At 54.8% G+C, this 56,819-nt stretch overlaps 1 protein-coding gene across 1 annotated transcript; it reads right to left on the reverse strand.

Moving 5' to 3' along the window:
- Positions 1-4,372: 4,372 nt before the first annotated feature.
- Positions 4,373-42,485, reverse strand: RUNX3 (RUNX family transcription factor 3). Its single transcript, XM_059830875.1, has 5 exons — positions 42,225-42,485; positions 41,049-41,205; positions 36,263-36,367; positions 17,611-17,775; positions 4,373-4,896 (listed from the first exon to the last, which is right to left on the reverse strand). Exons 1-5 carry the CDS (start codon positions 42,483-42,485, stop codon positions 4,373-4,375), a joined length of 1,212 nt encoding a protein of 403 aa, XP_059686858.1.
- Between the last annotated feature and the right edge of the window lie 14,334 nt (positions 42,486-56,819).

Genomic DNA, 56,819 nt, shown 5'->3' on the forward strand with positions numbered 1-56,819 from the left:
AGCAATGCCTCGAACAGCAGCGCCTGATCCAGCCACAGCCTCACCCCCCGATGGGCATCGCCCCATCGGCACCGGCACCAAAACCGCTTTGCAAAGGGGCTGCACCCCTCGAAAGCCCCTTTTCCACACGTGACCCAGCGCACATCGGTGCAACAAAGCCCTTTTTATTTGTCCTCTTTCTTTTCCCTTTCCTCCTTCTCTCTTTTCATTGCAGCCTTAAACGAGGTTGCGAGTAAAGCGTGGATCAAATTGGAATGGAAAGTTCCTGTAAATAATAGCTACACCTCGGGGTGTTTCCTCTCCCAGTAGCTGTGAAGAAAAGGCGGGTATGTCTAGGGTTTGACTTGAAACATATTTCCGCTGGCCAAGGCTGCGGAGCCGGGTTCTCACCCATATTACTATTTATTGTGGTTTCGTTTGGGCTTTTCCTTTTTTTTTTCCCCTCTTTCTTTTTTTCTCTTTCCGTCCAAATGCCGCTATGCGTTACACTTACAGAGCTGCTGCGAAGGAGAGGAAGAACACCGGCTCCAGCATGTCCACCCAGAGCCCTGCTCGATGGGGAAGGCGCTGGCATGGCCCCGGCACGCCGCTGCCGTTGCCTTTGCCGGGCTCATGAATAACGCTTGCGTTGAGTGGCTTGGCTCCTCGGGAGCCCCCAGCCTCCAGCGCATTGGCATCAGATGCTATTGTAGACTGGGATTTTTTTTATTTTTGCTTTTCAGCTGTCATTTGGGTTCTGGAGGCGAGTGGTGAGTGCTAAGGGGTTTGGGCTTGGACCGCCTGGGAATTTGGGTCCTGTTTAGGATTTGTGCCGGAGCTTTTGTGTCTCGGGAAGTGGCGCGGCGATGACAGGCGGCGGTCGGGGCACGGGGTGCTTGGCTGGGGATGCAGGCATCACCTGCCAGGTCTAGCTTGACGCAGCGTGAGTGGTCCAGACCCACCTTGGAGAAGCCTGAAGGGGTTTTCTCAGAGCTCACAGCCCAGGGTCCCCCCCCGCATTGCTTCCCTGCATCCCTGTGAAGGCACCTGCCTGCCCTCCTCCCCGGACACCCTCACAACGCCTGCTCGGGCCAAACCGCGGTCGAGAGCAGCCACGAGGCCCCCCCAGACACCGGACCCAGGCACCAGGATGCTCGGAGAGATGCCAAAATTTCCAGACCCTGGAGAAAGAGCAGCATGACGAACTTTCCTCTGCACCGGGACACAGATCTGCTCCCCCCGGCGAGAACTGAGCAGGCGGAAGGCACCGGGGTGACTTGTAACCGTACGTTTATTATTCCACATGGAAAGTCATTAAAATGATTACACGGAGGCCTGACGATATAATCACGTACATCGGATAAGAACATTGACACCGATAATAGAAAAGCAGAACTGACCACTTTGCTATGGCTTCGTACCAACGCGATTTCCACCCGCTCACGAAGGAGCCCGACTCTGTTCTCTTTGAAGCCAGCGCAGCAGAGACGTCTCCAGCGAGAGCTTCTTCCAATGACTTCAAACAGGAGCAGACCCTCCTCTTCCTCTCCCTCCCTCCCCGCCTCCCCCCTCCCCAGTGACAAGTGCTACAGGTTAAAAAGATGGGCTACATATTAAATATAGGGCATTACCTTCAAGTAGGGCTGGTATATTACACAAATAACCACATTATTTGGTATCACTAGCATTTTTTTTTAATGTCCATCGTAAGACACCATTAAAAAACCCAAGAACTTTAGCCTTCTTTAGCTATAAAGATCTCTGTTCTCATCTCCTTAGTTGTTTGTTGTTATTTTACCCTGCACATACAAGTATTAGAAGCATTATTAAGAATCGGATCCTTCAACACATTTAAGAATTATATTATTATAACAAATAAGACCAAAAATTAGATTTTATAGTTAAATATTCTGTGAGCCAGACAAAGGGGTTTTACTGTACAAGCGATTGTGCATTTTTTTAAAAAAGCAAATTATAGTGCAAAGCAAAAAACGCTGGCCTGTCTTGCGACCATTTGCATACAATAGAGGTGCATATATTTACACCTTCACATGACAATATGTCATAAAAATAACATTGTTGCCATTCTTTTTATTAGTTTATTTTTTAAATTCGCTACGAACAGTCTTAAATTAACCTAGTACTACGAATGCCTTGTTTTCTTTGTGCTTTCAATCAGTGGCGCGATCGGATGATAAACGTAAATGCATCAAAACACAGGCTGCCGTGGTCCAGTTTCTACAGCTGGCAAGCACCGGAGAGGTGCTCGCTGTCGCTAAGGCAAGTGAAGGTTGCAGTTTTGCTGGGGTAGGGCGCTTTTTTTATTATTATTTAAAAGAGTTGTTCTTCTTGTTGCTTATTTAACTCGTGAGTGGTCATCGCAGCTTTCCAACGAAGCCAGGATGTCTTGCTCCAGTCTTGACGTGGTAGTGCAATTACAACGCTCTGTACCTCAACTGAGTGCTGACAAGCTGCCAACTGAGATTTGGTGAGAGGCGGCGCGGCTGCAATGGTGTAACTTAGACAGAGGGGCTGGGAGGGCAGCTGTGGGGTTTCAATTTTCTTATGCTCATGCAAAAAAAAAAGGGGTTGGTTACTGGTGGCACTGGGATCTGGGACTGTCCCCGTCCCCTTGCTGTAGGGTAGGTCCAGAGGGCAGCGGGCACCGCAGTTACATGCTCCCCAGGAACCTGCCCACGCACCCTCAGCCCTGCCAGCGTGAGGAATCCCAAATCCAGCCCAAACTCCCGCACCAGCAGAAAGCAGAGCCGGCTTGCGGGAGGTGACGTAACCCTGCGGCGTGCGTCAGAGCTAGCCCACTAACCCGGCCTTGGGGGAGCCCCTGCCACCCCTCCGGCTGCCTACGACCTGCCGTCACAGTCCCGTTCGGGGTTGCAATCTCTTTGGTATCAGCTACAAGGGTGTGTGGTGCCCGGGAGACCTGGTTCCTCCGAATGCCACGTGATGCAACCAGCTACTGACGGGCCGGCGGTACCTTCAGTGCCCCATCTTCAGCTTATTCATCTACAGCAAGATACCCGTGCTCTGGGTCACTTGTCGGAAAGGAAAGGAGGGTGAGGGGACGGAAAATGCTAGATAACATTGCTTCGCAATATTCCCACCACCAAGGGACTGGGTAGAAATTGCTCCTTTCTCCAAATCTCAGTTAGAGCTTTTAGTATGAACTGACAAGTCTAAGTCGTTTCTTAATAAAAAAAGTCATCACGTGTCAGTCCGCTCTGGGTAAAAACATGGGAAAGAATCGTAAGAGAAATATGATGCTTTGCCACCAGCTGCATGTGTTGCCACTCAGAGAGGATGAAAGGAAGACCCAGAGACCAGTGGCAGGGTGATGCCAAAGGCTCCCGAGCCCCTTTTGCAGCTAACGCGCTTGGAAGTGCATCTCATACATCTTGGATTGTCCTGAACGCCGCCTTCGCTTCAGCCACCATCACTGAGATTTGCTAAGAGGAGCAAAGAATTGAATGGTGAGGTCAGGACAAAAGAGCAAACAAAACAAAACAAAACACGTCTCGTAAAAAGTACATCTCATATGTAAACATACAGGAAAGGGGGGGGGGTCTGTCAGGCACGGGATCAACCACGTTACTGTTTGACAAATGACGACAATGATAAAAATGAACAATACAACCTCTGTCGTCAACAATAATAATAATCACATCACAGCTCTTGTTCACATGGCTGATGCCGGCCGACCCGCGAGGAGCGTGCAGCCCCCACGCGTGCCCGAGTCCCCGCGGTTGTGCTGTAAACCAGACTCTCACGTGCCGCTTGTGGCTCTGGCGTCGTCCCGGAGCTCTTTGGTGGTCAGGGGCCCTACACTGGCGGGGAGGGAAGGAGAGGAGACAACGGGGTTTTTTCTTTCTTTTTTTTTTCTTTTTTTTTTTTTTCTTCAGTTCAGTCTTCCTGCACTGGCAGAGAGATGGCTTGGACGACTCCTTGGTCTTTTCTCTTCTCTGAAGCATTTTGCAGAAGAAGGGTGAGCTTTTCGTAACTTTTCAATGCTTTGTGTGTGGAAGAGGGTATGAGTGAGATGACTGAGAAGTGTTCTGCAAGAAACAAACATCTGATTCCACATGTTCTTTTTTTTTTTCCTATGTACAATCCACATACTTAAAACATACGAAAGGAACCACATCAAGCGACAAATTCAAGCCTTGTGGACGTTCATCTTGAAATGTAATGTAGGTCCTGGTCCATCTTCGCTTGATGTTTGCCCATGCTTGCACGCAGAGGATCCTGGTTTGCTTGTGGTTTGGGAGACTTTGGTTTACCTTTTCCCTAGGCATCATTTTGCTCTATTCACTACCAAAAGGAGGAACGTAACGGTGGCTGATTAAGTTAAAGCTATCGGTGCCCAGCTGAGTTCCTCCTAGTAGGGTCTCCAGACCGACTCATCCATCCTCCCAGTAGTCGTCATGGTCGTCGGTGAGTTACTGTGGCTCCCATCCGCATCCACCCCGTCGTTCTGATTGCCCAGGTTGGGATTCATTAAGTTGTTCCCCGCTGAGGCACTTGTACAAGAAGAGAGCATCCGGGTGGGGGAGCGCTCGCCGCCCGCCACCATGGAGAACTGGTAGGAGCCCGAAGACGTGCCGTAGTACAAATGGTAGGGAGAGGGGTTGGCCTGAAAGGGTCCACTTTGGTTTTGCGTGGAGCCGGGGTAGGGGGGCGGCAGGTAAGTGTGGTGGAAACGCGTCGTGGTGGGCATGCTGGTCATGCTGATGCCCCCGATGCCCGTGGCGGAGGGCGTCGCGGTGTAAGGGAAGGCAGTGGACATGGCGCCGGGGTAATGCATCCGCGGGTCGGAGAACCTGGTCTCGGTGAGAGTCGGCAGCGTCGGGAAGGAGCGATCGAACTGCCGGGGGTCAGAGAAGGGGCTCAGATCTGACGTGCCTGTTGGGGTGGAGGAAGAAAGCGCATGGTTAGAGAACTATCCTTGAGGCTTGTAGAATTTGTCCTATAGCCTGGGTCACCCCCTGCCCAAGGAACTGAAGTCAGAGGGAAAACCATCTCTTGGATCCGCCAGGGAAGAGAGCTGGGGAACTTAAATACAAAAATCCTAAACCCATTTGTTTAAGCTGTTCCCATTTCCTGTCCTAAAATTTGTTGTTTCCTATCCAAGAAGGGACACGACTGAGCTGACTTCTCTAGGGGTCTATTCATCTCTGGCAGATTAAAACAACACACCCCATAAACACAGAAAAAAAATGTTTAGCCATTACATCAGCTGTGTAGTAAATAAATGGATGCAGGCCCCAGACGGCCAGTCCCTGAGATAGTCGGTGGTGTATATACACACACCCGGAGACAGAGAGGAAAAGCTGGAGTCCAGACCAGCCTGCTAAGCCTTCTTGTGGGTGGCCTGTTCGTGCTGATACCATCAGGGGATGGAGCTGATAAACACACAGCTGAAAACTCCCAAGCTAGGAGCCACAACATCCCTCTGCTTGATTTCTCTGTGTATTTTTCTCCTTCCAAGAGGATGAAGAGAGTGAGAAATTCAGGCTTTCTTCTGCTGGGGAAAGGGAGACTTGGGTCAGCGTGATGGGAACATTACCCATGGTGGGGACATCACCCATGGTGGGGACATCACCCATGGTGGGGACATCCCTCGGATGCTGGAGCCCCCCCCATGCCTTTTCTTGGAGGAGTCTAAACCCAAAGGGGGTCGCGGCCAGCTTGTAAGTGGAAAGGGACCTCTGCCCCGTGCTGCCGGGTCCTGTTCTTCTGCGGGAAGCCCAGGTTAGAGAGGGGAATCCAGACTAGCAGAACCTTTGAGGACCTCAAGGCTTTTCTGTGGCTACCTCAGCTGTCCTGAGGCTGGTGCCATTCCCTTACAGAACCCAGCACACCTCTGGCCTCGGCGCACCTGAGACAGAGAGAAGTAAGTTTTGCTCTCCAAGGAGAGATGCGAAACTCTTGTCCTCAAGACCTCAGTGGCCCACGCCGAGCTCTGGCACTGGCTGTGCCGGAGGACGTGGCTAGAAACGCTGTGATTGTGCCTTTCTCAGCCTTCTAACACCCCTCATGAGATGACAATCTCTAGAAAGAGCAGTTCTAGCCCAAAGCACTGGACTGGTGCACCGAGCTCAAAGCCTTGGCCAGCTGGCGGTGGCTTTGCATCCTTTCTCTTTACTCCCAAGACCTCTATTTGTCCCTTGTTAAAAGCAGGGGAACCGCGCCTGCTTTGGCAGTGGGATGTCATCTGGCCTCAGTGACTTTTTTTGTCACATCGCCTGGATTTTGAATCGACTCAGAGCAAGAAAATGTGTGAGATGAGTACGATAAACATGCTTGTTGGTTTTAGATATGCATATGTATATAGACACACACATTCATGTGATTGTATATTTGCTATGCATGCATAAGGATGTGTGTTTTATATATATTTATTATGATGAAACATTTTTAACTTCTCAGGGCTGGTGTTCCAGGCCCTGCAGCGTTTCCCCAGGAAAAAATACTCAAGCTAAACCCTTCCAGCTAACTAGTGGCCAGGGCATGCTCTGGAGCAGCAGATAGGGACGGGATTTGATCTTAACCCTCATTCTCATCCCAGGTGAGTCCTTCAGCCATCGGCACTGGAAGGAGAAGAGGAGGGGAGGTTCCTCCCTCCCCTCCAGCCATTTTGCGGGCGATATCAGCAGTGCCTGCCTTCCCACGCAGGCTCCATGGAGGAGAAAGGCGGGGGAGCACCTGGTTTGTGAACGTGGCTGCGGCTTTGGTGCGAGATAAGAAAGGAGCAGCTCAAAGCTGTCACGAACCACGCCGCTTGGCACACACCCGGGGCTGGATGCAGCCAAGCCAAGCGTGGAAGCGGCTGCCCGGCCGCAGGGCCATCCCTCCTGCATGCTATGCGGAGGGGTAGCGTGCTTGGGCTGGCTGGAAAAGCACAACGCTGCGAAAAATGCTCACAACTGACCAAACCAACCTGATGTCACATCTCAGCCTGCCAGCAGGACGCTCTGCCCCATCCCAAAGCCACGCTACTGCAAAAGCAGCACCAAAACTGCTGTCAGGTGCTGTGAGTGGAGGTTCGGAGACCAGCTCTGCAAGAAGCAGCTTGACCAGAGCCCATAGCTTTGGCAATCCGGCAGCATCACAGGTAGGACCAAGGAACAAAAATCCTGGCTGAAGTTGGAATGGAGAGAAAAAGTGCTATTTTCTGAATGCCTCCTCCTTACACACACGCAGCCCTGCCACAGTGGTCCAAGTGGCTGGACTGTTTTTTGCCATACACTGAGAGAAAGCAGTCTTGAAATCCCCGCCAGCCCCCAGAAAACCCAGGCTGCTGCTCGCTGCCTTCCCGAGAGCAGATGACAAGCTCCAGCGATCAGACCGCGCTCCTTCGTTAGCTTTCACATGCCCATAAATAATATTCCGTAAAATGCAAATCGAAATAAAACGTAAGTGCTCAGGGCACATTTCCCTTTTCCTCTGTAACATACTCAAAGCGTTTTTTTTTTTTTAAAGGCTACATTTTATTGGCCTGAACTTGCAACGTTTGGCAATGGGTCCTTGCTACTAATTTAGACGCAAGCGTGTCAGAGTGTTAATTACAGGCTCTGTGTGCGACGAGCAAAGCACAGCGATACCGTCGGGTCTAGAGACGCCCTGGCTATTGCCTGCAGAACACCGGCGAGCAGCGGGCGAGCTCTCCAGGCTTTGAAACCCCCGGTCTCTGACAGACAGCACTCTGCAGGGCTGGGCCTCTGTACTCTTTAGCGTGCATGGGTGCGAGTCCCTTAGAAAGCAAATCCCTCGGCTCTGCCTGCCCCGGCCAGGGAAACCCACGGCCCCACGGAGCGAGTGGGGCATCCAACCCCGTGACCAACTCGCTTTCATCTTCGCTGGGCCTTGGGCTTAAAGTCTGGCCCAGAATAAAGCTCCAGCTTTTCCTGACCAGTCTGAGGCTAAAAAAAAACGCCCAACACAACCCCAAAAAACAAAACACACTTGTGTATTTTGTCTCTGCGTTATCTGAAGGAGGGGGGGGGGGTGTTCGGCCTTCCCAGGCTGTGGCAACCAGGCACCAAGCTGCTCTGCCGTATAATGTCCGTCTCTGTCTTCCCGTGGCCCCCGGGGAGGCAAAGCCCGTCCGTCCCCTCTCACCGCCGCGACACCCAGGCGGGATGTCCGCCCCGGCCGCGCAGGGCTGAGGCAGCCGTCGCCGGGCCGAGGCAGGGAGCTTCCTGGAGGAAAGCGGTTCCCCCCGGGGCCTCCTCGTTAACCACCGCCATGCTGCCCCCGGCCCGGCCCGCCGCGGGGCTCGGCGGCGACCCCGGCTCCCCGCGGGGCCCAGGGCGGGGGGGGGGGGCGGCCGCGCCGCGCCGCGCCTCCGCGCCCGCCGGCTGAGGGGAAGCCCCGGCCGGCGCCCGTCCCGCCGCCAGCAGGGGGCAACGGCCGCCGGGCCCGCGGCGGGAGGCGGCCGCTAGAGGGGGCCGCGGCCGCGCCGGCCTCGCTGCCGCCCGCGCTCGGCGGGGGGAGCCGCCAGGCGGGGACTGGCACACGGCGCGGCGGGAGCGGGCCCGGGCCGCCAGCGCGGCGGGGAGCCCTGCGCCGTCCAGCGGCCTCACGGCGGGTCCCTCCTCCACCTCAGGGCTGCCCCTCCATCTCTGCTCCTCCACCTCAGGGCTGCCCCTCCATCTCTGCTCCACCTCAGCGCTGCCCCTCCATCTCATCTCCTCCACCTCAGCGCTGCCCCTCCATCTCTGCTCCACCTCAGCGCTGCCCCTCCATCTCTGCTCCACCTCAGCGCTGCCCCTCCATCTCTGCTCCACCTCAGCGCTGCCCCTCCATCTCATCTCCTCCACCTCAGCGCTGCCCCTCCATCTCATCTCCTCCACCTCAGCGCTGCCCCTCCATCTCTGCTCCACCTCAGCGCTGCCCCTCCATCTCATCTCCTCCACCTCAGCGCTGCCCCTCCATCTCTGCTCCACCTCAGGGCTGCCCCTCCATCTCTGCTCCTCCACCTCAGCGCTGCCCCTCCATCTCATCTCCTCCACCTCAGCGCTGCCCCTCCATCTCATCTCCTCCACCTCAGCGCTGCCCCTCCATCTCTGCTCCTCCACCTCAGCGCTGCCCCTCCATCTCTGCTCCTCCACCTCAGGGCTGCCCCTCCATCTCTGCTCCTCCACCTCAGGGCTGCCCCTCCATCTCTGCTCCTCCACCTCAGGGCTGCCCCTCCATCTCAGCCTTCGCCTCACAACTGCCCCTCCGTCTCTGCTCCTTCACCTCAGGGCTGTCCCTCCACCTCACAGATCCGTGTGGGTCACAGCCACACAGCCCCACGCCTGCCGCCCCGTCCAGGGGCATCGGCCCTCCTGCCCTCCGTCCGAGGAGATCCCTGCTGAAACAGCCCCAGCAAGGTCCAAATAAAACATCGCCATTAATACCCTCCATAACCACCTAACTCAGCAGCAAAGAAACCCTCCGTCACGCTCAGCCAGCCGTCAAACGGCAACCTGGAGCAAGCAACGTGCTAAGCAAATGCCAGGGAAATAGGAGCGGGTGAAGTCGTACCCTCGGGCCCCGCGATCGCTTCGAAACCGCGGCCGACAAGGTGCTTTAAAAATCACATCTCGCTGTCCCCTTGCCGAGCCCAGCGCACCTCACACACATCTGCGTGGTAGCGCTGCCTCGGAGGATTTACTACGGTTTGCCTCACTTACTCGCCGTCCAGCCCCCATTTGCTTTTTTGGACCCTGGCAATCTGAGCTTGAGTATTTCAGTTGTCCAGTTGCCAATCAAAATATTTGAAGGAAATGTTTATTTTCTTCTCGAAATCACACCAGCTGCTGCACTAACTGAATAAGCCCATTTAGCTGTAAGAATTTAACCATTGTAAGAGTGAATTGAGTCCCCCAACTACTCCAAAATCTGACCCAATCTATCAGCGGAAATGTCAATGTTTTGGATGGGAGTTTGGGGAAGTGTGGAATGTGTATTAAATAAAAGCCATGTAAAGGTCAAAGCCCTGATTAGTAATGCCACTGTCTCCTCGTTAGGGCTGTGCTGCCCAGGGGACCGCGGGGGCCTGGACACACCCCGTTATTTAATTGTGCAGCTGCAATTTGCACCTTTTGAGGACCCCCAAGTCCCCCCGCACGTGGAGCCGGATAGAAAAAGGCTTTCAAAGCTGCTCAGCCCCTTTCCAGATAAAACAACCGTGCTCAAGTGACACAGCAGCTTTCTTTTCGCCTCGGAGACAATATGGGTCTTTTCTTGGGTGGATGACAAGGAGATAAATGCAAAGAGCTGCCGCTGATGGGAGCTAAACCTCGTCTGGTTCGCGGCAGAGCCGGGCAGGGTGGCGAGGGCTGGTCGTGAGCACGGAGGTGGGGAGGCTGGTTCGTGAGGCTGCCGACTGCAGAGGTTTCTCTGGGTGTGTTCAGCCGCCTCCCTTAAGACCATGCTGGGTTTGGGAGCTGCCTTGGATGGACTGAAACTGGTCCCTGCACCCTTGCTGGGTCAGGACTGGTGGATCTGCTCAGAGCTCCCTGGAAGCCTCTGTGGAGCGAAGGCAATGGACCCTGCAAGAGGTTTTAGGGACTAACAGCGCTGACGTGCATCCAGTCCAGTGAAGCGGTGGGGGCTTCCACTGCCTCCCAACCCAGGAAAATGTCTGTTCTGCCTGGGGAGAGGAAAGGGCGGCAAAAGCAACATCAGGACCTCTTCGGTGCTGCAGCACGCAAAGAGCTTTGAGGGACAACTAAATGGCAAGCTCACGCAGGGCATGTGCGCAGAGCACAGCACTGGGGCTCAGTGTACAGCAGTGGGAGATTATCAGATCATCTGGGGCCGTGCAGCGACATGTGGAACCTGAGCAATTCCACAGCACCCAAGATACCACTCTCTGGTCCCCATTTGAGAGATGTGGGGAACATGCAGTGGCTGATTGAATAAGTCAGCAATAAACCTAAGCATGTGTGTACATGACACAACACACACAAATACTCATAGTGTGTGGTACACACAGAGAATAGAGGAAATTTAAAGGGAACTTGATAGTGTGGCACTCTCCAAGTGTACAGAATGTATAAATATCTTCAGCCTGGCAATATATCACCATTTTAGTAATATGCATATACGTGCCTTGCAAAATTGTCATGAAAAATATAGCCTGGGGGAAAAAAAAACCTCCTTTCCTGTCTTATGCCATGATGATTGACGACAATGTAAACACTAATGATACTTTATGCTTATGTATATAATAAGCATGCATGTGTGAGACAGAGCGGGGACAGAAATTCTCTCTCTGTATGTACCTTTGGCTATTTTTTCTCTACTGGTTTCTGTGATGCTTGGACCTCTAAGTTGTCTTTCAGCATTTTTCTGACCTCTCCTCCTCTCTGCTTCCTTCCCCTGATCATAACGGCTCCATCTGGGAGCACAGAGAGGCAGGTGGCCAAAGATGGAGAGAATCTGCTCTGTAAGGGAAGGTGCATGAGATGCATTTGATGACTGAAGACCCAGCTCATCTCTAGAGAAGGCGCCGCTCTCCTCCCCACCCACGCATGCAGGCATGCTCTCACGCCTCTGTCACAAATGTGAACAAGTTCATTCGTTTCCAAGTCAGAGTCAACTAAAAAAGAAAACGGCCCCTTCCTCTCACCCCACAAAAAATAGAGCAAAATTTATTTTGGGGGAGGAGGGGAGGTGTTGAAAAAAAATGAGGGTGTGAACAGCATCCGTTTGTTACACACCCATGGAGCAATTGTTCTGTATCTGATACACCCAGCTCACAAACTGGGTGCAAGTACTTCCTCTGCAGAGTTTGAAGAAAAAAAAACCCAAACCAAAACACAACAACACACACGTCGCTTATCACAGCATCGCCAGGCACCACCTCAAGATTGCCGAGCACGTTTGCTGCTCGGTTTTCTAATTCTCTTCACATACCACGTCCTGCTGTGCAGACACACGCTCAGCCCCCCCAACCTACCCCGGTGAGCGTCACAAACCTTAACTCCGCTCTCCTGGGTCCTCTCCCAACACTTTCACTCAGATCCCAAATATGCTGGGCAACAGCCTCCCGCTCTATGTGGGCGGGCAGGGCAGTGAGGCAGGGAAATTCCCAGGTATTCCCGGCTCCGTAAATCACGCATGGCATCTCAACCTCCTCTGCAAACTCTTCAAGGTCCATTGGGATGCTCCCAGCCATTCGTCGGACCCATCCCACCCTTCTGGGGAGGACCCTGCTTCTAACATCCAGTCTGGATTTATTCAGGGCCAGTTCAGCCCCATCTCCTGTGCCAGCACTGTCCTTCATAGCTTACATTAACTCCTCTCCCTTCCTGATGTTTACCCCCTGGATGTATTTATACAGAGCAATCAGCTCCGCTCCCAGCCTGCCTTTTGCTAGACTAAACAAGCCAGGCTCTCCCAGCTTCCTCTCCCGCCACAGCTTCTCTCTTCCTCTTGCCATTCCCAGAGCCCTCCTCTGCCCGCATCCCCCTGCCCGGCACACACCCCATCAGGCTCAATCCCCGCCGCTCCATCCCGCAAAGCTAATGAATAAGCTAACGGTGCTAATTGGAGCGGGTGGGTGGGCTGAACGGGAAGCGCTCCCTTGATTGTAGGCACTCCCTCTGGCCTGCCTGCACTTTGCTATTTACCTGTATTCAAAGGGTATTAAAAAAAATTAACAAGCCCTGACTACATAAAAGGAAGTTGCTGAATTTACAACCCAGCCTGCAGCTAGACCACCTTGCCTGCCGAGCAGGTTTGGACCAGGCCAAGTCTGCCATGGGAAACCCACTGCGGAGCGGCAGGCTGATCGGGGAGGCTGATGGGGGTGATAGGAGATAGGGCTCCAGCCCCGCTCTGCCGCTCCCGGGCTGCACCGCAGCCATGCAGCCCAGCAATGCGGGCAGTGCCCTCCTGCAGCGGGACCCCGGGCTGGAGGCTCCCCACCGGCAGTCTGAACCTGGCAGTGAGGATCCAGCATAACGAAAATCCCACGTCAAAGGCAGGATGGCATCCCTGGAGCCTGAGGCAAATTCAGCTGGGCTCGTTGCAAGCTCATCTGCTATTTCGCTCGTCTGCTATTTCGTAGGAACTGCAGCACTTCGGCACCCTGAGCTGTGGCTGGGAGATGGAGGCGGCTGCACGTCAGTGGCAAAAGCAGCGGTCGCGGGTGCTTGGACTCTCTCTGGGGGAATGCTCCCGTCCAGCACTGGCTTGTGGTTCAGCTTTGACCGTTACATGCCAAATTCATTTAAGGGACATCCACTGTGCAGCGGGCAAATGTAATTGAGAGGAGCAGAAAAGCAGTTTAAAGATAGTCACAGAAGCCTGCGGAGCCTGAAAGCAGGCAGGAAACCCATCTTAAGCGTGTTCCTTCCTTTGAGGCTGACGCTGAATCCCACAATATGTTTTCTTCCCACTAATGCTTGCCTAGCTTCCTTTGGAAACAATTTAGTCTCTGCCCATGGTAGAATGTTTTTATCCATTAAGAAACGGATATTTTAAAGAAACCATAAGTCGATCTGGACAGGGATTAGGAAGCAGCAATTCAGTGTATTTGCTGGGCCCATAATTCAGGACTTAACCTCAGAGCAGCCACGTTGCATTTCGGAAACAATAGGGCACTCGCTGCCTATGCCAAGAGGCTTCTTAAAAGTAATGTAATACTTTAAAAATGTGTATTTAAAAAGAAAAAGAGAGAGAGATTTTACTTTAAATGCATATGGGGAAGCATTCTGCTGATGACTGGCGTATGTTAAAAATGTTGCACTGGCTTTAAGTAATGGATTGGAAATCAAGCTGGTTAAAGCTGAGCAGTTTCCAGATCAGGAGATCTGAAAGCTCTTCACCAGCAAAGACAATGTCTCCCAAACCGTTCAGCAGACACTAAGGCTGGGAGAGGCAGAAGGGAGTTTGCAAAAGGATCCAGCGTTTACTGTTCTCCCTGTGAAGTCAAGGGAATTTGGTTTTGCTGGAGCAGTATGAAGAGTGTGCAAGGGGATGTTAAGTGCATTAATCAAAACAGCTTGCTCTGTTACTGAGTAGATCAAATTTAAAATCACTTTGCAATTGTCCTCGTGTACGCAAGGCCCCTACATGTTGCCGGACAATGCACACAATTGCTTTTGAGTGGTTGAAGATGTTTCCACCACAAAGCTAGAACACAGGAGCCGGCTGCGTGGGCGGTCCTCCTCTGTTGCAACGGGAATAAAATGGTTCAGCATGAACCACTGCTGAAACATGGGCAAGGGCAAAGCGTCGCGCGGAGAATTGGGGGCTGCTAGGACCATCCCGGCTCTCCCCGGGAGGACGTGTGTCTGTCACCATCCCACTTCCCCAGAGCAAGGGGGCCCCGAGAAGCAGCTGAAGGCGGGCAGAAGCAAGTTCCTTTAACATCTTGCTTCACTTTTGAGAGCTACTTGATTTTTTTAAAGCTAGAAGACAAAACTCAAAATGAAGCAAGCACGCAAGGCTCTGGCTTCGCGTGCCCCGTAATAAGGAACCATTTCAAGCCATCCTAATGACAGTTTGGTGTCTCGCTGTGGAGATGGGAGAGCCGGGATTTCAAAACCTCAGATTTTCCAGACCTCACTGGAGAAGTATTGGGCCAAATCCTCAACGGAGGCAAATGGCTCTGCTCTGCTGAAGCCAGGGAAGCAGCACCGGCTGATGCGGGATGAGGGTCTGCCTGTCCTACCTGCCCCACTACCGGGCCAGATTCTCATCACAGCTACGCGGGCGTGAACCCAGAATTACCCTATTTTCCCTCCAAAGCAGTGGAAATGGGAATGAAATCTGGTGTGTGGAGGGCTGCAAAAGTCTGTCCCATTTGCAGACAGGCATGGGAAGGGATCGATTCTCTGCCCATCTGCATGGGGTAAGGCAAGACTGAAGCCACTGAAATTCACTGACACTGGGCAGTGGTAAACCAGCGGAGAGCAGGATCTCACCCACTCGGCCACGGTGCTGAGCATGCTCTCCTCCCATGTTTCCTGGCATGCCCTTCAGAAACGATCGGTTTTCTCTTACCGGGAGGTTTTTGGTTTGAGACCATTTAACCTCAGGATGATCGTTTTACATGGGGGCTATTTATAACCTCCAAGGGCTGCTTTACTGAAAGTCTTCTGCAAATGGCTGAGGGCCAGATTCTTCTCCCATTTACACCAGCATCCTTGCTGTGATCTCCACCGCGGCCACAGCCTTCACTCACGGGGAGGAAAGATTGGACTGGGCCCAAGCAAACACATCTCCAAAGGTCCCCAATTCCTCCCAAAGATAAACGCTGTCTCCTACGTGCCTGCCTGCTTCAAAGCCCAAACTCCACGTGCTGTGTTCAGGGATTTGAGGTGCCTGAATCCCCCCTCGGTGGCTGAAGCTGTTTCTGAGCATCTCAGCTCCCCAGCCTGGTTTTGCCAGAAGCGGATTAGGAAGCGTTTGCACAAACTGCTCGGTCAGCAGAACCGGGAGGCCAACCACCTCCGGCACACGAGCGGAGGGCTGCCGGGCATAGGTGCTCGCAGAGGGAAAACCTGCCTCTCCGCCTCTCGCTGGCCCCCTTTTAATCCCTGCACAGGGATGCAAAGATGCTAAAAACATTAAGGTCGGGAAGCACCCAGGTAAAGGATAGCGGGGGGCCGGATGAACTCCAGCCTGCCCCGTTCGTCCCTCCTAACCACTATCTCGTTATGCTTTTTGCTAATCAGCTTCTCGTGTGTGTTACCTAAGAACGTGCCAAGTCGTGAGAATTACAGGCCTGTTAACTCCTGTGTTATTCTTGGCATGGGCCAGGCTCCACTTGCTTGGGTAAAAATTATGATCTTTGTGAATAAGCCATGTGTGTGTGAGAGAAAGAGGGGTTTTTTTATTATTATTATTATGATTGGTTATAGTGAGCGTTGTGTCAAAAGGACAGGGCTGAGATTAAAATTACTGAGCTGATTCCGCTCCCAGTTACGCTGGTAAGAACCCACAGTAATTTTAAGACAGTTCCTCCAGCTTGGGAACAAGGGAGCCAAGAGCAGAGCGTGCATGAACTGCCTTTTGCAGCATTCCTGGTACTTTGGATTCACTCCGCAGGAATGATTTTAGATGGCTAATTTTGTGTGTCTCCACTCCTGCTGTCACTTGACATTTGGGAATTTGGCACAGACAGTAGCTTGTGGCCAGATTCATTTTTTTCTTGTTGAATTTGTGTCATCACCTGATTCTTTGCTCCAAACGACGCTCTTTGGGTCTCTGGCACTACAGGGGACTGGTCTAATTTAAAATACGCATCTTTTTTCCTTCCCCCAAGAATCTCTTTCTTTATTAAGCAGCCAATGAGATGAGCCTATAAAACTTTTTCTCTTTTTCCCTCTTGCTTTTTTTAACAAAATCAAACGATAATCCTTCACAAAATGCCTGGGTTCCTCTCATAAACCGTGCTAATATCAATGAAAATTCCAAGCATAAAGATTTGCATTTCAATGAGAAATAAATTAAATTTTCACTGTAATTTTGGGTTGGGAGGAGCCGGGCAGCTTTTACAGTTCGGATAACGTTTTCAAACATGTTTTTGCGCCTGAGACACCCTCTCTGCCAATGACACTGAGGTTTTCAAACATCTACGTCACTTCTGAAAAAGCAACACAAAGGCTTTTGGAACCTTTCAGTGTGAAACCTTCCAATCAACAAAACTCAAAATGCAAACAGCTTAAATAGTATCCCTTAAATCGCCGTTAGTATTTCTGCTGATTTTCAAAGGAAAACACCACCGAGATGACAAACGCATGGAAAAGGAGCATGTCTCGCGTGTGGACAGGACAACGGTCTCGCTTAATACATCGTGGTGGCTTCTGGCTGTGCTGAGAGGTGCAGCAAGCTGGGAGCAGCAAGGCAGCTGGATAAGCTGGATATTTTCAAATGCAATGCTTAGTTTGGGGCTGAAATTCAGGTGCCTGGGAATTAGCAGACTAACGTCTCTTGGGTAACTCTGGTGGCAATTCCTACCTCTTTCCTGGCAACAAGCTAGGATGCAGATTCACGGGGAATGCCTGAGGGCTCAGCTATGCTGATGGCAAATATGGGAAGAGCAAAGCCTCTGTGTGTGTGTGTGTGCGCACGCGTGCGCCTATGCAGGTGTGCATACGTGTGGGGAATTATGCTGGAGTTGGGTGATGGATCACCAGACTTGGCATAAACACAATGCAACAAGATAAGAAACCATTTGGATTAGCATGTAAAGTATAATACACCCTTTCTCGTTGATGTTTAACCGTCTACGCGGGCGCCTTCATGTCAGAGAAGCTACTGGATTCAAAGTATGTTGCTCTGAGCTCCCTCGCGTTCCTGCTGAAACTCCTGTTTTTCCTAAGACCCCATATCTCACGGTGCACAGGGTGAAATCACCTGGGTTTACAATTCAGCAGTCGTCTGCTGATTTAATGGGTGCAAAAAGGCTTTCAGGGTCAAGAAACCCAACCAAACCCCTCCATGGCTTGTCCCCCAGGCAGGGCTCCTTACCCAGGGGAGAGCTGGACTCCAGCCCTAAAATACCATCCAGAGGCTTCCTTGGCCAGGGTGGCTCTGCTCCCTGCCCGGCCGTGTGGGGAGCATGAGGGTTCGGGGTGCGACGCCAGGCTGGGGCACCCAGCCAGTTACCTTGTATTGGAGTTTGAGCCTGGGACCCAAAGTGGCTTGGGGTGCTGAGGGATCCGCGGGGGTTGGGTGTTGTTGGGGTGACTCTCATGGACTGGCGCAGCCGTTCCAGCTCCCCGTAGCGGTCGGTGAAGGGTTTGGCTTGGTCTTCTAGCTTTTGTCTGTGCCCTGGAACATGATAAGAGAGTCTGATATCTAATCAGTTACCCTTTGGCTAGAGCGCCCTGGTTAAACACAAAGTCAGCGCAGCCTCCATCTTCGCGGTTTGCTATTATTCGCATGGGGGTAATGCGTGGCGGCCCCGGCAGAGATCGGCTCCCTGGGGGCTTTGCATGGCAAACACACGGGAAGAGCTTGCAGTTCAGACAGATGAAGCCTGCTGAAGAAGGGACACAGACCGACCCACGCAGAAGGCCCCAGATCGTCCGGCAAGTCAGCGTCCGCTCAAGGAGCAGGATGCGGGCGCCAGGGTCAGGATGCCCTGTGCCATGCCCGAGCGACCAGCCTACACCAGCCCTCACTCGCTCCGAACAAGGAGGGGAGACACATGCAAGACAGGAGAAACCCCATCTCCTGGCAGGCTGGTGACTGGGGAACGAGCAAAGGAAACATTGAATTTTAAGTATTTTCTACAGTGTTTGCTCAGTGCACAAAGAATAAACTCTCATCTTACTCCAGCCCCCTCCCCAGCTCTGCCCACCCAACGGGGCCAGAGCCAAGCAGGGCTGGAGAGAGTGCAGGAGGAGGGAAGGGAGCACTCCGGCCACGGCACCGCACCTTGGCCATCTCCCTTTGCTTCTTTCTGTTCCTCTTTTCCTACCCGTAAAACGGGGAGACTATTCACCTACCTCCCCCAGGCAGGGCAGCAACTAATGAGCGTTTGTAAAGCACTCCCAGCTCCTTAGGTAGCAGCTGCTGGAACAGGGCAATAATTATTAAATTTATGCTAATTGTCCTGAGGCAAGAGGCGCATGAAATACGCTTGATACATAACTTTCGCATTTTACTATATTAATCATCGCCGAACGGCTTCACTCTCTCTGGGCCGGATTCCAGTCTCAGTTACACCCGCACAAAGCTGGAGGGACTCCAGAGAAGCCGGAGCTGCTTCAGTTTTACATCAGTGCCGGGTTCAGACCTTGGATTCTCCTTGCTCTTTACCTGCCGCAGCCAGACGGCCGTGCAACACCCCCAGCTCTTTGCACCTGTCATGAAAGGACCTTCCCAAGGTGGCAAACGCCTTATCCCAGCATAATCGAGAGCAGAGCTCGGGGGCACTGGAGGTGTGCAGGCACGCCGGGGAGGTAGGAGAGGAGCTGGGAAGAAAACCTTCTCCAGCTCTTCTGAGAGCTGGGCTTATCAGATCCAGTGCTATGGCCAAAATCCACCAAGTCAAGCTCGGTTCTCGGTGGCTTTTAAGAAGAAAAGAAAGGTGAAAAAAGCAACCACCTCTTGCTCACGCCCTCCCTCCCTCCCCCCCTCACATCTGCGTAGCGTGAGCTCAGTGTCAATTTATAGCAAAGTCACAGAAAGTCCCCAGACTTCCCCCTCTTTAAATCTGATGTCTGGTATCTTCCGATCTTGCATTTGCTTGGCTCGTCACGCTCAGGCTGCACTTGCCAGGCTGTCTGCGGAGATGCCGGACGGCTCAGACGGGAAGGGAGAGCATCGACTCCGGCAAGGATATCGTGCTCCCAGCTGAGCTCCCTGCCACGACGGCGCTCCACAGGTATCCCAACGGCAAACTGCCCCCAGCCACAGTTTTTGAGGGGCTTTGCCCCTACTCTGGGATCTCCACATCCAGGTGAGCCCCACCATCCCCCCCAAACTCTATAATCCCCTGGCTCCTGGGTGTGTAAAAGTGCAAACCGAACAAAAACATGCTGACGCCAGAGAGCAAAACTCGGTAAGGACGAACTCCCAGCCGAAAGCAAAACCCAGCAGTATTTTGAAAATGTATTTTCCCTGCTGTGTGAAGTAAACCAAGGAAACCTCAAATCAGCACCATAAACGATCTCTTTTAATCTCTGTGCGTTCCTAAACCTCGGGCATCCCTGTGTTATCTGAGGACCTTCGGAGACGTGAGCAGCATCTGTCACATGGTATTTGTGCTTTCCCCAGGGGGCAAAGCGTGTGCAGTGAGGTGTCTTGTTTTGGTCCACATTTTATTATTTCAGTATACGTTTGAGCACAGAAGAAGAAAAGTAGGTTTCTCTTTTTCCTTTAACCAGTTTTCTCAGGCAGAGCTTAGCAGAGGAGCCAAAAGGACTTCAAAGACCAAGTTCCACAGAAATTTAATGGAAATGAAATTCTCTGCCTCTATCTCAGCTGAAACCCTATCCTGCAGTAGTATCTGGCATGTGATGGAGAAAATCCTGAAAAATAAATCAAGTGATCTCTATGCTGATAATGTTTTTAAAGATTATTCAGCCGTACGACTTAACCGAGGGCTTCATGTGGCTGCATCATGCTGCACTGTGGTTGCTCTGGTCCCCGTGCTGTCTGAACGTGGGTGCAGCCCCATGGGGTTTGTAAACCTCAAGTAAATTGCAGTGCTGTACTTACACCCTCTAAAAGGGGCTGGTTTGCGGGGAGACCCAGCAATTACCAGCAAAAACCCCAAAAACCTGTAACTACCCTGATAAAAAGAAAGTAGAAAACTTGATGCAAGGCAAACACAGGGGCTCATTTAGGAGTGAAAGCCCAGAGGAGAGCTGCGGTGGGATCAGGACCCTTCCCAGCTCTCCTATACCCTCTCTGGTTGTATCCCACCCCGTCTCCATGGGTGGGACCAGGCAGCGCTAAACTGTATGAAACAAGGCAGCGAATGAGTTAAAAACCAGCAACTTGGACTGCCAACCCTCTTTGGTACAGGCTGTCTCCCCAGGACTTCCTGCCGCTTGTCACTTAGTGCTAGGGACGTCAGACTTTGTCACGCAAGACAGAATCGCTATTAATGGGTTTCTTTCATCAGAACAACCTGAGCTTTTTAATTTCTGCAGCGGTTGGCTTCATTAAAAGCCCTTCCCCATCTACCCACAGCTGTCACGGAGAGGAAACCAATGCTGTCAAGTGAACAATAGCTCATACCTTAGAGAAGAGGAAGGTGGTTTCTAGCTTAACCCAAGGACTGACTCAAAGCCTCCCGAAGCCAGTGGGCGGATTTTCAGTTGACTTCAAACAGCTCCAGACTTCATCCCAAGAAATCTGTCTGAGAAGTCTTACTCAGCCCGACCTGTGAATTTTAGGGCACGAAACCTGCTCTTGGGTTGGAGATTTTGCACTGCCTTTCCAGCTGCGCTAGCACTGGCTTGCAGGTCAATATTTATGGAAACAACAGTCCTTAGTACTATAAAATGATGGCAGCAACTGACCTTAGGCACTTCTTGTCAACAGCGCAAGGGTTTTAACGCTGGATCGGGTTTCCGAATCAGTTAACTCCGATATTGAACATGACATGATGTAAACATTGACAGATCACCTACGATCCTGATGTAATAACAAGATCTGTATCAGCATATCAAACAAACGATCCCATTGAACACTTCCCAGCTGGAAGAGCCGATGTGAATTTGACACTTTAGGCCAGTAATAAGAAGCATACTGGAAGTTTTGGGTGTTTCCTTGGAATGCAGACAGCAAAACAGTGTGTGCCGCACTGGAGCTCAGGCCCTCAAAGCCATGATTTAAAGACATGCTTTCTGCATTAAAACATTTCAAAGACCAAACAGACCCTGCTCTTCCTTCTAGGAGTGTGCAACCTGATGTGGCTTCCCAAGCCGGGACCTGGATGGGATTTCCAGGCAGTGGGGGGGGGTCCACCAAAAGCAGCTTATTTCCCCATATTACCGAGATGCAGCATATAAAGTTGATCAAAGGTAGAAAGGGGCTCCAGGAACTTCATGGCTTAAGTGATACCAAAATCTGTGAGCTGGCAGATTTGATTTGAAAAAACACCCTCTGAGGTGCCTGGGCGTCCCGGTCCCCTGATTTATCTGTGTTTAGATGCATATGGGGTTACTGTCGGGGGAGACAAAGAGCTGCACAGCCTGCTCTCTGCCCTTGGCGGGTTTGGATTTGGGTGTCACGTTCGTCCCCGTCCCCCGCCGTAGCCCCATGCTACTAAAGGACGGGAGAGCAGATGGTGGGAAGTGGCTTGGCCCTCCCCAGGCGTCTTGCTGCGAAACGCTGGCGGCAAGCTGGAGCAAAGGAAACGCGGAGCGTTTCAGCTCGGAGGGGATGTTCATTAACACACACATTTGCAGATCATTTCCTAAGCTCCACTGAGGAGGAGACAAGAATAAGGAGACAGTAGCGTGGGCTGGGGCAGCAGCTCGAGCCTAGCCATCAGCGGCTGCAGAGGCCCCCGCTCATCCACCTTCAAAGCAAGGCTCCAAGCATCCCACCGGCAAGCTCCCACCATCTTCCACCCAAGGCTCTCCTCAAATATGAACAGCCAAACTCTACGGCTTAGCCAAGAAGGAGCTCACCAGGAGCAGCCCGTGCAGCCATGCCGCACACAGCCCGGTGGCTTAGTCTCTACACGTCCGTGAGAATGGACCACAAGAAAGCAATCAGCAGTGGATAAAACTCCAGCTCAATGCGCAAAACACCTTTCAAATCCCTCTTGTAGCCCTCAAAATAGGTACTTCAGAGAGACACGCCAATCCTCTACAGAGGGTTGAATTTTTTCCCAGTCTGAGTCTCGGCTAGACTATCAAGTCCCAGCATGTGCTCCAGAAACAAGCCACATGTGAAACGCCTGTGTTATGGGAACAGCAGGCCTGTCCCTTACAGCAGATGTTGGGGTGGTTTCATCTTTGCACACCTACAACACAAGATGTGAACCTCCCTCAGGTTTTCCCTGGAAACCCACCTCCAGCTCAAGACTCACCATGGGAAATTCCTGGCCAAGAAGAATTTGGTGGAGCCCCATGGCCAGCAAAAGAGGGAGGAGAGGACAGCGTGGAGACAGGAACCGGGCTGCCCGCAGTGCTGGCAGCTGGAAGGAACTCAAACATGACGTCTCCACGGAGGAGGATGGAGATCTCCACCGAGCTCCGGTGAGCAGCAGCAGCCGGCAAGTGCCAGTGCTACTTCAGCCCACTTCTAAAAGTCAAAGCCCAGAAGTTCACAGGAGGGAGCAGGAGGAAAATGTTAGAAGGAACTGTTTCTTCTGCTGCCGAACAAAGTCAAGCACAGATAACTCATTATTCACATGTTTGAAGTTGGCCTGCTTACGCCATTTGGAAAGAGAATCAGTCACGGCGAGGCTTTGCTTTGGTTTCCTCTGGCTTTCGTGAGACACTACTGCTACTGTCTTTCTCCAGCTTGGAGAGAAAGGGGAGTGTGTCGCAATGCGCCTCGGCTCGCATGTCCTGGCAGAGGATTTACACCGACTTGAACAACGAAAGGAAAATAATATTTAAGGGGGTGGGGGAGAGAATTAAAAAAAAAAAAAAAAAAGCTGCTAATTTATAAAGCTTTTTTAGCTGGTGGTGGTCTGAGATGAATTGGCTGCCTCTAAAAGGATGAAAATAAATATCCCTCTTTTTGAAGGAAATAGGCTGGCTCCCGGCCAGCTGGCAGGAAGCACAGAGATATGTTGCATTTACAGTAGGTTTTTTACTGTCTGAAGCTCCAGCAGCGGGAGAGATGTTCGTTCTAGGCAGCCTGGTATTGATTAGCTGGCTTTGCAAGCCCCAAATCTCCTCTCACTTCTGGGTTAGTCCCTTGCCTTGCCTCTGCCTCTCTCCCTGCCCACCCTGCGATGGGAGGCCTTGCAAGCGAGGCAGCTTCTGATAAAGCCTGTTGCGGCCTTTTATTACACTGGGAGACCCCAAAACTAAGTCCTCTGGAAGGAAAACAAAGCAGGGCATTAGTTCAGATAGTTAAACAGAAATCTAGGGTAGCATTTCCAAAACTTCCTGGGATGCGAGAGCCATGGCCTGCGTTCAAATCAAAAGGAACATCACACCCAAATTTCCATGCAACTTCGGCACAAATCCCTGAAGGACACGGGCTCCCCATTCCCAGGGTTTCAGCGGGCTGACTGAGTCTTTTTGGATTTGCAAAAGTATTTAAAGCACTTTACAGCACAGGTAAAGCTGGAGGCATTCTCAGCAGCACACTGGGTAAAATTCACAGGTTCAAGCATTTAGCCCACTCGTGCCTTGCCGAAAATCCCTGCAAGTGCTTTCCCGCAACGTTCCATCCTGAAAGACCTCTGAAAATCCAGCTCTGAGACTGCAGGGTGAGTTAGGTGGTTTTTAAAAGTTCTGATTTGCAGATCTGAAAATTTCACCCTGTGTGTCACAAACTAGCAGATCGGTGCGCATCTGCGGGAAATACAGCAGCTTTCGTAACAGGGTGCAAAAACCACCAGCCTCACCGACTTCTCTGCAGTTGCTCCCATTTCCAGAAAGGCAAAATTCATTTATGGGCTGGGATCTGGTTCTCATGGAATTAGGCAAAACCCCCGATTCAAAGATTTCAAAGCTGGGTGCTTGGGAGGAAGCAGGCAGATCTCAAGCACATCCAGCTGGTATTGCCTCAGTCACGTCTGAGATCAGATTTTCAACTGCATATATTAGCTGTCACTACGTAGATCAGTGGAGTGATGCCAATTTACAGTGAGTTAATGCCTGCTATCTAACAACTTTAAATGGGACCTGCATGGTACCAGTATAGCTGGTTTTTCCCAGCTAATAACCTGTTCCATTAGGGCAAGCGCATCAAATTCCTTTGGGTGACACTGGTTAAGGATACTCTGCCCAGGATGGGGAGGACCATCTGCTGGGTTCAGACCTGTGCAAGGAATGTGCCGTGGTACAGCTAATGGATATGAGATGTATCTGACGCTGCGGGGCCGCGCGGCAGCCGACTGGATAGAGCAGCATTTTGCCAGCCGGTCCTGTGCTCTCAGACCCAAACTTTCCCAAGGTTTGAGGATGCTGAGCGCTGGGTTTCCCCTTTGCCCTAGGACAGAGCTGGAGCCGAGCCCTGACATTTGAATGTTAATATCCCCCGATCCCAGGATTGAGCTCCAAGCTCCATCTCCAGAGACTGGCTGGTATGTCGGATAATTACAGCTCCAGCCGAGCTTTGCCAGCGCACACAGCGCAACGCTATAAGCAAGAGCCCCAGAGCAACGCTACCTGCATGGCACCCTTAATCCTCTCTGCAACGCTGCTCTTCCAAAGCCAAGGAAGCAGAGCCGTGCATGGGCTATCTGCAGGCAGGGGGGCTGCGCCAGGCTCCGTGCCTGCCTGCTCCCGCATGCGGTTTTGGGACATGCTCAGCTGGGAACCTCCATGCGGGGAGGCACGGCAGCACGGCGCTCGGCTGCTCAGCACCTTCCGGCTGCCGTCGTCCTCAGTGCAAGGGCTTGGAGGCTGAAACAGGCACCGGGGATGCTCTCCGCTTGCTGGGTCCCTGTTCTTCCTCCCCTCTCTCCCCCTCTCCCACTACAGCGCGTAGATTCACTGGAAAGAGTAAGATAAAATAATGCAAAATCATGTCTAAGCACCTTCCGCTGCAGGATATGATTTATCACTGGCTGATTGCAGAGCAGGTGACTGGTCTCCGGCAGCGGAAGAGAAGGGTCTTAGGAACTAAATTTCATCTCACTCTGAGTCAAATCCTCTTCCTCCCTCCGCCACATCATTAAAGTGATTGGTTGCGCTGATAAGCCCTTTTGAGAGGGAGAAACGAGATGTGTCCTGCCCTGACATCTGATGTGATCTTGTGGTTTTGTTTGATAGTTCTGGTCCTTTAGCTGTTGTCTTCCCTGAAATGAAACTTGCCTTTTAGCATTGACTTTTTTTTTCCCCCCTCTTTTCCAATCCGTGACCCTTCACACTGTCCTCCTGAGCTCGCAAATCCTGCCCGAGGGAAGTGGGGCCGCGTTGCATTCATAGCTCTGCAACATGCAGCCCTAGCTACAGCCTGATAAATCCTCACCAGCGACAGCCTCCACATATGTGCAATGCTCCCACATCACCTGCTGCCCACCAGGTCATTAGATCTGCTTTACAAATGGGTAAACTGAGGCACGGGGCAAAACACTGCCCCTCTGCGAAGGAGCGAAGCTCACCAACATCCTTGCCGCAGTGCCCACAAATACGCCTTTCGAGTGCCGGCATGTCCCGTCACCTGTATCCCATCCCAGCCCGCTCGTCCCTTTGCACAGCTCCCTTTGGGCCGTGCCGCTGGGCCCCGCAGGAATTTCTTTTGCGATTTATTTGTATAGCACCTGACACAACTCACCCCCACACCCAGCACCAAAACACCACCGACATCCTTCTGCAAGAAGCTTTCAAGGTAACTTAATTCTCCAAGCATCCCCAATCCACCATTTGCTCCAGTTTCATCTCTTCCAAATACACCAGCAATGCCCACTGCTCCGATTCGGATTGATTTGCAAAGCAGGAGCAGGTATGCCTCTTCCACCCCAGCTGAGAATCATGCCCCGGGGTTTTCCCGAAGCTTTCAAAAGCAGGAGGTGTTGCAACCAATTTCAACAAAGATTTCTTTGTACAATGCAAGCAAAAGTAGTTCCCCTGTTCTGACTCCCAATACTGCTTCGCTTAGAAAATACTGGTCATTTTTAAGTGAAATGATTTTGAAGTTATCATGCGCCAGGTGATTATTAAAGGAGAGGTGGAACTTACTATACGGGGCAAATAAAATAATTAGAGGAGTGAATTTACTGAAGCCTATATAATTTCGGTTGCTCTATTAATACTTCTTCTGAGGCCGGGATTACAGCCTCGAGCGGTACCACCAAAGGCCCAGGCAATGCAAACCCATTGCTTTGAGCGCGGTCGGGCAACCTTTGTCCCCACACTGCTCTCCCCAGGGAATGCTTTGCAAGCTCCCAGCACCCGGCCCCGTGCCCTGCCGAGGGGCGAGCAGGTCCCACATGGGGCTGGGGGTCTTGCACAGCCTGACCCACAGAAACCCAGTGCCGGGCTGCTTTTCTACCTGAGGGATTTTTATCCACGCCCCCAGAGCTGAGCCCCGACTCCCCCTCGCCTCGTCTTTGCAGGATTGGACCCCGAAGGGGTTAACTGGATAGCAGTGCCTATAAGAAATTAGAGGAGGAGGTAGTTTAACATAATTGCTTGTGATGCATGTATCAACAGAGGTCCCGAACTGCCTCTGCAAGAAAACAATGCCCTGGACGGTCTGGGCAGATACCAAAGGGTGCAAATTTCCCCGCTGGGATCAAAACACATTAGCGATGGGAATACAAACAGAGAAACCCTCCTTCGCAGCAAGTACCGATTTGCAAGGGCTCCTGCATGAACTCGGGAGCCCCGAGCCGGCGTCTCCTCATCCCGCCCCACCGCCCGGGGGCCTCCTCCGTGCTCCGATAGATGCGGGTTCAACCTCATCCTTTGCCTCCTGCCCGGCCACTCGCTGCAAAGGCCCCGGTTAATGGGGCGTTAGGGAGGTTTTTATGGGATCTGGCAGATGGAGAGCGAGAGCGGGCGGCGTGTCGTGCCCCACTCAAGCTGCCTGGTGGGGCGTGCAGCGATGGCACTGATGCCGTGCCTTCCTCCCAGCCCCTCGCCCCAGCCGGTCTTTGCTTTTCATTTGTCTCCATCCAAAGAGCAAACGGGACAGGGAAGGGTGGGATGGGGCTGGAGGCACTGGGTGGCTGGGGCTCTCGGGCACCGTCCGTGCAAGTGCCCCATCCCAGGCACCAACGACCCTAACAGCAGCCGGGGGGATGGCAGAGAAAACACCAATAAAACCAAAACATTGAAATACGTTGCATTCCCACTGAGGCTTTCCCATGCCTGCCTTGTTTCAGGACACCCCAAAAAGCCTACACCCCATCCAACGCCCTCTCGCTCCTCCAGCTAGGGCCCTCCGTGGGGCTGGATCAATGCGGGGAGAAGCAGAGACCCACGAGCCCTGCACAGGCTCCGACTGGCCAAACCAGAGGCTGGAGCACAGCCGGGATTAAGCTGATGTCCCCGGGCAGCATCATCCCCCCGTGCCCAAGGGCCACCGCAGGGAGCACCACGGCGGGTCCCCTGCCAGCGAGAGCGATGCCGAAGCTCCTGGGCAGTCGTATGGAGCCCACAGGGATTCTTTAAACATCTGTCTCAAACAGCTGCAGCGTATCCAGAGCGGAGAGTTAATAGGGAAGCGAGAAAGTGTCACTCAGGATTTCCTCCTCTTCCTCCCCAGGGGAGGGGACAGGTCTCAAGAAGTGGGAAATCAGCGTGTTTTAAGCACGACATTTTAAATTAGAACAGATTATAGCAATTTTACATCGACAAATAACTGCCCAGGAAGTGGTGAGGTCATTTATCTATTTAAATGATATTGTTGGTTTGATTGATTTAGTTGTCTTTTTTTTTTAAATTTCTTATTTTTCCTTTTTCTTCACCATTTCCCTTTTTTTCCTATTTCCCGGACAAACTGGGAAATGTCTGTATATTTATATCTAGCTAAGGACAAGCAGGGGAATAAAACAAAAGACCCTAATAATATCCAAAACGATCACCCCACGGGAGCACTTCAGCAATGAGCCTGCTTTTCATTACGGAAACATCTCAAGTTCAAGTTTTACGCATCCCCACGAGGAAGCCTTTTTGCCAAGATAAAGATCTGAAATTGTACAATACTGGCACGACGCAGCCCCCGTCCTGGGTCTCCGTTCGAGCTTCTGAGAAGCGCAAGACCCTGTAACAATTTATTATCTCTTCTCCAAGCGCTTGCCAAACCCATATCAAATCTCCGAGGGTAAAAGGCGCAGCAAACACGGGGTGTCACCGCCCCGGGCACACTGCAGACCACAGGGTCCCAAAATTGCCCTTAGGAATACGGCACTAGGGGGTCATTTTGCCCTTGCTGCTCCTTGGCTCCCATCCCGTAACCCCATCTGACTGCCCCTCTTCCTCATCCTCAGCTATTTCAGGCTGTCCCTTGCTGACCCGCACCCGTGTCTGCCACTCAATAGATCCTGATTTGCCCGTGTCCCAGGAATGGGAGAGCTACAGAGTCTATTTCAGCATCCAGATTCATGGATCTGGCATCCCGGAGGGCCACGATGCATCACCCCAAGCCTCCCCGCAGCGCACCCGAGCCCCGCAGAGCTCTTCCAGGTCCCCATCTCCTCTCAAAGTTGCTTCAAATCATAACAAAACCTTGAGACAACCTTTTTTTTTTTCCCCCGTGTGGAGGAAGCACAGTGTGGATTTACACAGATTCCCTCACAGCACAGGTCCATGCGACAAAACATCCCGACACCAGCCAGCCACAATCCCCACCGGCCTGGGGACGCAAACGACAACTTTGCCGTGGGGTTCCCGGCATCGGCCACGCACCCCGAGAGCGGCTCTGCCTTTCCCAAACGTATCGGCAATTTCTCTTCCATGAAGCACAGTGTCTGGTGGAGCCGGGATCCGATGGGTGAATTTAAGGACCATTTAAGTTAATTGTGCGACCCCCACGCAGCCACTTTTCTCGAAGGTAATGGGAATATTTCTGGTTCATCTTTCTCTCTTTCCCCCCCCCAAAAATGGTGCAAATGAGGGAAGCCCTAAAGAGATGCTCTTTGTTACAAGCAATTACCAAGGAGTCAGAAATCTCGCCAGAAACCATCATTGCTTTTAAAGACATTACAACCCAAAAGTTAGCAAGGAAATAACCAACTCCGCAATATATTAAACACATCATTTTGTACTTTTGATGGTGTTTAAGCCATTAAGGCATGAAAATATGATACTGCTAAAGGAATCAAGTTTGCACAGGGCTGCTGCACCCCAGGAAAAACAAACAGGAGCCTGGAAGGTCGCGCCACAGGGAAGCTCCCGCCGCCGAAACCCCCCAAATCTGAGCCCTGCTGCCAGCAAGCGCGGAGGGGCTGACTCAGCTCTCTGGCCTCACCCAGCCGCGGCACAGCCTCGGCTCTGGGCAAACTGCCTTCGCCTTCAAATAAACACAGCCCCGCCGCGCTCGGGGGCTGTGGGGGAGCGGAGCTGGTTTGGGGGTCGAGCCCGGTGCCGAGCTGAGATGGTGGCGGGGGGGACACACATCCCCGTGGGGACACGCAGGGACCAACTCCATGTATGCAACCACCCAAATTAAAGCACTGAAGCTCCCCAACGCAGCCCTTGGTGAATGCAAATCCCGGGTGCTCGGCCTCCCACGCCCCTGCCCAAAATCCGCGCGTCAAATTGGGCAGGATGGGAGGCTCGAATGAGGACAGCACCGTCTTATAGGGGATGCCTGGTGATTTCGAGTTGTTAGCATCATATTGGGGTGTCTACAGAGCTTATTCTGATTAAGAGAGTGGGATATTGCATCTCTTTTCTGTTCCCTGAGTAAAATGAGTTTCAGTTTTGTTATTTCTGGTAGTAGATCTCAGCCTCAAGGGATGGGGAAAGCAGCGGGGGGATGGAATGCCTTGCTAGCACGGTCCTGCGCATCCTTTTTCTCTCTAGCCTCAAACTGGAGCATCCTCTAGGATTAAAAGGGAAAAAAAAAACCCACAACACTCAGAACTCAAGAAAAACAGTTTCAGATGCACCTTAAATAAATTTAAAAAAAAAAAAAAGTGAGAAAGGCTTTTTCAGGATGGTTTGAGGACGCGCTGGGGTTCAGGGAGCCGGGGCCGGCGAGGCGCTGGGCGTGGGATGAGAACTGAGATGGAGGTGGTGAGATATGGGGGTGTGGGCAGCCGTGCCGAGGTGTGTCCGGGCTGGCGGGTCCGACGCAGGACGGGGTGGTTTAGGGCGCTGCTTTTATCAGCGCAGCTTTGAGATGGATAGAGAAGCCGCAGCGAGGTATGTGTCATCCCCAGCAAGTGCTGATACAACCCTTTCTCCTCCCCGGCTGCCACCTGGGCAGTGCAAGTGCTTGCTGGAAGGAGTGCCCGTACAGTGGGGCTGGGGGTACCCAGGGCCATGGGCACCCTCCTCCCGCAGCCACCCCAACACCCCACTGTCAACAGCAGCAAAGCTCTCTTCAGGCTGGATTTACAGACAGGGTTTTTCCCCTTTACAGTCTACCTTTCTCCCAGTTTTTCGCTTTTTTGACCTGTACTTGAAGCCAAGAGCCCCCAGCGCACAGCGTGCTCAAGGGCAGGCAGCATGCAAGCCGCGTGCGCCCACCCACCGCCAGCACCCCGGGGACACAGATGCCACTGACACCTTGCACAGGCATGGACAAGGGGACTTCCACCCTCTGCAGATCCCAAACTCTTCATTTCCCAGCTGAGAGCGCAGGGCCGGGCTGCGGCTCGGACTGACGTTGTGCACAGGGGGCAGGCGGGGAGGGAAACCCTCACCCAGCTGAGGCTCTCAAAAATACGAAAGCAAAAAGCAGCAGTTCTTGGAAACGACTCAGAGCCGTGGGAGGTGAGAAGCCTTTCCACCCGCCAGCTACGTGCTGTGGCAAAGGGGGAGCGGGTGCTCGGGGTGAGCTGGAGCAGCAGTCACCGGGCTGTCCCCTCCGAGGTGGAACCGCTCCCGGCATGGCCCCATCGCTCCCTCTCCAGGGACATGGGGGGAAGAAACGTTTTGGGGAAGCAGCCATGGAAGGGATTTGTGCCTGTGCAGGATGGGGCCCAGCGAGAAAAACCCTGCAGGGACAACGTGGTGGGAGAGGGGATATGAAAAGCTCTCGCCTGGCTGGGGGGAGCCCAGCCACGAGCCCCCTCCTCTACCCGGTCCAAGCCAGCAGACACCTCAGGATGGGGACACGCTTCCGGCACTGAGTGTGGTCACGCCAAGCAGGGACACGACCGAAAGCACCGAAACTCTGATGCACGCACTCAAAACGAGCAGGGTGGGAGACACCAACAACCATCACTAGCACCTCTGCAAGCGTTCGCACTGCTGCTGGGGCCAAGCAGGCAACAAGGGGGGGACACGGGGATCCTACTGCCCCCCGCTCGTCAGGTGTGGAAACCCAAGCTACAGCCCTCCCTTCCTCCCCCTCCATTTCATCATTCAGCCTAAGACAGGAGAAAATTAAACTGCAATGTAAGAGCAGGGAGGTCTGTGCTGCCAGGTGAGGGCTGCAGCCCCCAGTGCCTCGCTCCAGCATCCCGCTCCCTCCTCTGCTCGCCTTCTTTGCTGGGGAGGGGAAGAAAACCAGCTCTGTTCACCCCAACTTACACAGCATTAAACCTCAGAAAGCAACTCTACACTCAAAGTGGTCCAAGCCCTCGCCATGCAAGCGGAGAGGGCTCTGCACATCCCGGCACGGCTGCCTTGCACCACTTCCCACCTCCCCGGCACCGGCACAGGGGGTTCTGTGCACACTCACAGCCAGAGGGATGGTTTATACCCGCGGCGAGCGCAGCTGGGTATAGATGTGCTTCCCACAAGGGTTATGGTGGGTGATCAAGTCCTCTTGGTCTCCCTTTCCTCCTCGACACGGTGGCCAGGACAGCAGGGATGGGGTGGAAATCAGCAACAAGGGGTTAAGGGCAAAGGAGATTTAGAAAGGGGGGAAGAGAGGTTAAGGAAGACTGAATGGCAGCAAGGAAAACGTCAAAGAGAGGGGAAAAAGGCATTTAAAGGGAAAAAAAAAAAGACTTTGCTCAAGAGTTCCCAGGAGATGGGCAGAAAGGGGCTGGGGCTGCAAGGGGGAGCGGGGAAGAGGAGAGCAAAAGCGACAGCAGAGAGGAGGGCAGAACGGGGGGAAGGGGAAGGGGAAGGGGAAGGGGAAGGGGAAGGGGAAGGGGAAGGGGAAGGGGAAGGGGAAGGGGAAGGGGAAGGGGAAGGGGAAGGGGAAGGGGAAGGGGAAGGGGAAGGGGAAGGGGAAGGGGAAGGGGAAGGGGAAGGGGAAGGGGAAGGGGAAGGCAGCGGGTGGGTGTGATGGGGGAGGCCCTGGAGATGCTCCCATTTACCCAGGAACAGACTAAACATCCCTGTATTGCTTCCAGCTATTCATTTTTCCATGTTCTGCCTCTTGCAGATTATTTTGCAAGCAGCTGTGGATGTGAGAAGGCTTTGCACCAGGGCTGCAGCTCGGGCGAGTCGGGCTTTTGCTAAATAAAGAGCTGCAGAGAAGGAGGAAAAAAAAAAAGAAGGAAATTCCACAGGAAGTTCAAATATTTTATTACTTCCTGTTTGTACAAAGTATGTCAACACTTGGCACCCGCTGCGCCATTTGTTTAGAGCTAAGGTGTCAACTTGAAAAAATGTCCTTTTTCTCTCTAGACCTAATCCAAAAAGAGCCTGAGCACGAGAAAAAAATATCTTGGAGCGAGCGAGCGGGGCACTTTGGAGGGAGCCTGTGCGATGGCTTGCAGGGGATGCTCGGGGACTGTGGCGGAGCAGCTGAGACGGTGGCTTGGCCAAAGCCACCGCCGTTATCAGCCCCACGCGTGCCCTGGCACTGCTCCTCGCCTCGCTGCGGGTCCTTCAAACGAGCGCACTTGGGTGTCTTCAGCACCGTGGTCCAGCTCTCCTGGTCCCCCCCATCCAGGCTTCATCCCCCAGCTCCGCGAGGGGCTCTGGCTGTCACCCGCTTCCCTGCGATTTCTCACCCAACTCGACTCGATTTCAAACTCCTCAGAAGTTTTTCTGGGTGCAGCTTTAGTTAAAAGCCTTGCTCAAGGGCTGAGATGAAGCGATGGGACAGGGGTGGAAGATTAATGGGATGCTCAGAGGTGGGGCGTGGAGCCCAGCCGCGTTTCTGACCCAAAAACCCCACGAGAACATTTGCTGGAGGAATTTTGCCGCATCTGAGAAGACGATGCCCAGGGCTTTCCCAGGATACCAAGACAAATAGTCAATTCTTTCCACATTAAGGGTGCTTTTCTGCCCGCTCACACCAGCCCCTCGCCAGCCCCGCATCCAGCCTCACAACAGCAGCCAACACACCCCGCGTCCCTCTCATTTGCAACACGGAAGGGGAAGAAAACCCCATATATTTTTACGTACACACATATATATGCACATATATACACACCTATATGTATTCACATATATCTACGTAAAAAAGTACGTATAACAGACCCATAAAAATGGCAATTCCTACTGGCAGCTCTCACCTCCCAAAGCCAAGGAGGGGAGGGCAGCGTGAGCCATCGTGTTTGGCCAAAGGTGGTTATTACCGGGGCTTTACCGGCTCCGATTGCCGGCCGGGGAGCCCGGCGGGTGCCGGCGCACCGAGGGGTGCTATGCCGGAGAGCCACCCAGTGGCAGGTTAACCGGGAAAACCACGTTGGGTTTCCACGAGCGAGCTCGGATCATTTTGCAGCTGGTATTTCCACACCAAGGGTTTCTGCAGAGGACTGCAGGGAGGGAAGGGCAAAGGGCATGATTTAATTTTTTTTTTTTTTTTAATTTCAGGTTCATTAGAAAATGCAAACCAAAGTGTGGCAAAGAAAAGGGTTTTTTTTTAAATTTTTTTCTTCCAGTGCAAGACTGGATTTTCATCAATCACAAATTTAAGCCCCAGGGTCAAACTGGGAGTCAAAAATATGACCTTTACTGCCAACAAATCTACAATCAGCTCAAAAAATTCCAAAAAAAAAAAAAAAAAAGAAATTCACAGCTTGGGTCTAAACTCCTTAGATCAGCAATTTATGGGCTGGGGGTGTGTGTGCAGGGATGGGGGAGAGATTGACCTTTGGGGTCCACACAGCCAAGGGCATAAGCAACGAATAAACACCACACAAACCTCCTTAAGGAGTCTACACCTCCGGCACAAACATTTTGAGGTCCACAAATCAGAAAAAAACCCCAGAAAACTGCTGACCTTGCAGCCTGGGACAGCGTCCCGGGGAGGGCACCCCTTGGGCATGCCAAGCCAGAGCCCGGCCAAGCCGCTCCAGCCTCGGGTTTTGCCTAATTACGCCAAACGAAGGCAAAGCCCCAACCCAAACAACGCAGGGCCAGCGTGCCCACGGCTCAGCCCCCCAGCTCCCCGCCTGGCCACGAAGCCTTCACCTCCGTATCGGAAAATTTAAATTAAAGATCGGGAGCGATCGGCCGAGATGTTGAAATTCAGGAGGAGCGGGTATGATTCAGCGGGGGTTTTGGCGAGCGCTGGCTATCGGTGAAGTCAGAGCAAACCAAACGCTAAGAGTAGTAACTATCTCGCCTTGTATTATTATTTATGTATTCCTGATTATTATTATTATTAGAAAGGCGATCTGATGCAGCAGATAAGGGGCTGAGCCAGGAGTCAGGAGACCTGGTTTCTATTCCTGACCTGGAAGAGTTGTGAAATTCCCTGCCCAACCCCTGCCTGCTTTCCCCTCCCAGCCCCGGGCTGAGCCCGTTCCCGGCGGCTGCAGCACCCACCGCGACCCACGTCTGCTCGCCGCTGCCGCAGCCCGACTACAGGGACCTGCCTTGTGTTTCTGGCTTAAAAGAAAAAAAACAACAGCGTTGCATCGCCTGGATGCCAGTTTTGCAAATCCAGCCCGACAGCTCGACAGGCTCCTGTAAAGCCTCTCGCGCTCCAAAATAAAAATCAAGTGGGAAGAAAAATCCAACAAACCCCGACGCAAATAAAACCCCCTCGCCGAGGTAACAGCCTCCACCTGGCCTGACATCAAGGGGCACCGATGGCCCAACGACAGCATCAACAGAAAATATTTTCGAAAGCATATTTAGAAGGATCAAACCGTTTCCCTTCAATTTGGGCACTGACAGCTTTACACGCGAAGGGAACAAACTCCGCTTTATAGTCCCCGGCGTGGTGCTGAGCGAGCAGGAAGGCGAAGCCAGAGCAAAAAGCCGGAGATGGAGGCCCTGGGGACGAGGTCCCACCGCACAGGGGTTCCCCCAGAGCTTATAATACTCATGGAAAGAGGAAGCTCCTCCAGCCGAGAGCACCGGAGCATTTCCCCACACTCCTCGGATCACGGGAGGTGCCAAGGTGAGCTCAAACCAGCCCGAAGCCAAAAACCAAGCCAGCGAGGGCTGTTCGCAGCCGCCTTTGCAAAGAGCCACCCTCAACCACGAGGCACCGTCCCGCATCCCGGAGAGCCTACCCGATCAAAACAGAAAGACGTTTCTGCGGTTGAATCGTCTCTTTGGTTTTCTCAAGCAACGCAGCCCCCGGCCGCGGGCGCTGCCAGCCCGAGCCTTTGACAACCCGAAAGCGAAACCACCGCTAACCAAAACGGGAAGGCGCTCGCCGAGCTCTCCTGGGCCCGTGCGGACAGACAGGCAAATAAAGCACGGTGTGGAGGAAACCTGCAAACTTTTTTAGTTTAATCATCAGCAGGTCAGCCTCCGAAGCCGGGCACAGCATCTCTGGCTTTGCAACCCCCCCGAAACGCCCTGCGCACCGCCAGATTCGAGTCCTTCGTATTTTTGCTCTCGAAGCCCAAAGCATTTTTCCCTATATCCCAACCACCACGAGGACCGGAGCTATAAAACCATCCCTCCACGGGTGGGATACGGAGCGTGGCAAGAGCAAGCAGGGACACACGCCGCGCTCCGCTGTGCGGGGAAAGTAAAAGCAGCCAAGCCATGCCGGCGCTCTCGGGGCTCGCTCGGCCACGCCAACGCCGTCTCGTTAGCTCTGCACGCTGCAAAGGGTGCCCGCCGCGGCTGGCTTTGCCCGGCCGCAGAGGCGTCCTGCATCCTTCGGCCACGGAGAGCTCGGCCCCCTGCACCCCCCCGCGCTTCTCACTGGCTGCCAAATAAAACACATCACTTACTTCGTGGCTCCCGGGGTCCGTCTACAGTCACTTTAATGGCTCGGTGATAGGTAGCGACTTGGGTGGGGTTGGTGAACACGGTGATCGTCAGGGTGAAGCTTTTTCCTAAGGAGGGTGGGGGGAAAAAAAAAGAAAAACAACAAAAGAAATGAGGATATTCACATGGGTTCAGCTCTTGCGGGAGCGAAAGGCTCCTGCTGGAGCAAGCTCAGACACAAATATCCACATCCACCGAACTCCAACACACACATCATTTAATTTTATGAGACACTATTGCCGAGGCACAAAGCTCGGCCGGATCCCGCTGGGGTTCAGCTGGCTGCAGCAGAGAGAGGCTTGGACCCGGTTCAGAGCGGGAGCCAGGACCTTCCTGGATGGAAAAGTCACTTGTCCCCCCCCACACACCCTGTCCCCATATCGACCCCTCCACCCACAGCAGCTTCCTGGTGCCTTCCCGCTCAGATGCTTCCCCTTTTCCCATGGGAATCCAGCCCTGAAACGCAGCGCTGGATGTGGGACCACCTCTGCAAGGGACAGATTTGGGTCCTGACTCCCATGGGATGCTCCTGCGGGAGCAAGCTGGTGAGATGGCATCAGTCTGCAGGTGATGGGTGCTGGGGGCTGCGGGGGAATCCTGGTGGCTTTGGCCCGTCGGATGCACCCACACGGGGACGTTTGGAGGGGAGCTGTGCCGGGCTCTCGGCCGTACGGGCACTCGCAGCCCACGTACGAGGGCCAGGGCCAGAAACTGGAAATTTCAAAGTGGGAACTGCCTCCAGCCAGCTTTGGCCACCAGAAGTGGCCACCAGACAGGTGGCCCCGCTGGCTGCGGGGACTGTCCCCCTCTCCCAGCTTGCTGCTGGGAAAGGGGTCGGATACCGTCACGGGGGCTTTCAGGGATGCTTTTGAAGCACTGAGCTTGTCACCTTTTAAACAAACAAACCAAAAAAAAAGGGTAAAGCAGTGAAAAGCTCTTGGGAGCCCAATTTTGCAAGAACGCAACGACCCCTTGCTCTGGCAGAACAGGTTTCCATCCGCAGCCCGAAAACGCTTTTGGCGTCACGGAGGGTGTTATCACCCCTACACCCATGTGCCACCCCACTCTTCCTCTCCCAGAACCCACCCTTATCCCAAACCCAGTCACCTCCTGCAGCCTTGGCATCCTCACCCCACCCCCCTGCCCTCTCCTTGCCGGATCTCGGCTGCCATCACCCACTCCATGTCCAGCCTCCGCTCTCCCGCAGCCTCCCCGATTCGGGACTCCCTTGGGTGAAGGGAGGAGGTTGCACATGCAAGGGAACAAACCGCTCTAACCGACCCCCCAAGAGCCATCACCGCAGGATTTCAAAGGTATCGAGTATTTCAGAGGTATAAACCCCAGCAGGAATCAGGCTGGAAATGCCCGTGCAACAGCCCTTAGCTCCCTCCAAGCCTTTATTTCACAAATAAATGCAGTAAGAAACCACCTCCTTTCCCTTTTCCCCTAAGGGGATTAGGGGTTTTCAGATCCCGACCATCATCTATCTACAGGGTTGAACCTGAGAATATCCACAGCAAAACAAAACAGTATTTATACAGGTAGAAGGAAAAAAGAATAAACGGAAAAATGAAATTATCTCCTCCGGAGAACATCCTGCAATTATCATTATCCCAGGTGGGAGAGTTTCTCTACGGGAGCGTTGGGGGGGGGCGGAAAATGCTGGCTGTAAAGCAGACAGCGAGCATCAATCCATGCCTTCCCTCAGCTTTCAAAACAGGACTAAACACTGCACAAAAAGCATTATTTTTTTTCTTTTTTACCCTCCCAAATACAATTTTAATCCTCCGTGAAACAGTCACGCTGACAACCTGCACGGAAGAGCCGTGCTGCCGCAGCCTGCGGAACACGAAGGTTCCCAGGCCCCCTGCACGGCCACGTAAAAACCAACCAACGCCGAGTATTTATTGGCAAAAAGCTTTGCAGAACCAGAGTGTGGCCATGAGGATTATTAGGAGCAATTATTTAGGAAATTCCACGGGAGGAGAGGCAAGGGGAGGGAGCCCCTTGGTTTGCACGCAGCCGGCTGGGGAGGCACACAACCCTCCCGCACGCCCGAGGAGCTGAGCCCCGCAGCTCTGCGCCCCACTTACTACTGCAGCTGGTTATTTTCTTTTTTTAATTATACTTAAATTTTTATTCTCCACGTGAAATAACTTCCCTGCATTTCGGTTCCCCCCCCTCCGCCTCTCCCCGCTCACTGCAGATACGAATCCCTCTCCAGGGAGGACGGCCGCGGCGCGGAGCCAGCCAGGCCGTTTCTGCGTCTCTTAACAGCTCTCAAAAATCCTCCCATGACTCGAAAAATGACAATTATTACTCAGCATCATTTTGACTCATTTCCCGCCTTCTCGGGGAGCCGGCCTGAGGTTACTCCTTCCCGCGTTCGCCGGCTGCGTGGGGCTGGATCCCGGCTCCTGGGTGAGTTTGGGAGCACCCACGGCTCCGTGGGATGCTCCGGGGGGGATATTCCAGCCGGGAGAGCTGGCGGTGGGGTGTAGTGGGCATCGCAGCACCTCGCTGGCCTTGGCTTTCATTTTAGAAAGCGCAATCTGAGCAGAAAAGGGGGGGTTTGGTTGTTTTTCTTTTTTTTTTTTTAGAGGAAAGCATAGGGGGAAACTGGTCCTTCCTTTGTCTTGCGCATGGAGATGGTAATTTTGGAGGGGGGGATTAAGGACCTGCTCTTCCCAGCTCACACTGCCGGGGAATGATCCCAGATACGTTAATACTAAAAAAAAAAATAAAGGTATCATGTTTTCATGAAAACAAGTGACGTTTTCAAAACGAGAGCCGCTCGGGCAGGCGGCCGGGCTGCCCACGGGGGCCGGCGGTGTGTGGTTACAGCCCCACGCGTCCACGCATCGGATTTACACACACAAAGCTCTGCTCCGACAAAATAATTTTGCAGCGAATCCAGATTTCTGCCAGAATAAACGAAACCAGCACCGAAATGAAGCCAAACAAGGGAAAGCAAGTGTGAGACCCAGAATAAAAACGGAATAAAAACGATTTTTCACACTAACTAGGTCTGGAAGAGCCCCTTGCCGGGAAAGCACCGCCATCCACGGGGAACTAAACCCACGCTTCACGCTGCGAGAAAACCCCGCTGTGCCGCCAGCCCCAGGGAGCCCCGATGGGGTTATTTCTCTGCGAATGTTACAAAGCCTCATCCCACCAGAATACGTAAAAAAAATAAATAAAAGTAATTCAGCACTTGTGTTATGTTCCTCGCACCGAAGCCCGTTAGAGGCAGCGGAGGTGTTTCCACTGCTGTAATGAGTATTTGCCAGGACTCTGCCCGAGGAAGGAGACCGTTCGCCCAAGTGCTTTCTGAGACTGTAAACTACTGTTCATTCAGAGCTCGGGACTGCAGAGGAAGAAAGTTAATAATGAATTCAAGAGTCAAGCTGAGATTGGGTTGCATTCAGTTTGGAAATTTGTGTACGGAGGATGAAAAAAAAAAAACCAAACCAGAAAGAAAAGAGCCTAAGAGAATAATTGATTACAGAAATGAAAGCTTAATTCATAAAAGAAAAACATTTTCCATCCATCAACCTGCAACCAGTTAAGTGGAGAGTTTTAAAGAAACTGCAACATGGAGAAGGAGCCAACAGGAAAAAGGAAATGTATGAAAGAATGTAAACTATTCAAGTTTCATAAAGAGGAACAAGTAAACAGTTATTACATGCAAATAATTCCCAACATCACTGCTTTTAATTAATGCAGAGAAGTCAAAATATATCTGACATTGTGTGTGTACGTCCGAAGCCCTTCAGAAAATGCTGCCACATGGCCATTAAAATAGTCTTATTTTTCCCTAAATTAAGCGCTTGGATCTGCCGTGTTTCTCGGTGAGGAAGTGTTGAAATTCTATTTCTGCCCTTTGAAATGCAGGTGGGCCGGGGCCGGGAGGGAAGGGCAGGCAGCGCAGCCCTTCCAGGGGTTCTCCCCCCCCGCGGGAGGCACAGCCCCGTTCCCTCGACGGTTTGTTTTGAAAAAACCCGTTTCAAGCTAAATAAGAGCCGACCTGGACGGGCAGAAAGTCCCATTTCTCTCTCGCTTTTCCGTGCAACGAGCGGGGAGACAACGAGCGGACCTCCCCCCCCCCCCCCGCACCCACCGCTCTGCCCTGCGCCCGCAGCCCCCGGTGAGAGCCCCCCCGCCCCCCGCCCTGCAGCGGATTTGCCTTTAAACCGTTTTTTGCCTTTAAAACGTTTTTCACCGTTCAGAGGACGAGCAGCCGGGCGGGTTCTCACCCCTGAGCGCGTTCACCTGCGGAGGGGAGGCACCGAGCACCCCACTGGGTAAACTGGGGAGGACTGGGGCACCCCCCCCCCCCCCCCCCCGCCCCGCCGAGGTTTTACAGCGAGGGGGTTGGGGGGTTGGGGTCTTTTTCCCCTTTTCCCGACCCCTCGGCGGAGGGGAAGCCCCGGGACGAGCGGGGCAGAGCCGCCGGCGGGGCCGCTGCGCTGCGGGGGGCGGCCGGGGATGCTCCCGCATCCCTCCCGCATCCCTCCCGCATCCCTCCCGCATCCCTCCCGCATCCCTCCCGCATCCCTCCCGCATCCCTCCCGCGAACCGCTTCGGGGCTGGGGAGTTCCTCCCTCCGCAGCAACGAAACCACCGGCCCGCGAGAAATACGCCGCTAAAAATAAAAATAAAACCTTTTTTTTTTTTTTTCTTTTCTCCCCTCTCTTAAAAAAACAAAACCGAAATAAAAAGGCCAACCATTTCCCGGCCGGTACCTACCCCTGCCGCTTCTCCCAACAAATCTGAGGTCGTTAAATCTTGCTACTTGGTTTTTCATCACGGCGGAGGCGTTGCGGAGCTCCGCCGAGTAGTTTTCGTCGTTCCCTGCCATCACCGTGACCACCGTCCCATCGGGCACATCTCCGAGGGCTACGACCTAGGGCAGGACCGGGGCATTTGAGGCTCGAATTAACCGCGGTCGGAGCCAACCTGCCCCACGGTTCCCCCCCCCAAACCCAAAGCAAAACCAAAAGCAACGCGAGCCCCCGAGGAAGGCTGGAAAATCGGCGGGGGAAGGGGGAAAAGAGCTAAAAAAAGGGGTTAAAAGGAGCGAGGGGCTTCCGCGGGGCGGGGCGGGCCGGGGGGAACCGCGCTTCTATTTTGTTTCGTTCGGCGGAGAAAATAAAAGCGCTGCCGAGCGCGGGGCGGCCGCGCCCGCGGCCACGGAGCTCCGCTCCCGGCCCGGGGGAAGAGCGGGGAACCGGCGGCGCTGCGCGGCCGCGGAGGGGGGGCGCGGAGCCTGTGCCCGGCTGGCGGAGAAGCCCCCCCGCCCCCCGCCCGGGGAGCAGCACCCCGAGCTCCCGGCGCCGGGACTGCCCGGGGGAACCCGGTTTGCAACCCCCCCCCCGCCCCCGCCGGGCTCCCCGGGACTCCGCCGCCGTCCTGCCCGGCTGCCCCCGCCTCTCCCCCCGCTGCCTTTTTGGCTTTCCTCGCCTCAGCCCCGTTGCCCCGAGCCCCGGGATGCCCGGCCCGGGGGTGCCCCGTCGGGTCGCGGCGGGAGCGGAGCCGGGCGGCCGCCGGGAGCCCGGGCAGCGCAGCCCCGGTGCCGGTGCTCCTGCTCTGTGCTTTCTTTTTGCAGATTAGATCTGCCTTCCCCGCTTCTCTCTCCCTCTCCCGGGAAGGTAATTAACCTCCGCTCCCATTAAACTTCAAAGGTGCCTGAGAGCTCCTAACTGTACGGAATATCTAAGATGCCGTGACCGCGGGGCAATGCGGAGACTTGATTAAAAATAATAAACCGCGCTCCCGCGGAGGTGATGTCAGGGCCGCGGTAAAGCGCAAGGGGCGGAGGGAAGAGCCGAGCGGGTCGGGGCGGAGGGCGAGCCCGGGGCCGAGCCGGTCCCTCCGGGCCACCGGGGCCACCCGACCCCCCCCCCCCCGGAGCTCCCGGCTTACCTTGAAGGCGACGGGCAGCGTCTTGTTGCACCTCCAGTGGGACGGCAGCACCGAGCACAAGAAGTTGGGGCTGTCGGTGCGCACCAGCTCGCCGGCGTGGTCGGCCAGTACATCCACGACGGAGCGGACCTCGGGCCGAGCCCGGGCGCCCGGTGCGGGGGCCCCCAGCGCCCCGCTGTTCTCGCCCATCTTACCGCAGGGGAAGGCCGTGGAGGGGGGTGTGAAGCGCCTGCTGGTGCTCGGGTCTACGGGAATACGCATCACAACGGCGGGCGTCAGGGAGCCGCCGCGGCCGGGGGGGACGAGGAGGGGCCCGGCGGGGCCCGGCGCCCACCGCTCGGCTGCGGCGGGGCTCGGCGGCGGGGCGCGGCGGGGGCAGCGGCGGCCGGGCCCCGCGCTGCCTCGCTCCGTCCCGGCAGATCGCCGTCCTCGGCGGGGAAAGCGGTGCGGGGTGTTCGCTCCCGCCCGGCTCCGGGGCTCGTCCCCGGCGGTTTCGCTGCGGTCCCGTCCGCCCCGCCCGGGGAAAGGCGGCGCGGAGCCCCGGCAGAGCCACGTCGCGGCCGGGCGGCCTCGGCTGCAGGCGGGTCCCCTCCGCCGGGCGGCCCCGAAACCAGCTCCCAAGTGTCAGCCGCGCCGCCCGGTACCGTATTTACTGCCGGCCCCGGGGGGGGCGGGCCGCGCCCTGACGGACGGGGCGCCGCGCCAATGGGGCGGCCGCGGGGGGTCCTTCCCCCCTCCCACCACCCGGTTCCTGCGGGGCGAAGGGGCGTGACCACAACCGAAAGGGGCGGGGGCAAGGCTGAAAGAGGCGTGGCCTGGCCTAAAACAGGCGTGGCCGCCGGGAGCCCCGCCCCCGCTGGGCTGGCCCGCCGGGGCGGGCGCACGTCGGGGCCCCGGTGGCTCCTCGCCGCCGCCGCCGGAGGGTTTTGGGGCGCGATGCGGCCGGTTTGGGGCCGGAGCCGCCACCGTGCGGAGCGGCTGGGCGCACAGCTCGTCCCCCGCCGCCTCCCCGCCGCGAAGCGCTCCCGCTGCCGCCGCCCGCGGCCCCCGCGGTGGCTCGGCCGCGGCGGGACGGGGGGAGCCGCGGCCGCGGGGCAGCCGCGGGGGACCACCGGCCCACGCCTCCCCGAGGGGGGCGGCTCGTCCCACGGCCTGCGCTGGAAACCGCTGCTCCCCAACCACCGCCTTCTGCCCTCCCCAAAACAATGAAAACCGCCGGGATCTCCGGCGGTCCCGGGGCGTCCGCAGCGCCCGGCGCCCCCGGCAGCTCCCCCGGGGCTGCGGCTGCGGGCAGGGCCGGCGGCCTCGGCCGGAATCGTTGGCGAGAAAATTCGTAGCGAAGCCACCGGGGCTGCGGGAACACAACGAAGGCGGCGGTTCGCTCCGCTCGGCGGCTGCCCAGCGCGCCCCGGCCGCGGAAAGGCCGACCCGCGGGGCGGGCGGGGGGCAGAACCGGGGGGCGCGGCGGAGGCGGCTTTGCCCGCGCTGCCCGACCGGTTCCCGGCGGGGCTGAGCTCCGCCTGAGCGCTGCCGGTGCTCTTCAGGGCCCGGGACGGCCCGTCGGAGCGGAGCCGGCCGGGCCGCCGCGTTCCCGGCTCCGCGCTGCGCGGTGGGAAAGGCAATTTTCCTGAGAACAGACCCAAATAAACCCCGACACCCCCAAACCCCCTTTGCCCGAACTCCCTCCACAAACTAAGGACACGTTTTCCCCCGCAACCGCCGTGCCCGGAGGGGCGAGCCCGGGCCGGGCTCCGCGTCCCGCTGCTCGCAAGCCCCGCAACCCCCGTGTTTGCCCAAAAGAAAACCAAAAATAGGTTTGGGTTTTGGTTTTTGAAGCAGGAGGAGCGGAGCTTCCCCCGCTGCAGCGCCCCGTTAGCAACCGGGGCAGCGCGCGGAGCCGCGCCGGGCGAGCCGGGGCCGTCGAAGCCGGTGCCGGGGGCAGCTCCGAGCCCAACCGGCCGCGGGGGGCGGCGGGGCCCGGGGGGGCGGCCGCCAGCCCCGCGTGTCGGGCCGTCTCCCGCAGTTACCGGCGCTGCAATCCTGCCCTTTTTAGGTGAAAGCCGGGTTTGGTTCTATTTTTCACCCCCCGTTTCAGCAGCGGGGGGGACCCACACAAAACCCGGAGCAGGGGGCAGAGCTGCGGGCGGGGAGGACCCGCCGGGCCGGGCCGCCGCGGCCCCACGCCGGGGTTTGCCGGGGGCTCGGCACGTCCCCACCCCGGTGGCCCTCCCGCCGGTACTCCCCTCGGGGCGGGGGGGGGACACGGAGGGGCTGAGGGGGGGGCCACACCGCGCATGCGCGCGAGCTGCAGTGCGTCGGCGCGGCCGCTAGTTGGCGCCGAGGCTCCGCCGTGGCGGCTCCGCGACGGGGCGGGCGCGACGGGGAGGCCCGGCCCGGCCCCGGCCCGGCCCGCTGCAAGGCGCTGCCTCTCCCCGCTGCTGATCCGACCCCCCCCCCCCCGCCCCCCTGCGCAGCCCTGGGGGTGTCACCCGGTCGCCGCCCCCTCCGGGAGCTGCAGCCCCGGGAGCCGTGCAGGGCGGGTGTCGCTGCAGGGGCAGGTAGAGCCCCGCCGCGGCTGCCCGCCCCGTCCCGCAAGCCTCCACCGAGTGATTTCGGGCTCGGTCCCAGCAGGGCAGAGCTGCCTCCCTGCAGCACGACGCTCGTTTCCAGGTTTCCTGCCTTTAAATCCCTGCCCTTCCCGGTTTGGTTGCTGGATCCCTTCAGTGGCCGCTCGCAGCGCTGCCACCCACCCCTTTAATCCCTATTTATACTGGGAGCAACCTGTTGGAAAGGGCACCTCATCACACCGCCTCGCTGTCCTCACCTCCCCAAGGCACCCTGAGTCGGTCACCAATGTATTCCCGGGTGCGCCGGGTACCGTGTCCTCTTCCCTCCCCAAAGCCCACTCTCTCCAGCACCCGCTGCCCTCCCACCCTGACTTGTTCTTGTCTTCGGACCCATGGGATGCAGACTCACCTCCGTAACCCCTTGCGTGGCCCTGCACTGCTCCGCTGCACAGGGGCAAAGGCAGATGCCACCTTGCAGCAATAAAACCAAGACCCACAGCACAGCGCCCAACCGGGCTCCCCCCAACCCCAAATTGGCTGGTGACCCCCGGAGGTGCAGAGCCCGGCAAAGCAACCCAGCCGCTGTTTCTGCAAAGGGGTGTTCAAGCGAGTAAAGCCATCTCAGAGCGATGGGGACCCGCGGCACCGTGCCCTCGCCGGAATTCTCTTCCATTTAAATGATCCCTTTCGGCACCGCAGGACTCAGAGTCTCGGTCGGGGGGCAAACCTCACGCTACTCCGGTCCTCCGCAAACCGGGAGACATCGACACGTGGGGATTATTCCTCCACCCTCCCTGCGCTCCAGGGGAGGTTAATAGAGTATAAGACCCCGGATTTGCATGGGCCTCTTTTCAAATACTTAAAAGCTACTGTTCACATCGCAGGGAGGTCAGCGGCCCTTTAAATCATTACTCGCTGGGATTACTTCCCTTACAGGCTCCTCTGTAGTTTCTAATTCATTTGAGCTGCTATTTAGCAGCAGAGCCTCTCGTTTCGACGGCGAGGAAGCGAGCGCAGGGGCTTATAGGAAGTTTTCTATTAAAAATTCATCGCAAACTCTGCCTCAGAGCTCTCAGGAGCGCGGCGCTCAGTAGGGCCATGCGGGTGTCTGGATCTATTTTGTAGTTAAGGGAAGGGGATCTGAGAGCAGCATGCAGGGAGGGAGCGTGCTATTCATTCATAAATCAAACAACAGATGCTGGGTCCAATGGGGTGCACGATGGTGACAATTTTTAACCCCTGAGTGTCACCGCTAAAACGGGCTCCCACGGGGCAATTACAGGCAGAGGTTCCTGCGGGAGGAAGCTGCGGGGCTCAGGGGAAGAAATAAGGGGAAACTGGGGGGGGGAGAAAAGGCAGCGGCTGCCCCAGACATAAATCAGGGGGAAGCCGGTGCTTGGGCGAGGGACCAGCTGCGAGACCGGCTTGTCGACGCCTCCAGCGGGGCTGCACCGGGCCCTGCTCAGCGGCCGCTGCGCCCCGGGCTTGGGCGACACCCGCAGCGGGGGAACCCCTTCTCAGCACCCGCTTCCAGGGCCAGGGCTGCAGCTTGCTGTCAAATCCTGAGCCGGGACATCCGTTAACCCCACGGGAGCCCCGGCTGCCCAAATTCACCTTGCCGTCTGCATACGCAGCCCTGGCGCCTGGCATCCAGCATCCTTGCTTGGGGCAGCGAGAGGAGGAGGAAGATTTTAGCAAGAGTTTCGGATCCTGGCATGAAATGCTGTCACCAGGGAAAATCAACATGAGATTCCCACCTGGTTGCCTGGGGCCAGGTTTCGTTCACCGTCATTTGACTGACTAGAAAAGGCCACGGCCGGAGAAGTGGTGGTTGACTCTCCTTACAGTTTTGGGGCTTGCCTGTCCTCCCAGTTCCCCCCATTTTACACCAGTGCGTTTTATTACCAATCCTCATTTCAACCAGCATCCTCAGGGAGACACTCCACACGCGCGTGCACCCACACACGCATCCTCGGCCACTCGGGGACCAGAGCGGTGAGCCCCAGGCGCACGCACCGGGGTGAATCAGGGGCGACGCCGCTGCCGTCGGGGGATTTATCGTCTCCCTAAACAGCGCGCGAGGGGAGCCAGGACCCACCGCTCCCCCGGCACCAGCCCTTGGCAGGCACCCTGCGCTCCGGGCGTAGCACAAATACTCGAGCGTGTGCAGCGCCGACGGGATGAGATGGGGTTTGCAAAAGCTGCGAAGTGACTTCGGAGCACGAGTGCGATTGACGTGAATCCTGCGGTTCTGAAGTCACGAAAGTGCCATTCTTCATTGTTCGGGACCGCGATTCTCCTCTCCCCACAACGGCCCGACAATGAGGAGCATGTCCAGGGCTCACATCCTCTGTGCTATTGATAGCACGGCCGAGCTTTTTGGAGCGTGGGTCCCATCTGCCACTTCCACTCCTTTTTAAAAGATCCTAATGACTGTCAGATCCTTTTAGTTCTTAATTAATTTCAGAGTTCAACTGCAAATAGGAAACAAGGCAGCTTTTGCCCTTACGCATATGAATATTACTGTTCCATTTAATGTGGTTACTGGTGGAATGCTGTTATTCATTCCTGCCTGCAATAAAAGCCACATGTTTTTAAAACTTTGCACTTGAAAAAACTTTTAGGAAAGAAATCAAGTATGTTTTGTATGCATGGCATGAGATAAAAACTAGTCATAAATATTCAAAGAACAGTTAGAGCTTTATGCTTGATTTAAACAAGTGAACAGAGAAGTACGACGGTTGAAGTAAGTGGAGAATGAAAGCCCAATGCTCCTTTAAGAATGTGCTTATGCAGAGAAAAGGAACTATTCATGCAAAGGTTATGGAGCACCTAAGGACATCCCATCTCCTCCAAAAATGCCCAAAGGTGGATAGCACAACTGGAAACATTGGGCTTTGTTCAGAGCTATTCAAGTTCATGGGAGTTTCTCTCTCTTCGGGGGTTTCAGAGGAGTTTTAGGGGAGTGCGGTGCCTCGTGCCAGACCCTATGGGGAATGAGGGCTCTTCTTCCACGGAGACATCTCCAGCGTGTCCGTTCCCCGTGTTGGACGGCAGATGGTTGAATTCGTGGCGAGTGTTTTGTGGGGCTCCTGGGACCCCTGAACGGACCTTCCCCGGAGCCCCCAGAGCCCGGCACAGCTGAAACCACGAGGGGAGGGACTGAGCGCCGGGGTCCCGGGCAGCGCCCGTCCTGCGGCCGTGCTGCCGGAGCCTGGGACGGTGCCGAGCCCTTCAAAACCCAAAACGCGACAAAGGGAGAAATAAAAAAAATTCCAAAGGAAAGAAAAAGGGGAAATGTCTGGATGGTGGAAAGAGGAACCGAAAGGCACATGACGGCGAGAAAAGTACAACGGGGTGGACACAGAAAAGCACGACATGATTTCTAATTGCAAGGAGAGGCGCTCGGAGGAGTTGCTGTCACAGAAGGGCTCCCGGGCAGAGCGCCGAGGGCCGGGGCACAAGGAAATCCTCCTGCACGTGCTGAGCTAAGCACTCTTGCAACATGAAAAGGCTGCAGAAAAGGCTGCAGAAAGCTGTTTCTTGCCTTGGAAAATAGCTGTGCATTGGGAAAACTGCCCCATCGCTCATCCCCATCCCTGGTGGGGTGGGAAAATCAATCTCCTATCCCTGTATGGGGGCTGAATGTGCAATGGGGGTTCCTCAAGAGCATTTTTCACTGCTGTTCCCTATAGCCTGGTCCAAAATGTTGGGGTGATGCTGGGTATCAAACGGGAGCTCCCTGCTGAGGTTTGCAGGGCAGCAGGGAGACTGCAGGGACCCTTGGGGAAGGGTCTCGCATACACACACCGAAACATGCTTGAGCCCTGGCAGGGTGAAGCGAGGCTGTGCCGGGCTCTGGCTGCCGAGCGATCCCTTTGGGGAAGTCAACCGTGAAAAGAGAGAAAGCGAACCTTGGGAACCGCTCACGTTCCCGCAGGCTCACCTACCTCCCTGCGAAGGGCACGTGGCTGTTCGCAAACCTCGGCCAAAGGTTTAGCTGCTTCAGGGCTGCGATGTCTGCAAATACCCCTCGGATGTGGGGACAGAAACGGGTGCTCCCCCCGTCAGGAGGGCAGGAGGGGGCTGGCAGCTGCCTGCGACGGGTGCTGACGTCAGACAGGGAACTCCAATTTCCCTTTTGGTTCAGGTCTGATAGAGCATCTTAGGGTCACGTCTCAGCAAAAGCATCTTTACAGGCAAGTGCAAACACACTCTGTCCATTTAACTTCCCTGTGGGACACTGGCATCGCAAAGGGAACCCAGCTCGGTCACCCCGAGGGCACCCCACTGATTCGAGAGCCCCAGACACCTCTTTAACCAGGCAGCCCACAGATGTGTTTTCCACGGTGGCCTCGTGCATCGTTTGCATCTTGCTCTGAAGATGATGATGGGGTCCTGCCGCCTCACGCTGGCTGACCACAGGGCAGCGGAGATGCCTCGCGGAGGCTTTGCTAAATTTCCAAAGCCCTTCCTGGAATATCCTCTTGCTGGAGGTGGAGAGTTTCCCCCCAAAACCTCAGCCTGTGATGCCTCGCCAGGAGAGCCACCGGCACGCCGTGGTGGCCAGTGGTGACACCGGCATGGGCATCTCCTCCCCTCTTGTCTCAGCCCCAATGCTCTCCCCATCTTCCCCCCGAGGTGGTTACCCCATTTCTCTTGCCTGGGCTGAGCCCTGACGGAGGCAGAGCCGGCGGGTTGGGAGGGAGGCAGATCACAGGAGGTGTTTTATAAATGCGTGGGTTATAAATGTGCCTAATCCAGCAGCTTTCATCCACACGAGGGTTTTCCCCACCTGTCTGCAGGCAGATGAGCTTTGCAGAGCAGTGCCAGCGCAGGGTGTCTGATAGTTGTTCACCAGCAAGAGAATGGTTTGGAAAAGCTCCCAAAACTGATATTTAAAGGCGGAGGTCAGGGACGGGAGGAACGGGACCAACTGTGGCAACGGAGCCCCATGAAGCTGCAAGGTCTGCACCAAGCAGCATCGCATACAGCTGGAGGAATGCAAACAGGAGGCTGGCAGTGCGTTTCTCCAGCCTGTTGCGATGCTGGAGCGTGAGCAAACGGCCGGCAGCGCACAGGTCGCCTGCGGGCAGCTGCCTGCTCAGCCCCGCGGGCAGATCCTGCATCTCTGCGTTCAGTTGTCACCCCAGGTCCACCTCACTCGGGTTGCTCCTCAAGCAGCTTGGCCATGGAATCACCGGCACACACAGCTCATGAACTCCACCTTATAGCTCAAGGCAGAAGACACAGGTGAGGTTCGGGCTGGCTGGCAGCCCTTTTGCAATGCCAGTGCCGTGATCGCATCCCGAACATTTCTGTCAGTGCAACACATTGGCCCTTTTCCACAAAAAATAAGGTCCAGGGCAAGGACCAGCTCTTCCCATGCGAGGCGTTTATCATCCCTGTGTGATCGATCCCTGATTCCTGCCATCTCCGCCAAACTTCGTGGCAGCCCGCAGGAGAAACAGCGAAGATCCTCCAGCAGCACCACGGAGCAACCTCAAACTCTGCCATCATCGACTCGCCTACAGCAAAGCAATTCTGAGAAAACTGGCCTCTGGTTCCAGTTGCAAATTTTCCTGCAGGCCTGCACCATTTTTTCCAGGTTGATTTGCTTTTTGCAATTATTCACTACTTTCACTTCTATGAATAGCTCCGGGTGATGCTATTTCACAGCAGGGCTGTGGTCGGGCCGCTTTGACTAGATATGCTCTGGGTTGCGTTGCTTCTGCTCCTTCCTCGGATTATTTTTTCCGCTGCAAACATTTGCTTTCATATTTGCCCTTCCGTAAAAACTCTTATCAGTGCGAGTTTGCCCAACATCCCTGACCGGTAAGTTTGGTAGTTGTAGAGCAGCTCCAGAAAACAAACCCCCGCGAGGGTTCAGCCTGCGAATTCACCCAGCATTTACGCATCCCTTTAGGCACAGAACAAAGCCCCGACTTGGAGGAATTAGTCACAGGCTAAAAACGACGCAGAAGGTACTTTTCTGGTTTCTGGCTATGAACTCAGACAAATCAAACATGATGTTATTTAGGGACCACTGTTAAGTCACTGTTTGCTCTTCATCCATCTCCAGCAGCCTGGAAAGGGAACCGCGCCTGCTCGCCTCCGTCAAACCCCCGGCCCCGTGCTCATCAGCGTGAGCTCATTTGTTTTTTTGCAGAAGTTTCTTATAAAAGTTCATATGCAAGCAGGAGGTGCCTGTCTGCCGGGGTCAGCTGGCTGACACCACGAGCAGGCTCCTCGCGCCGGCCCAGACAGCAGCCCGGGAAGTTGGGGCGGTTCAGCGGCAGGTTGGGGCTAGAGACGAGAGAAATGGAGAACTTGCCCAGACAAAACGGTAGCGGCTTTCGGTCTCGCACGAGCAGCCAGCTCTGCGGGGAGAGAGGGGATCTTATCTGTGAAACGCAACCGCAGCCATGTCCTGGGGTCTGAGCTGCTCCGCGCCTGCCTGACCCTCCAAAACTGGCGGGTTTTGAGAATGTTTCTACATTTTCTCCTCTAAGTGAGTGGCGGGCCCTCGCTGGCCCCAGGAGAAGGCATTAGTGGGGGAAGCAAGATGTCTGGGTTCAATCCACAGCTCTGCCGCAGCCTTCCCCAAGGACCCTGGACTCGCCGTGCGGGGGGTCCCCGGCAAGTACGTCGGTTCCCCCATCTCCCACCCCTCGGCCACGGCAAACCGCATGCACCAGACCTTGTCACACAACACGGTCCTGGCACCACGTGTGCATCCCACCTCCGGCACCGAGGAGCCCCCGATTTCAACCAGCCCCCCCAGATGTGACCTTAACCCCAGGAAAGCCCCCCGAGCCCCGGCAGGCTCGCACTTGCATTCTTGGCTTTTCATGATACAACATGAGCCCATCCTGCCGCCAGCGAGCACTCCCCGCTTCCACTGATGTCAGTGGGATTCAAGCGGGTTGGATTTCGGCAGGATCGGGGTCTTTTCATCTCCCAGCGCCGAGGTTTCGGCTTTGCTCACCCGCTGAACGGTGGCAGTGGAACCACAGAGGTGGTCGGGGATGGGAGGTGGGATGTCTCCGGTGAAAGTCTGGGGAGACAAACTGTGAATTCCCCATCTCAGGAGCGTATCCCAATGCCCCTGCTCTTGTCGGACGTGATGAGGGTATTTCATCTCCTCTGACATGGGGTGGGATGATGAGAACGACTGCCCGAGCAATGATTTCTGCAGGGCGTTGGGTTAAATGGTATCTGCTGGCTGTCGAGGAAGAAGGAGGTTTGAAATGACTAAAAGATGCCACCTCAAGGGCTTGGCTAATCCACCTCCTACACCAAGCGTGTGTTGACTTTCCAGGCAGCACAAGAGGAATCCCAGCGCTGCTGGTCCCATTTAACCCCTCCTGCGAAGGGAGTCCTGCTCCCGGTGCAGCTGGGTTGGAGGTGCTGGGAGCTGGCATTGTAGATGACCTGCTTGTCCCACCACGGACCTAAAGCTTTGGCTTTGTGGGTCCCAATCCCTCCCACCACCACAGATTCAACTTTTTTTGTGGGCTTCTTTCATCACCGTTAACCAACCCCATTTGTCTTCCACCCGGCCAGATCCAACCACAGCACGTAGAGCCACATTGCTCAAGGGTAACGTCCCCTCCGGCTCGAGATAGCTGGGCAAAACAAATCCTGGAGGATGGGTAGGCACCTATTTCTCGTAAATATGAGCAACCTTTTTGCATTTTAATGATATCCTGTACTGCTGTCTCAGAGTAAATGACGACGATAACTCTGGCGTCACAGCAGGAAGGAGCCCTTGCAATCGCAGGAGAAAAACGCATGTTGGTGGTGCCAGCCAGCACAGTTCGGGCTCGAAAGAGTGAACCAAACCTTGGGCTGATCAGGAACTATCTCATTTCATCTGTTATCCCACTGACCTCCATCTGAGGGAGGAAGATGATGGGGAGAGTTGCAGGATGGAGGACTCGGGACTGAACTGCCCAGCTCCGGCTCTCAGCAACACCCCGATGCACACCGAGGTCCCACCAGCACCCGCTCCAGCAGGAAACATCTCCGTAATCCCGACCCAAACTCAGCCCTTCCTACAACCGACCAAAAGTCCTCAAACCGACAAGAGAAAGCACGCGGTGATGGATTTCAGCAGCCCCCGGGCTTGCAAGAGCGGGTCAAGCCCCTGCTTGTGATCGCAGGGCTGCCACGCTTGGTGAAAGCGGAGCTACCAGGGAGCAGAAACGGGATATTTTGGGAAAACCCAAGTGAAGTGAAGCTCTGTGCCCAGCTCGAGGCGCGAAAACAAATGCACGACACTAACATGGAGTGAATTTGGGGCTGAAAGGCTTTGCTACTTAGAAGTCCCTATTAGCTGGAGAGGTAAGGAAGCTTTAAAGCACGTGCATGGGATCCAAGCCCCATGGGAGTGGGGCCGAGGTGCTGGTGGGTGTCCCACCACCCCGCCCAGGGACGAGGAATCGGGGCTGGGGCTGCTCCTCCCAGCCTGGCAGTTTTGCCGAGTTTTATGGAAAAAAAATGGTAGGCTCGCTCATTCGGCAAGATTTTCCAAACCGACCCAGGGCTAATAAAAAAAGGTGTTTAATTACAGGGTTCAAGGTAATTGGGCACAAAAATGGCCAGTAAAATGCAGCGTGGTGCAAAGGAGCTGCAGAACAAGGGCTTAATTTTGGAACAGCACATCTGATTTAGTCTTTACGTTCTCTGGCCGGCACTTTCTCTCTCCTAATGAGGGAAAACGGTATGGCCTTTCGCAAATCCCTGCTAAGTAGTTTATTCCTGACTTCAAGTCACTGAAATCACGGCACCGTGCTCTGTCCTTAAATTATCTCCATGCATATGCTTCCAGTTTAAAGGGAAACGGCGCAGCCCATGTCTGGCATTTAATGCCTGCCAGGCTGTGAAGAAACAACCTCCCCGGCTTTTCTGTGCGCCCCATCGATGCGCAGCCCCGCTCCCAGCTCAAGCATCTTCTTGCTACTCGCTTGCACCCACCGTCGCCGAGCGTGGGATGCAGGGAGCAATATTCTTTTAAATAGTTTGTAAGCGATATGAGCAGGAATGGAAATAGGGAATTTTTGTGGGAGTTTTTAGCATTTGTAATTGAATGTAGCTTCCTCCCCAGCTTTTTGGCTTCTCATTGGGAGAGAAATCGCGCTACAGCTGGGGATATTCCTGTAACAGCCTGGCTAGCGGCAGCGGCTGGATGGGAGGCGTGCACGGGCTGCGATGCTGGTTAGGAAACGTGCCGCTCCCGGGAATAACCCACATGCTCTCTCCAGAGATCAGAAAGCAACCGCTCCAGTCGCTTGCTGAGGTTTTCCTCCAAGAAAACTCCCCCCCCCCAGCTGCAAAAGAAGCACTATTTATCCACCACCCATCTAACGGACATACGGACCCTGTGCGATCGGCTTTGTCCCGGGATGTTGGTGCTGCACCCGGAAACCTCTTGCAAAGCCCTGACCAAGGTTTGTTAACACAATGAGTATCTTTTAACGACCAGCTCACCCTGTCCCGCAATCACAGGCACTGGTGCGCTCTCCATTGGCACACGGAGAGTTTGCGACACCCTTTGTCTGTCTGTCTGTCCCCATGCCAGACCGAGCCCTGGCCGGGACCCAGGAGGCGCAGAGGGTGCGAGAAGCCAGGGCAGACTTTGGTCCAGGGTTGTGCCGCTAACATCATTCCTACCATTTCGTTTTGATTTTTTTAGAAGCTATTTTAACAAAAACCATGCTGCCTTGTGAAATCACGTCCCAATATAGCTGCCATAAACACACACACACATAGCGACTGCAAAAAAAAATTCAAAAGCAGCCCCGGAGCCCTAAATCCCATCATTACCAGGAGAAAAGACCCTTGGAAGGTGCCTCCTCCCGGCCGGGCTCCCCGCGGGCACGTGGCTTCCCCGCGCCGACAGCCCGTGGTTACGAGGTCAAACCCCACCACGATGCCAAAGGCACCGGTGACAGCTCAGCGAGGGCGGTCGGTGCCCCGGGCCCCGGCGGGGCGGGTGGGGGGTGATTCGGGGCACCGCTAGCGCATCCTTCGCCACCCGCTGCCCCAAATCGTGGCCGTGAAACTGGTGGCACCTCGGGGACACGAATCCCTCGTGGGACGCTCCTCGCTGGGGTGATGGGACCATCGAGGGTGGCAGGAGGTCCCTTCCCAGCCGTCCCAGGGAGGGCTGCACCTCCCCAAGTGGAAATACAAACCCAGGAGCCTCTTATCCCTCCATCCAGGATCCGGCCATCCCAGAGGCAAAGGTCGGGTCTCTACAGGGCCCTCCTGCACAACAGAGATTATTGAAAAAAAGCCCATTTTTCAGTGTCTCCCTTCCCAACTGAGGCCTTTTTTTTTTTTTAAATCTCTCCCTTCTCCTCCTATTTTGGTTGTTTTTATATTTTATTTTACAATAGCTTGAGTAATACGTTCCTCATGTTCCAAATGCACTCGCTGCTTCCAGTGGGAATGGAAAATCATTGTTTCTTTTTATTTTCCCTTTTCTTTTTCTTTTTAATATGTTTATGTTATGGAAAATACCCCCAGATTGCAGACGCGTCGCCTGTCCCACTTTCTTGAAAAAAAATAATAATAATAAAAAAAAAAAATTAAAGCATTTTTAGAAAGACAAGAGCCGAGGAGGAGGAGGATAATGCTGTGGTCGAAGGCTGTGCCTGGCACCCCGCAGACCGCTGTCGTGGCCAGCTTGGGTGTTGCTTTAGGCTGTCAGTGCATCACAGCGTCGCAACGGTCCATAGCGCACCCGGTGCACTGGGGCCGCATCCTGCCCGCTCAGAAGCGGCCGAGGCGGGATGCCGGTGCCCTGCGTGGGAGGTGGGGGCTCTCCGTTCCCCCTTCCCACGCGCCCTTCTCTGCCGGGGGGTGCCCAGGAGGGAGCTGCTCCCCGGGGATGATTCAGCGAAGGGCCTCGTCGTCCCCACCAGCCGGGAAACCACATCAGCCGCTGGTGCAGCAGCTGCCCCGGCGAGGCCAGGGCAGCAAAGGGAAGCAAAGGGAAGAAGCAGAAATGGGTGGAAATGGAGAGAAATTTTTCCGGACAAGGCAGGGAGCGGCAGCAGGTCCAGAGGGCGGAGGAGGGTTTGTGTTTGCAACCAAAAAGGCTGAAGTGTCCGTGGTTTCAGCCAGCGCTGACGTCCGGGGCGCTTCCCCGTGCTCCAGCAAACGCCGATAGCCTCCATATAGGCTAATGAAGGCTAATGTTAAGGCTAAACTCATTAACATTAAGGCTGATGGGTTTTGGCCAAGAATTGACGTTAAAGGCCGCTGGGATCTCTGGGATGAAGGGGTCAGGAGCGTGGATTCAGCCCCAGCCTTTGCGCCTGCTCCATCCCCAGCACGTCCGGGATGAAGCACCAGAGCCAAGGAAAATGAAAGTGTGATGGGAAGCGCTGGGGAAGAGCTCAGCCCTCTGGATCCTGCATCGCCTGCACGGCTAATGGACGTCACCCCCGCAGCGAGATTTTCTTCCCACCCTGGAGACACCCAGGAGAAAAATCGGGGGCAAAGGGGCCCTGCAACAGGAGGGAGAGGGGACCTGCATCCTCCGGGCTGAGCCCCGAGCCCCCATCGCCCCCCAATGCCCCTGGAAACCTCCTGGCAGGTTTTTCAACGTTCTCCCCTCCGTTGCTCAGCCTCGTTCGGGGAGTATTTACGGCGTGGCCCGTGACTCGGGCTCGTCGCTTCGGATGGGAAGTCACATTCTTGCTTCTAATGCCAACCATGTGTGGATCTGAGCCTGCAAACATACAGCTCATTCTTTGTTTCCCAAACCGTACGCGGCCAAAACAGTGGACCGCAAACACTGACGACATATCGGAGGAGATCAAGTCTAAGAAATCATCATGAATTAAAGTGCTCAGCAAAGGGGAACGCCACTGTCTCTCTACCCCTATTAGATCATAACAAGGTGATGAGAGACAATGGATTTATACTTGTTCCCACACACACACACACAAATATATTTTAAAAAAAAAATAAAAAAAAGACATGCCACCAGTCAGCGGGGTTCCCTTGGAAAAGG

This window comes from Gavia stellata, chromosome 29, assembly GCF_030936135.1.
Source record: "Gavia stellata isolate bGavSte3 chromosome 29, bGavSte3.hap2, whole genome shotgun sequence".
In the NCBI taxonomy this organism is placed as follows: domain Eukaryota; kingdom Metazoa; phylum Chordata; class Aves; order Gaviiformes; family Gaviidae; genus Gavia; species Gavia stellata.

What these genes read in the sequence shown, in the direction of transcription:
- RUNX3 (XM_059830875.1), bottom strand. Translation starts at nt 42,485, where the DNA reads ATGCGTATTCCCGTAGACCCGAGCACCAGCAGGCGCTTCACACCCCCC. An exon ending in CGGACCCCGGGAGCCACGAA is followed by an intron (nt 17,776 to 36,262) that starts GTAAGTGATGTG and finishes ATCATGTTCCAG; the next exon opens with GGCACAGACAAAAGCTAGAA. An exon ending in GGCTCAAACTCCAATACAAG is followed by an intron (nt 4,897 to 17,610) that starts GTAACTGGCTGG and finishes CCACCCCAACAG; the next exon opens with GCACGTCAGATCTGAGCCCC.